Genomic DNA, 72089 nt, shown 5'->3' with positions numbered 1-72089 from the left:
CATTTTTCCCAAATTTTCTTCTAGAGTGAGATATGTGTGATCAGCTTTCTTCTTTCCTGTTCCTAATTTCAGTTTTAAGTTTTCAGACCTAAGTTCTAGGACAGTGTTGTCAAGTTCAAGAACCTGGTTCTTCAACTCAGCATTTTTGTTATCACTCTCATTTGCCCTAGGCTCTACACTTTTGCATTTTGCTTTTAGGATCACACATTCCCTAGACAGAACTTCCTTCTCATTATTAATTATCTCAGACTCATCAATGAAGTCTAGTAGTAGCTCAGCCAACCTTTCTTTAGACAAGAATTTAATCTTGTCTTTGAGATGAAGAATACTTACCTCTTGTTCATCATCTGATTCTCCGATGGCCATCAGTGCTTGCTCTTCTTCAGCTTCACCTTCTGAGTCTTCATCTGAGGTTTCTCCCCAAGCAGCAACCATAGCCTTTGTTGAAGCTTTGTTTCTTTTCGGTTGAACATGTTCCTTCTTCCTGTTCCTTCGTTCAGCTCTTTCTTTCTTCCACTCAATTTCCCATTGAGGGCAGTTTTTGATCATGTGATCAGTCTTACCACACTTGTAGCAACCCTCATTGGTCTGTTTCTCAGGAGCTCTTGTTTTGTTGAAGGTTGTACCTCTTGAAGAACCCTTTCCTCTCATCAGGTACTTTTTGAAATCCCTAGTGATCATAGCCATCTCATCATATTCCAGATCTAAACCTTCAGCAATTCTGAGAGCTAAGCTTCTCTCCTTCTTGGATGTATCCATCTTCATGGTTTGCCTTCTCATTTCATAAGCAGTCAGATTTCCAATCAGTTCATCCAGTCTGAGAGTTGCAATATTCTTGGATTCCTGAATAGCAGTGATTTTGCATTCCCATGTGACTGGCAGAACCCTTGTCAGAATTTTCTCAACCTTGTCTTCTTCAAGAATAACCCTTCCAAGAGACTTAAGTTCATTTGTCAGTGTAGTGAACCTAGAATACATCTCCTGGATAGTTTCTCCTTCCTTCATAGTAAAATTCTCATATTGAGAATATAGTAGTGTTCCTCTTGATCTTTTCACTTGAGGTGTTCCTTCATGGGCCACTTGCAAAGTATCCCACATCTCCTTAGCAGTAGTAAAGCTTTGGATCCTACTGTACTCATCTGGACCTAGTCCACACACAAGCCATTTCTTGGCCTTAGCATTTTTCTCCCACTTCCTCAGGTCTTCAGCAGTGCAGTCAGCCCTTGTCTTTGGCACATCAACTCCTTCAGCATTCTTCTTTGTGGTTTCTAGGGGACCATTAATGACTATGTCCCAGAGTTCATAGTCTTCCCCTATGATGTGATCTCTCATCCTGTTCTTCCACCAAGAATAGTACTGACCATTGAAAAGTGGAGGCCTAGCAGTGGATCGCCCTTCCCAGTTCCCAGGTGGTGCACTCATGTTTATCTTCTCCTAACGTGTTACCCTCTTCAAGGATAACCTGCTCTGATACCAATTGATGTTCTAAATGTCAATACCACACAAGAGGGGGGGTGATTTGTGTGGTACCCAATTTTCGCTCTAGAAGAACCTGGTTCTTCTAGGTGTACTTACTACTACTATTTGCGGAATTAAGAGTGCATAAAATAAAGAACACAGACATTTTTACGTGGAAAACACCTGGCTCAAAAGGTGAAAAAACCACGACCTACTACTCAGTAGAATTTTCCCAAACTTCCACTAAAATCACTGAGCCAAAACAGCATTTACAAAACTCTTGTAAACCTAAGGATTAAACTCTAATCCCAGTGTGGCACACAGCCTCAACTGTTGCGACACCTTCAAGTTAGCCTATAACTTGAATACTCAAAGTACCTATTACAATTGCTTCTACAAAAGCTGGAAAGGTACAACTTTAAACCTACTACAATTGAACTAGAATAAGAATAAACACAATGGAATTGATTCTTCTATCTTGTCCAAGTAGCTTCAAGAATGCACACTTGAATCTCACATAAATTGCTTGCAAAATTGCCTCGCTCTTTTGCTTTCAATTTAGTTTAACTTCTGCGTTTGTGCAATAATACCTGTAAAAGAGAACAATCACTGTTATTTAAAGAGTTAGTAGTCAGAGTTTGATTGAGACTCAATTGCTGATCTTCCATCGAAGTTGAGTCCTTGAACAATACAAACTGCAACCCTATCCTTGATCCGGATTGTGTTCTCTTCACATAAGGAGACTTCCTCTCCTTATCCAATATGCAACCTTTTCGATCAGTTCAGGAGATATTGCTGCTTTATCCTTGAGACTTATCTCCTTCACGTGCATCTCACATGTATAGGTTGATAAATACTGTGTCTCACATGATGGACCTGTTCCATGACTGAGTGCATTTGTCATTCTTCAAAACTTCACCTGAACTTGGACCAATAAGAAGTACATGAAGAACATTGTGGAAATCACGTCGGAGGAAGATCCCTGGTAAAAACTCTAATTAGAGCAGGGTATTATTGGCAAAAAATGGAAGAAGAGGCAGAAACTTTTGCGGCCAAATGTGACAAGTCCCAAAGATATGGTAACAACATGCATCGACCACCAGAGTTACTACATCCCGTTATTGCACCGTGGCCTTTTATGAAGTGGGGGATGGATATCGTGGGTCCATTACCACAGGCCAAAGGAAAGGTACGATTTTTATTAGTGCTCACTGATTATTTTACTAAGTGGGTAGAAGCAAGTGCCTTCAAACAGGTACGAGAAAAAGAGGTTAGAGACTTCATTTGGCGAAACATCATATGTCGGTTTGGGGTTCCAAAAAAATTGTGTGTGATAATGGCCCGCAGTTCGTAGGTGTGCAAATCACAGAATTCTTTCAGAGTTGGCAAATTAAAAGGATTACTTCAACACCTTATCATCCTGTGGCCAATGGACAAGCTGAATCAACAAATAAAGTTATTATTAATAACTTGAAGAAAAGACTAGAGGAGTCAAAAGGTAAGTGGCCAGAAGTGGGCTTACCGTACAACAGCAAAAACAAGTACAGGAGAGACACCATTTTCACTTGTCTACGGTACTGAAGCCTTAATTCCGGTTGAAATAGGAGAGCCAAGTACGAGATACGCCCAAGCAACCGAAGATTCAAATGAGGAGGAGATGCGAGTAAATCTCAATTTGCTTGAAGAAAGGAGAGAAACAACTTTAATAAGGGTGGCTGCGCAAAAACAAATTATTGAGCGATATTACAATCGGAAAGCTTATCTTAGGTACTTCAAGATTGGGGACTACGTACTCAAGAAAGTTTTCCAATCCACAAGAGCAACCAATGCAGGGAAGTTGAGTCCAAATTTGGAAGGACCTTACAAGGTTCGAGGTATCGCTGGAAAAGGTGAATATGAGTTGGAAACCATGAATGGCAAGGTTCTACCCTCGAGTTGGAATGTTGTTCATCTGAAGAAGTACTATTTCTAAGGAAAGGAAATACCTACGGTCAGGTACCCCTTAATTACGATTTTTATTTTGTACAGTTAAAATTATACTAACTATTTTAGATGATAGGCAAAAAGATAGCCCGCACCAAATGATGATATTAGACCTTGAAGACACGTGGAAGCAACATAATTCCCGGTCTAGGGTTACAACCTTTCTGATGGAAATATAAAGGGTTAAGCAGTCATCCTCTAAATTATATATGCCTCCGAGTCCCGTACCTTTTTCCTTTTTCAGGAAAAGGACCACATGGAAGGAATAATCAAGTGCTCGAGATTTCATACTTTAAAGCTCAAACACTAGGGGTACTATATACATAAGGAAGGCAAAGAAGACTGGAACAATCAGAATTCAAGTCAAGCCTAAAAGTCTACTCATCCGAAAGTTCAGAGCAGAGTCACGAGCCAAAAACGCAAGCCTGATTCAAAAACCTATGAAGAATACACTCATGGATGTAAATTCCAAAAGTTTTACGAATGTATAGGTAAAAGGCAATATTTAGTCATGGGTTGCCAAGATACCCTCGAATTTTTTACAAACAGTTACGAAAAAGTCATAGATGATACTTAAATACATGTAAAATATTACTGAAAGTTCAAATGAAACAAAACTTTCCTCAAAGTTGTTCAAAGAAACATGTGTGTTCCTATTTCTTCTTTTGTAGGTTTACACCATTATGAAGTTGAGACGTCTTCTACATTAAGTGTCGTATATAAAAGGGCTCTCTTTTATAATTCGTGCTTGTTCAAACGTCATGAAATCTACAAAGCATTTTTAAATGCAAAAGTTAAAATAGTAAAGGGTAAAACAAAAACCCAAACATTAGAGTTAAGTGGAAAATAAAGCCCTAAACTTATGAAGAAAAAGGCAAGGGCAAACTACTAAAAGAGTAAAACAGGAACTCGAAATAAAGATGTCATAAAAGTTGGACAAAAATTTTATAATATCATAATAACTTGGTTAAAACTAAGTATGAAATTAGTTCAAACCTGATTGCCTTTACAAAAACCACCGAAACAAACTAGGGGCAAGATCTCCCAAAACATCACCCCAAATGGGACCAAGGGTAAACCTCCAAATATTCCACCAATAAAAAAAACAAAACAACACTTCACATTTTCTTAAACTTTCACTAAGGGGCAGAATCTGAACCAGGAAGAACGGCATCATCAGAAGCAGGAAGAGTAACTTGAGCGGAAGGAGATTGAATAGCAGCCTCACCAAGAGTAATTTTATCACCCTCGGGAGTGTCAGTCACGGGTGAAGAAAAGCTTTGAGTTTGTTGAGTTTTCTCAATGGTCTCCTTGATCTTTGCAATCTCAGCAACTAAGTCAAAGCCTTCCTGGCTTGCATTCATTAAAGTATCATGGCGTGCGTTCAAAAAAGCCCAACATACTTTAACGGCAGTCTTGTCTTCAAGGGCTTCATAGTCTCTTTCCCAATGCTCAATCTCATTCCTGAGTTCTTCCTTCTCAGTTAAGGCAGCATCATAAGAAGCCTGCAGGGGGGCAAGTGAATTCTCTAAAAATCGAGCCCTATCAGAAGACATTCGGAGATCTTCTTGAGCTTGCGTGAGCATTTGAACGAGTTCACCAGCATAAACTTCTTTCTGATTCAATAGGTCTTTTAGACCTCTGATCTCTTCACTAGCTCTAGAAAGTTGTTCAACAAATGAAGACTCAAGAAGGTTCTTGTCTTTGCCCGCCTGATTAGAAGAGGCTCTCTCAACCGCTAGTTCTGCAGCCAAAACCTTTACTTGCTGCTCCAAGGTACACTTGTTTTCCTCTAAAACCTCCATTTCAAGTTGAAGACTCTCGTACTGCTCTTTCCAATTATTTACCTCAGTATGGTAGTCATGCATTAGCTGCTCTGTATGGACGATCCTTTTTATCATCTCCGTACCAAGGAGATTGATCTACATAATGAGAAAAAGAAATCTGATACTGATAAAAGAAAAATCACATAAGATAAAAATGCGATGTTTATACCTTCAAGGAGGAATGAACAATATCTTTCATCCAGGTTAGAGAGCTATGACTTTCCAGTTTAGATTTCTCAACGGGGCCTATCAGTGGTTTCAACCACACGTCAGCCTTGCCAGATTTCTTCAAAAGGTTACCATCTGAGGGAACCTCAATGGTAACTTTCTTCATTGCCCTACTTCCACTAGAAGAACCAATTTCAGCGCGAGAAGTTGTGGCAGCAAGAATGTCGAAGACGTCAAAATAGCCATGGGCGGAGCAGTAGCGGCAATAGTAGGAACAGGCAACTGAGTTTCCATTGGGGCAGACACAGGAAAAGAGGCAAGAGGCGCCTCCTCCAAAATTAAGCCGAAGTTTTCATTATCATATCCGCGAGAAAAGAGATGTTCAGTAGAGTCAAGGGGTGCTGAAGGAGTCTCTTCATCAGAACTCACTAAAGTAGCACTTTCAGGCTCAAACACAGAAACACGACGAGGAGGAGTAGCTTCATCATCAGATATGACCCGTCTTCTGGCTCGTGGCTTACGAACCAAAGAGCCTTTATCCCTCTCCTCTTCATCTTCGGAATCTTGTGGCCTATCAGCTTTTCTTTTTTATGAGGAACACAAAATTATTTCCTGAGATTTTGCTAAAGAGAGCCTTGAGGCAGCAATTCATTCAGCACTCACACCCCGAATGGGAAACCCTAATAAAGAAAAGGGTTAACAAGTTCTAGGATAAGAACGAAAATAAAGAAGAGAGTGGAAGAGAATGTTACCGTGAGTCTTAACTTTCCATCCAAATCTATTTGAATGATACTTCCAAGACCTTACTTCCATAGGAGCAATTGTTAACAATTTTTCTATCCAACCACGGAAATCAAGAATCCCCTCAACAGTTCCCATGGTTGATGAAAGAGAAAAGTAAAACAGTTACGAGAAGTACAAGCTCTTCACAAAAAAAAGAGGAGAAATATTGAAAGAAAAACTTACGTGCAAAGTTTCACTTTTCAAGGAAGGGCATGTTCTCTTCACCTACTAACCTACTTGTGGGCGCGGCAACGAATCGGGCGTACCAGCCACGATCTTTATCATCCTCAGGGCTAACCAAAACTCTCTAACTTCTTGCCACGAGAGTAAAAATCCCATGACGGAATAACTTGGGAGAGTAGAGATGGATTAGATGATAAAAGGTGAAGGGTAACTGAGCCAGATTTGCCAAATACCTACCACAGCCCTCCATACAATAGGTCCAATCTGTCCTAAATACACATCAAAGAAATGGTAAAATTCAATGATGACCGGGTCAATAGGAGGCCTAATGTCACGACCCAAACCGATGGGCCGCGACGGGCACCCGGTACCTTACTCAACCGAGTACCAACATAACGTATCTTTTCATGTCATACTATCATAGATAACTGAGCCGAAGAGGCTGCCGTGAAATAGGTAGAATACAACAGGTAATGCCAGCTTATACATAAGACATATGGGCCTCTAAGACCAAAATAACCACTTGAACACTAAACATAGACCGACAAGGCCATACAATATTTTACGTACATACATCTGTCTACGAGCCTCTAAGAATACATAATTTTCATAAAGGTCGGGACAGAGTCTCGCCATACCAAATAATACACATCTAACTCATATTAACCAAACAAGCAACTCCGAAGGGCTGATAGCCTTCTTGGAGGGCTCTCGACCTGTCTATCGGGACCTGCGGGCATGAAACGCAGCGTCCCCAGGCAAAAAGGGACGTCAGTACAAATAATGTACTGAGTATGTAAGGCATATAAATAAGTGCATAACAGACATGAAGGAAATATCAAGTAAATGACTCCACCTGTGAGTCTGAATAACTTTGTATATCATGAAATAATTATGGTATCATGCATATACGTATGAATGTCATGTCGTGCATAAGTACATGTTTCATAACATCATCAGCCTCTGAGAGCATCCCATCATATCATCTTGGCCACTGTGGGCAAAATCATCACCGTATACCAGCTGATCAGGTGGTGGTGCGTATATTACGCCATAACCTTTCCCATATCCCATATCCCATATATATATATATATATATATATATATATATATATAAAACACCATCTGGTCATGGGTCAATGTACATGAATGCAATGCATGAAAAGTACGTTAATAAAATCTTTCGGAATGTCATAAGACCATTTTGCCTTTGAGTAATATCATAATGTAAACTCTTTTCAACTTTCATATTTTTCTGAGACCCATGAACAGATGATAGAATTATATGACACATGGGAATCAAGAATATAGGCATCTCTAATATTTCTATGAATAGAGTAATGTATGGAAATTGTGCATTTGCACGTTTCATTTGTATCGTATGGATCATGCCAAAAGAAAGAAGGAATAGCCTTAACATACGTGGATCGATTTCGTTGATAATTCCTCTAACACACGTCTCTTGTGATAAAACACGTAACGGCGGATCGAAGTAGGGGGAGAATCCGTATGATATTCTTGAGAAAAATTGTACCGGGCTTTCTTTGAATTAGCATTTCACGTTTGGACATTGTAGTATTTAAGAGAATTTCACGTTTAGGATTTAAGGGAATTTCACGTTTTGGACTTAAGAGAATTTCACATTCTGAACTTTCACGTTCTGAGCTTTCCCGTTTTTAGACCATTGGTCATCTCTTTTTAGAGGTATTGAATATATTAAAGTGAATATTGTGGCTTTTTGCCTCCTAATTATAAGACTAGTAAGAGTCATTCTCTTACTATTGTGGCTTTTTGCCACGTGTAACTCCTATCCACTTATTAGTTAATTAGGTAATGTCCTGTTACCCGGTAATTAATCAATTACCCGCATAATAAAAAAAATATTCTCAACTTAATTAGAATACTACTCTCTTTTAACATACCTTGTACACCTTACTAGCATGGTCATGTAGTACCTTGTTGGCACTAGTCCATAAATATCGGGTATTTTAGTTCGGGCCGTATTTTACCCAAAATGCCAAACTTTGACGAAAATTTATTTTCTTTGACTTGCTTCCCCTTTCACCTTCAGGAATTTATTCATCACTTGTGTAATAGCATAATCCTTATAATCTCCAAATAATCTTTTACTTGGACTGATGTCAATTACCTTACGACAAATTCAATGTACAATACTACAGGGTGCAACATCGTCGTCACTTAATTCTGCATAGCGTAACATCACCGTAATGTAATACTGCAGGACGTAACATCATCATAATATTGCGGGGTGTAACATCATTCCCCCCTTTGGAACATTCGCCCTCGAATGTTGACTGATGCTCTTATCATTTTCATAACTTATAGCTCTTGTGAATACCATAATACTCTCCTTGCCATTTAAGCAGTTGCTCTGTGAATAAATCCGAAGTCTAGGGTATTCCCCCCTTTAGTCTTTTTGCTCATCTCATGACTTGTGGTCGAAATCTTTCTAATCTCGCAACTACTGCTACCTCCTGTCATGCAGCCTGTATGACTCTGGTTTTGTAAGTGCGCTTATGCGATTCATCTTTCTTCTTCTTTTTTCTTTTATATTTTAGTCAATCTCTAGGCCTTACTTTGTAAACATATACAAGGCTTAATAGGATGCCTCTCTGGGCATCTATAGGTGTACTGAAGTCTTTGCTCGATACTTTGTAGAACTTGTAAATATGGCCATATCTTATTTCATAGATCTTGTTATCCATTCGTATGACTTTACTGCATCTACATGGGTTATCTATACCATAATTTTTACTTTAATTTATCGTTACTAAGGTATGCTTACCGAGCTCCCAGTTACTTTTGTTGCCTATCCTTTAGGTATAAATCTCAGTCCTTTAATGCTCCTTCATTACCGTTCGTCTTAAGAATCATGGCACAATCTCATGTCATACTTCGTAACTTGTATCAGTCCATTGTTGATTCACCTCAATGTTGATCTACATTCCTCTACTTGAAGACTTGAAACTTCATACGTAATACATTGCCGCTAGGGCTTACGTTGCATTGAGCAATATTTGAAGTGATTTCCATAATCATATTTCATAGTGTCTCGATGTAATTCACCTTATGGGGATATCCTAATTTCGTGCTGCAGCGAAATCTTTTCTCCTTCTCTTCTTCTTTTTTTTTATTATTATTCAAACAAAGTCCCAAACGTCATCCTTTATCTGTCACAATTACACCCTCATTTTATTACCAGGTCAGCATTCCATCTCTTTTAAATGCTACTAGTCTTAGACTCCTTTGAGTTCATTCTGACTATACTGAGCCATCTATAACTTAGAGAATTCATCAGCTCTCTTATTTCATGAGCTTAATCCCAAGAACTTATCCATTCTTGTCACTTTTGTCACCTTTGACTCACCCCCTTTTTTTTATCCTTACTCCTGTCTTCCTAAAACCTTGTCGCTCTACCATACTTTAGCTTGCGACCTACACATATCTATTCATACTTGTTCGCTAGCAAGTAGATTTCCTTATGTTATTCTGGAACATCAAGTGAGACATCACATTGTTTATAACTCTTCTTTTACTTTCTAGTTAGACCTTTCGATACTTAGAAACCATAGGCTGGAAGGTATACCACTGACGATGCTGCTATCATTCCTGGATATTGAATCCTAGTGCTTCTAGCCTTCTATCCTAAGCATGGACTATTCACGATCTTCTGCCTTTGAGTATCTTGTACATTGTTTACCTTTACCTTACTTACCTTAAAATCTCGCATCATATCTTTTTATCTCTTTCATGACCTCCTTCCCACATAGGTGTAATTGATATTCACAACTTGAAGCTCTATTATAATACTTGCACCTCTGGTGTATATACAATTCAGTGAGAGCTTCATACTAACTTCTTATAAGGCTGGTACTTCTTCTAACCGGCTTTCTTGTAAAGCCATTATAGATTATGGTTGTTGTACTATCCCTCTTGTACCTCTGATATTAAGGGTGATCCTACAATATTCTCGATCACGATTTCTATAATTTTCTAGGTCCAATAATCATACTCCTGATTTACTTAGTTGATGTAACTCTTTAATTTCCTCTTCCCTTTGATCAACCCTTGTGTAGGCCTAAGCTATCTTTCGATCTGCGGATCATGGTATTAGTTATTACTTTAACCCTTCATGGACGCTATGGTATATCCAGGATACAATCTTCTAATAATTCAATCCTTTGTCTATGACCTGGACTCAATTCTTTCTTTTAACTTATACCAGAGTATTCTACGGCTGTATATGCTGCATGTATAAAACTCCAAACTCTTAGGTGCGTTCATAACGTAACCAACTCTGGGTCATTGATCGAATAATTTCTTTCGTTCCATCTTAGCTTTCTTTCAAGGTAAGCTATTACTTTTCCTGGTCTTTCTGCCCCCGTATTGCATCCATACTTAGCTTATCTTAGTGCCCACACATGCCAGAGTTTTCGTGCAACTCATATGATCTCGAATATTACTTTTAATTTTACTTCCCGTTCATTCGCCATGGTAGGTGCCACTTTCCTTTGGAGTGCTTATAATGTGATGACCATTTCCTCTTTAGGTCGTTGTGCTTAAGTTGAAGCCTTCTTCCTTATTTCCTCATCTGTCTTTTGTTGTAGTACTTAGGGAGAACCCTCGACCCTCGTAAAGCTGTGACTTATTACGGACCTCTTGATGTCCTTCCTTGCCTATAACTATCCGTAGTTGCTTACCTCCGTGCCCTTGTTCTTGTAGGGTTGCTTTTGAACTGATATTTTGATTGCCTTCCCAGTGGCACTTTCTTTTATCCCCGTAACACTTATACGGTACCTTTAACTACCCCAACTCCTATTTGAATATATCTCAAGTATTATAATGACATTACTGCGAGGCTAAATTCTCCATGTTGGGGTTTACTACATTCGTCTTGCATGATCTGTTGATTTGTCCGTAACTTCTTGTCTAGTAAAGACTAGGCTCTTCTTGAATCGACTACTTACTACTTGTTGGCCCATTCTCATATCCATATTCTGCGTAATCTCTCTTGGGTTATTTTCTTGTCTTAACTTACCTTACGTATTGGCTCCTTCCTTTTTCTGACGTCATGCTTACATAATGTTCTGGAATTATAGCATATCTGTAGGATTCGAATAAGTGCAATCTCATCCATTTCTCATTTTTATCGCATTCTTCCTTTATTATTCCACAATTCCCCCCCTTTTGGGGAGTACTAAGACTTGGAACTATGATGACCTACCTACAAATGTTTTTCCTCTTCATCTTTGGCGTCCTCTCACATTATCAATGACCCTTACTCGCCTTGCGGTAATCCTTCTGTACCAAGGATAACAAAATCCCCCGCTCGTGATGGTGATACTTAGTGTAACTGGCACATACAGTCGCTTAAGCTTAACTTTGCTCACATTGCTTGCTTTAGGGAAACGTCTTCCTAAATGACCATTTTCTGAATTTCACATGAATCTTCTTCTATTGTCCACTCTGTTATCGGAAAGCAATCTAAAATTCTCATGATGCCGACCATTATCAAATCACTCAGTCCCTAATTCATGTTTAGTTTATCTTGTTCACCAGCCCATACTGATTTCTGTTATTCTGGGGTTTAATTCTCCTTTCTGGTAATCACGTTAAAGTCACGAACTTATTCCTTGAGATGAGGATGTGACTGTATGGCCTATACTCTTTTGTTGTCTTAAGGCCCATCACCTTTCGTCTCTTTCTTCATTTGACTATAGATTTTGTAACACTCTACCGTTGTCATCCATGTAGCACACCTTATTCATAATGCTTCCTTATCTCTCTACTCTGCTAATATTTCTGCATATCCCTTTTCTTGTGAAAACTTCAACACGACATTCTTTCGCTTTTAGCTCTCCTTGCTTCATTCATCGGCTTTTCGGGATGCTCAACGTCCTCGCTCTACTAGGGACGAGAGTCATACTAAGGTAATATTTATCCCTTCCAGGCTTTCAGTGCACATCTTCGGAATTTTTTTTTGATCGCGCTAGTATTCTCATCTAATTGTAATATTTTAGAGTACACCATCTGGGTGTCTCACAAGGAGATCTATTAGCACCTTTGCCATATCCTTCGGTAATGTCAACTAACACAAGCAATCCATTTACCAATTTGGGTTACCCTAACCCTAGCTGGATCTTGATATCCCGTCCTTCTCTTACTATACCTATTAGCTCCCACAGGGCATAACTGAAATGGGTGTGACCAATTGTACATACCTCTGTTACTGTTGAATATAACTCAAAAAAACTTATGTTCCTCTGCCTGAATTATAAACACTGTTAACCTTCATTAACTAGGCGCCTAGTACCCTTCTTCATCTTGCTTCTTTTGCTTGTTGAAACTTGTATTTATCTTCTTAATCTCTCATTGTCTTTCACCATAAAGATGGATAGGCATTCTTGCCTTAAGGCTTCTAATCAGGAAGCTTACACCTTTCAGTACACCCATGATCTGCTAAAGACCTCACATTTACTTATTGTAGGCATCATACAAAAAATTGAATTCCTCTGACTCAGCTCTTCCACAGCTATCTCTCTTTCCAACCTTCTTTCCGGATGTAGGTATCGTCTTATTACGAATAAATTAGAATTTCGGAAATTGAATTCTTATAAGTGAGCTCTACCACACGATCTAGAGTAAGAAGAAAGAGTGACAATCCTAAATGCCCTATAGCCTCCTGCTTATAAGTGTGGTGCACGACACACCCATAAACAAGACTCTACTAGACACGGCTTGTAAACTCCCTAGGACAGAACTGCTCTGATACCACTTTTGTCATGACCCAAAACCGATGGGCCGCGACGGGCACCCGGTACCTTACTCAACCGAGTACCAATATAACGTATCTTTTAATGTCATACTATCATAGATAACTGAGCCGGAGAGGCTGCCGTGAAATAGGTAGAATACAACAGGTAATGTCAGCTTATACATAAGACATATGGGCCTCTAAGACCAAAATAACCACTTGAACACTGAACATAGACCGACAAGGCCATACAATCTTTTACGTACATGACATCTGTCTACGAGCCTCTAAGAATACATAATTTTCATAAAGGTCGGGACAGAGTCTCGCCATACCAAATAATACACATCTAACTCATATTAACCAAACAAGCAACTCCGAAGGGCTGATAGCCTTCTTGGAGGGCTCTTGACCTGTCTATCGGGACCTGCGGGCATGAAACGCAGCGTCCCCAGGCAAAAAGGGACGTCAGTACAAATAATGTACTGAGTATGTAAGGCATATAAATAAGTGCATAACAGACATGAAGGAAATATCAAGTAAATGACTCCACCTGTGAGCCTGAATAACTTTGTATATCATGAAATAATTATAGTATCATGCATATGTGATCGCGCCCAACTATGCCTTATAAAAAGGACTAAGCGAACGTTGCAAATATAATCTGAGTATTTAGGGCAGAGTCGAATCCTCAGGGAATTAACCTACCAATTACTTTTGTTAGACTCCCTAAATTCTTCGTAGTCAACTTCCCAAATATTCTGAATAAGAATTGGTGATGTTTTAACTAACTATAACTGAAGAACGTTAAGTAAACTAACAGCTAACTATGATCAAGTTGTAAGCAAATAAGAGAAGGATCTAAGGTTATGATTTCCCCTATTGATGGAATCCCTTCCTGTTATGTTTCATATAGATTTGCTTAATCATCTCTATCAATCATGAGCACTCTTATTACGATAAATCTCTCCCGATTAATTACGATATTTTACTAGACGCACTCTCCCAAGTTACGCTAGCTGACTTTTATTACAGCTCACTTTAGATCACACCCAAGGCTTCGTTATCCCTAATCCCGCCTTTAAACCCTCGGTTATAGATCCCTCATATACTTTGGGAGTGGTGTTGTTCAACAATTACCTAAATATGCACTCTCTCCCGAGTAATACATACTAATTAGGCACAACTAATTGAGGATCCTATCAATTAACTACAACAACAACATAGTTGAACAAATAGAGATTAAACCGGGCAAACTATATTAACATAACACGAAGTTCATCCTTCAATAGGTTCCATCAAAACCCTAGACAAAGTATTTAGCTACTCATAGCAAAGCAAGATAAAATCACTAAAGTATTCATAATGGGCAAATAAGATAACAAAGAGAAGATTGAAAAACTCTAATGGTTGATTGCTCTTCTCACACTTGTTCTTGCCTCCAATTTAGTCTAATAACAAGCTTAACCTTTGCTTGGCGAGTTTGTTGAGTTTATAAAGGGTTAGGATAAGTTTCCCCCGATTTACACTTTAGTCCCAAAAATTCTTGGCGATTACACAGTCGACCGCAGCCGCAGCAGAACGTGGCGCGACCGCGGTGAATCGCAACTATTCTGCCTCAATCTTTTGGCCTACCGCGTTCCATACGCGGTCGCGGTGGCCTCTTGTCCAGTCTTCCTTTGCCTCTTTCTTGCTTATTTTCGTTTGGGTTCTTCTTGATTGGCCTTATATCCACATTATTGACTCCAAAACACTCCATAGTCTCTTCCTAACTTGGATTAGTCCCTGCAAAGCAAAAGAACACCAATTAGAGTATTTTGTTATCATTTAGCCTTTAAAACAACAATAAAGTATGGTACATTTAGAGTGTAAATAGCGTCTATATAGCCTACTATCAACACCCCAAACTTAAACCGTTGCTAGTCCTCTAGCAAGAAACCACACTCTATAGGCCTAATCGTCATTGGGTCACTTCCCTAATCCCTATACCAAGAATAGTTCACACGGATAGACTACTTCAGCGCAACCTCCTCGCCTCAAGAGTGGACTCCTTTCTAGCCATGCAATACCCCTAAACAGCTCTCCTACTCTCAGTTAGAGGTCCAGACTTACCTTCCCTTCATGAATCATGTGCCTACTCACTACAAAAGAGACTTATATCGTTTACAAACCTCACACTGAGGAATTCAAATACAACATTTCACTCACCCTCAGAACAAATTCTTATGCCACAAACAACACACCATAGGCTTGCCCGTAGTGTAATACTCGACTAGTCGAGCTCATTCGGTATAGAATCAAATAGGACTTTATTTGGTTGTAATGTTGGTTGCGGGATGGGTAGGATACATCTGGGTATAGTGACTACACCTCCCTAAGCACTCCACTACATTGTGTACTTTTAAATTCTTAACTATGTCACACCTTCCTTCCACCATTACATTATTGTGTTAACCTCTTTTTCTTAGCACACTTTTTCTTTTAATAGTTGCCACCACTTTGAGGCTTTTTTTTTTCTTTTTTTTCTTCTTCTTGTCACCTTAATTCCACTTAACAGCCCAACCAACCACCCCGCACTTATATTTATCCATATCTGTTACACCTTGAGTGCTTTTAAGAGGTGATAGGGTTCACAAGATAGGATATTTAAACTCGGGTTGGGCTAGTAATGTGGTTGCCAAGGAAAACAGGCTTACAGGCTCAACGGGGTTGTATACACAGTTAGGTGGGAACAAGCATTCATAGAAGGGTTAAGCAAAGAAACGCCTATATCACTTTCCAGACCAAACAAGGCTACCATTTCGCTTTGCACACACACAGGGCAAGTTCTAGGCATTGAATGTTAACACAGAATACAGAAAGCCTCACTCACACACGGCACATGACTCAATTCAGTTAGGATCATCAGACACTATGTTCTAAGTACTTGAGCCATTCAGGAACACACAATTTAAGGCCTTCTTTGAGTCAACTAAAGAGCCTAAGTGTCACACTAAAGTAGTCTTTATTCAAGGTACCATAGAGTTAAGGGTCCCTATTTCCATTTTTGTTTCTCGCCCAAGACTTTCTAAACTAAAAAGACAAACTAACTACACCCGGTTCAAATAGAAACCCTTGGAAAAGAACCCTGGTTTAAAGAAAAACCAAGGGGGAGTTGATACACTACCTAATCAAATGAAAATCTTTTGTTTTTGTTTTTGTTTTTTTTGTTCGACTTGTATCCCTCAAGAGACCCGTCAAGAGGTGTCCGTCTTTGGGCCAAGTCGAAGTTAACTAACATAAACCAACAATACCAAACAAAAAACACCATACAAAGTGATACAATTTTACAACAACAACCATCCCCCACCCCACACTTAAAGCTTTGGCATATCCCCATGTCAACGAATATAAAGCAGAGTAAGGTAAGGGGACTTCCCTGATGCTCAATCCTGATTAAATACAGTGCTAGGATCGAGGTGACACGCTCATCCTAGTGCTCGGAGCTAGCCCATGATCTTTTTCTCCGACTTGGCATGTTGAGTAGTCAAATTGTCAACTCTGGTGCCCAGGTCAGTGACCGAAGTGCGGAGGCCAGCCATTTCATGCTCCAGGGTTGTCATGCGGGTACTTCGACGGGCCTGTGATGGGCCCGGCTCATCAGCTCTCGGTTGTGGTGGGGCGACAGCGTCCTCAGCATCCTCATTAGCATCAGCATCTTCATCAACCACCACAACCGGCTCCCTCCCAACTGTGATTTTGCTAGCCCGGAATGGGGCTTTCAATGGCAATTTCCCTTCTACTCTAAGATTTTCAGGAACTCGTGCAGCACGGCACAGCTTGGTAACCAGAGAGGGGAAGTAAAACCCTTTGAGTACTTCTGGGGAGCGAATGAACATCTCATCATGAAGGAGCTTGGCAATATCAAAATCATGGTGGGTCATAAAATAGTAGATAGTTGCTGCTCGTGGCCCATTGACATCGGTAGTGTTGCTGGAGGGCAGCAAACGGCTGTTGATAATTGTGGGCCAACACTTAGCCTCCCAATTGAGAGACTGGGAGTTCAGTGTGATCCGGTGCTTTCTCCATATATACTCCCTGTCAAGCATACATATTGTTTCAAGAATCTGTGCCCACCAGTCAATTAGGGGGCGATAAGCAATGTAATGATCTATATCCCCAGTGAGTACTGGAAGCCGGTACACTCGGCGGATGGCCTCAAGGGACACATTTACCCGAATGTTTCGTACTGTGACCACCCCATTAACATGCTTTGGGCAGTTTGCGTAAAACTCCCTTACCATCAGTACATTCACCTCCTCTGGTTCATCAAAGAAGATATCCAGCTGACACCTCCTCAACTCTGCAAAGATACTTGGGAAATCCACTTGCAAGGCTTACTGGTCAATATGTACTTCAGGTAACAACTTCTTGAACGCCTTGGCGTTATACCTATCCTCAGCTGGTTTGGAGCAAACCTAGCGCGGTCAAACTGTTCCGCACTAGCTTGACCCCGTGCTCTAGAATAACTACCGGTCCACTAGCGAGGACNAAGACATCAAAATCTGGCCCATCTGTACTTCAATATTCTTTATAGCCGACTCATGTGCATCTACCCTTTCACTCATTTTTGCATTTGACCCAATAACTTGCTGCATCATTGCTTCGAGTCTAGCAAACCCATCTTCCTGTCTTCCACCATGCTGCTGCTGAGGAGGATGATAACCCTGCTGCTGATTTTGATTATTATATCCCTGTGGCCTTTGGTAAGGCACCATATTATTGTGAGGTCTCATACCTCCCATGTTTCCATTGTTGAGTTGTGGCTAGACTGGCCTGTATGGCTGATTTTGTTGGCCCCAATTCTGACCACCCTGTCTCTGGCCCCCATAATTAGATACATAATTCATGTCTTCAGGGTAGTGATGATGATCACTTTCTGCATTCCATTGGTTACCAATTGGCTGACTAATGCAAGATGTGCAAAAGCCCCCATTGGTAGTATCAACAATGTGTACCTGCTGCTTCTGCCTTGACTCTTCCACCTTTTTGGTGAGTAGACTCATCTGTGTCATTAATGTGGCTATATTTTCAGCAAGAGTGTTGGATGGATCTAAGGGCACTGAGTGAACTACTGGAGTGATAGGTGCATTTCTGGTTGTCCACCTCGAATTTTGTGCCATCTTGTCAAGCAGGACCTGGATTTCTCTCCATGTTTTGCTCAAAAATGCTCCACCAGCTGAAGCATCAACATTAGCCTTCACACCATCTGTCAGACCCATGTAAAATCGCTGCCCCAACATCTAATCTGGAATACCATGGTGCGGACATATAACCAACATTCCTTTGAATCGTTCCCATGTTTCTTGCAGTGTTTCCATTGATTTCTGTTTTAAGCTCAAAATTTCATCAATTTGCTGAGCAGTCTTGTTGGGTGGATGAAACGTATTCACAAATTGCTTGACTAACTCCTCCCAAGTTGTGATGGAGTTAATGGGGAGTGAGTTTAGCCAAGTCTGGGCAGCTCCTGTCACTGAAAATGGAAACAACAACAGCTTTATTGCTTCCTGAGTTACGTTGGGATGCCTTTGAGTTTTGCAGATCGACAGGAAATTCTTCAAGTGCTGTTGAGGATCTTCAATGTATGACCTCGAAAATAGTCCCTTGTTTTGCAACAAGTGCAGCATGTTGTTCGTGATTTGAAAAGATTCAGCCTGTATCTGTGGGACTAAAACTGTTGTGGCCAAATTCTCTACTGTGGGTTATGCCCGGTCATATAAAGCAGCTTCTGGCACAAGAGGTGCCACCACCGGCGCTACTGGCGCAGCTGGGTCTACCACGTTATCCCCCATATCTGGTTCGAATTGTTCAGTTGTTCGTTGTTGTTTATTTTCCGGTTGGCCCGATTCAAGGCCTTGAAAACTTTCTCAAGATCTGATAATGCTTCAAATACTTCACCAGTTCTCGATGAGTTTCTAGGCATGCACCTGTACAACCAAGTCAACAAACGTTAAAATTTCAATGTATAGATTGGAAATAAAGAAAATTGACTCCACTAAGAATTTTTGTAGTTCTTTCAATTGTAATTGATAACACCGTTAATTCCCCGGCAACGGTGGCAAAATTTGATCGCGCCCAACTATGCCTTATAAAAAGGACTAAGCGAACGTTGCAAATATAATCTGAGTATTTGGACTAGAGTCGAATCCTCAGGGAATTAACCTACCAATTACTTTTGTTAGACTCCCTAAATTCTTCGTAGTCAACTTCCCAAATATTCTGAATAATGAATTGGTGATGTTTTAACTAACTATAACTGAAGAACGTTAAGTAAACTAACAGCTAACTATGATCAAGTTGTAAGCAAATAAGAGAAGGATCTAAGGTTATGATTTCCCCTATTGATGGAATCCCTTCCTCTTATGTTTTATATAGATTTGCTTAATCGTCTCTATCAATCATGAGCACTCTTACTACCATAAATCTCTCCCGAGTAATTACGACAATTTACTAGATGCACTCTCCCGAGTTACGCTAGCTGAATTTTATTACAGCTCACTTTAGATCACACCCAAGGCTTCGTTATCCCTAATCCCGCCTTTAAACCCTCGGTTATAGATCCCTCATATACTTTGGGAGTGGTGTTGTTCAATAATTAGCTAAATATGCACTCTCTCCCGAGTAATACATACTAATTAGGCACAACTAATTAAGGATCCTATCAATTAACTACAACAACAACATAGTTGAATAAATAGAGATTAAACCGGGCAAACTATATTAACACAACACAAAGTTCATCCTTCAATAGGTTCCATCAAAACCCTAGACAAAGTATTTAGCTACTCATAGCAAAGCAAGATAAAATCACTAAAGTATTCATAATGGGCAAATAAGATAACAAAGAGAAGATTGAAAAACTCTAATGGTTGATTGCTCTTCTCACACTTGTTTTTGCCTCCAATTCAGTCTAAAAACAAGCTTAACCTTTGCTTGGGCTAGTTTGTTGAGTTTATAAAGGGTTAGGATAAGTTTTCCCCGATTTACACTTTAGTCCCAAAATTTCTAGGCGATTACACATTCGACCGCGGCCGCGGCAGAACGCAGCGCGACCGCGGTGAATCGCAACTATTCTGCCTCAATCTTTAAGCCTACCGCGTTCCAGCCGCGGTCGACCGCAGTCGCGGTGGCTTCTTGTCCAGTCCTCATTTGCCTCTTTCTTGCTTATTTTCGTTTGGGTTCTTCTTGATTGGCCTTATATCCACATTATTGACTCCAAAACACTCCATAGTCTCTTCCTAACTTGGATTAGTCCCTGCAAAGCAAAAGAACACCAATTAGAGTATTTAGTTATCATTTAGCCTTTAAAACAACAATAAAGTATGGTACATTTAGAGTGTAAATAGCGTCTATATAGCCTACTATCAATATGCTTATGAATGTCATGTCGTGCATAGGTACATGTTTCATAACATCATCAGCCTCTGAGGGCATCCCATCATATCATCTTGGCCATTGTGGGCAAGATCATCAACGTATACCTGCTGATCAGGTGGTGGTGCGTATATAACGCCATAATATATATATATATATATATATATATATATATATATATATATATATATATATATATATATATATATATATATACGCGTATATAATGCCATCTGGTGATGGGTCAATGTACATGAATTCAATGCATGAAAAGTACGTTAATAAAGTCTTTCGGAATGTCATAAGACAATTTTGCCTTTGAGTAATATCATAAAGTAAACTCTTTTCAACTTTCGTATTTTTTTGAGACCCATGAACAGATGATAGAATAATATGACACATGAAGAATCAAGAATATAGGCATCTCTAATATTTCTATGAATAGAGTCATGTATGGAAATTGTGCATTTGCACGTTTTATTTGTATCGTATGGATCATGCCAAAAGAAAGAAGGAATAGCCTTAACATACCTGGATCGATTTCGTTGATAATTCCTCTAACACACATCTCTTGTGATAAAACACGTAACGGCGAATCGAAGTAGGGGAAAAATCCATATAATATACTTGAGAAAGATTGTACCGGGCTTTCTTTGAATTAGCATTTCACGTTTGGACATTGTAGTATTTAAGAGAATTTCACGTTTTGGATTTAAGGGAATTTCACGTTTTGGACTTGAGAGAATTTCACATTCTGAACTTTCACGTTCTGAGCTTTCCCGTTTTTAGACCATTGGTCATCTCTTTTTAGAGGTATTGAATATATTAAAGTGAATATTGTGGCTTTTTGCCACCTAATTATAAGACTAGTAAGAGTCATTCTCTTACTATTGTGGCTTTTTGCCACGTGTAATTCCTATCCACTGATTAGTTAACTGGGTAATGTCTTGTTATCCCGTAATTAATTAATTACCTGCATAATTTAAAAATTGTCTCAACTTAATTAAAATACTACTCTCTTTTAACATACCTCGTACACCTTACTAGCATGGTCATGTAGTACCTTGTATGGCACTAGTCCATAAATACCGGGTATTTTAGCTCAAGCCGTATTTTACCCCAAAATGCCAAACTTTGACGAAAATTTTTTTTTTTTTATTTGTTTCTCCTTTCACCTTCAGGAATTTACTCATCACTTGTGAAATAGCATAATCCTTATAATCTCCAAATAATCTTTTACTTGGATTGATGTCAACTACCTTACGACAAATTCAACGTACAATACTACACGGTGCAACATCGTTGTAACTTAATTCTGCAAAGCGTAACATCACCGTAATGTAATACTGCAGGATGTAACATCATCATAATATTGCGGGGTGTAACACCTAAAACCTAATGTGAAGGGATATGTATACACAAAAGAAAAACCAGCTTTAAAGGAAGTTATTCTTTGATTTTCATTAGGAACCAGAATTGGGAAGTCAAATTTCCAATGGCAGTCTCTACGCACAACAAAAATCAAACCTTCAGTAATCTGGGAAGGGTAAATATCAGCACGATCATGAGAAGCCATAGAAGTGACTTGATTCCTAATCGATTCCCTATCAGAATAGAAAGAAAGTTCAGTAGGGATGATCTCATCAACAGAAGGTTCACGAATTGGTTCATTAGAATATCTACCTCTAACAGAAGATCTATGAGAAAAAGAGGCCCTAGTTCTAGAAGATGATGGGGGAGTAGGACTAGGTTGAGAAGAAGAGCCACGTGCAGAAACTGACCCTAAACTACGCAACCTACCACCTCTCCTACTTCTAGTAGGACCAGAAGAAGGGGGAAGTTCGTCTACAATGAGAAATTTTTGAGGATTGAGATTTGAAGAAGACATAGTTGTATGAAGAAGTAGAACGTATTGAAGAACAGGATGTGGATAAAGAACACTGAAGAAAAAAAATTCCGTGAAAGTAAAGACAAAGGATGTATTTATATGCAGAAGTAACCGTCGTGCAAAATAGGTAATGATGGAAACATCATCATGAAAATTGTCACTTCGTGATTGATGTAACCGTAAAAAGCCCTAGAAACCGCTGAAGAGTTGCAGAACCAATCATGACCACCACGTGTCACATGCATTAAATGGAAGTGACATGCGACGCATCAGTTCAGAAGAAGGTATAATGGTATGTGAGAAATGGCGGCAAAAATTCGCGCTTTAAATGAGATCCACTTCCCAAATATTCAATTGCTGAATAATTGGCAAGTGGGGGGACTATCTTTATTGGAGGGAAATAAATATTACACGTGGAATTAATTGTGTGGCTGACATGGCAAGACACGTGGGTCGTTAGAAAAGTGACAGCTGGAAAAGAGTACTTAAAAAGACGTGAGTCTTAATAGGTACGAGTAAAATGTCTGAGGGACGAGAAGGAACGATTGCTCGAGTCTCTTTAGTAATTTGAAAAGACACCGGTGGAATGAACCAAGACAGGAAAAAGGACAGATTCGTTGGTCTTCAATTATTGAGCATGAATGATTACAAACGTTATAGAATCTTCACAAAACAGTTACGATTACCAATTATAACGTTCCATTAATGTCATTAATGCTCATAATGACCTAGTCATAAAGGGGAAAAGACGTTGTACTTAGAAATGTCATTTGTATGGACACGTTCTGATTATTACAAGAATACAATTATTTACTTTTGCTTTATATTGAATACTTTGCTACTTCATACTCTAATTTTCCTTCCTCATTGCAAGAATATTCCTTCTCTTGATTATCAGTAACCCGAGTTCTTTTAAAAATAGGCTTTGTCCGAAATTCTACTTTTCTGGTTAAACAAACGTGATTTTTAAAAAGTATATACTCCCTCCGATCCACAATAAGTGATTTTTTGTCTTTTTCATACAGATTAAGAAAATCACCTTTTAACATTAATTAGCAATGGAATTGACCATATTAACACTTACTATCTCTTCACATAAGCACTCCTAACACATACTCTAATATTATTTACTCCAAGGGCAATGTAAGAAAAAATAATTAATTCATTCTTGATATCTGGAAAAATCAGATATTTTGGACCATAAAAAAGGGCCCTAAAATCACTTATTGTAGACTGGAGGGAGTACTCATTAGTATGGGTGCATACGCAAAGCGCGGACCCTAAAATTAGTTTTGTTAAATATGTGAAAAAACATGCAGCAATGTCGGGTACTAGCTAGTCCATACTTCCACCCTAAAAAAATATATACGATACGAATTAAAATGGGTCAGTTGTAGTTTAATTAAGAGCTAGAATACAAAGATTAGAGGAATGCTACAAGTTTGTAATTATCTATATTTATGCTTCGTGTCAAATTTGTTATGTAGTAGGTAGGGGTGTCAATGAACATTTAAAAACCGACTAAACCGACCGAACCGTACCGTACCGAATTGATTTTTAGGTTTCTTTTAATAAAACCGTAGATTTTTATATAAATTTATAACCGTGCCGATAATTAGGTAGGTTTTTTATTTTATGAAAATAAACCGAGAAAATACCGAACCATACCGAATAAATTTACATGTGAAAAATATATATTAAGATTAAAAATAATAAAACATTAAATTTTCCTTGGGTCTTGGAATTATGAAAACAATTACAAGCCAAAAAGTAATAAACTCAAAATCATAATTCCAAACATATTATGCTACTCCCACTGAAACTAAATTATTTTTCAGTATATTCACTAGCAAGACAGAAGGTGTTGTAGCCATTATGAGTAGCAAACGACAATGTATTGATTATGTTTTCTTTCGTATGATTTAGATTTATCTTTTTGAATATGTAGTCTTCTATAGACTTTATTCTTGAGTCCCAGTCCCAGCTTAGTTAATATCTTTCCGCTCGTGTGATTTATATTTTTTTTATATTAATTTGTTTAGTTTCTTTTACGTTGTTGTAGAGTAGTTGATAGATCTATACTCCAGCCATCTTTCGTATTTTCTTAATTCATCACCCTTTAAAATGTAAAAAGGTCTAGAGAATTTTGCGAAGTCCTATAAAAGTATGTATGTTAGTGCATTCTACTTCTACTAGTGAACTTTACATGACATCTAAAAAATACCGAAAACTAACCGAACTGTATCGATGCCGAATAGAAACCGATATGATTGGGACGGTTTCGAAAAGTCTAATTTTGGTTATACATAATAGAATAACCGAAAAATTGATATGGTACAAAACTTACAAAATAATCGGCCGAACCGAACTTACAAAATAGTAGTAGGTTTTAATAGTGTGTACGGATAAAATCGGGGGCAGAGTTTTTCTCAATTCCCCGATGAGGAAACAAAGAGAAAGCACGGCTTGACATGATTATAATCGAGGCCAAAGGAATCCTCGAATCGAAACCCGGGAAGGATGAACGATATATCTGAAATCAGGCACAGTGAAATAAGAGCAAACTTCATTTATAGCCCATCGGCCCAAACATATTTCACCCGGTAGCCCAAAAACTGCAACATACATTTTATAGCCCAAAAATAATTCTAGTGGCTAGCTCAAAAGTACTGAGGCTCAGATCTGTAAAGACACATCGCGGAAAAGAGAGGCGACCACGCTATGGCTACAAAATCACCGATTGCATCCAAAGAAAAAACCTTTGAATCGCTGGCCGTCTGGTAATTTGTCAGGCCAAGATACGAGTTGGATGGTCTATATGCCCGATCCAGTTAGCCCAGAATCCAAATAAAATATCATCACTGCCTCAATTGTTATGTACCAAAAAAAGGAACTAAAATCACAGAAACAAAGACAGAAAGAGAGATATAGCTGTTGTTGATTGATGTTGAAGAAATGACTGTATAGTAGTACGTATTTCCAGGAATTCAAGGGCTGTTGATTTTGTTTTAAAAGTGGAAAAGGAAAATCATTGGTTAAAGAGAGAGGGGCAACCACTCTTTGAATAAAAATCCCAAGCTCTCTGTTATTGCCTCATTTTTTTCTGTTTCTTTGCTAGGGAAATCCTTTGGGTTTCACCAAATAAATTTCCATTTCCACATGTATGTCAATAGTTGATTTTGATGGAAATTATAATTTCAGACCCACCATTAGTATATATTTACATGGATATTTATGTATTTCTTTCGAAAATAGATTTGAATATTGGTATATTACAAAATATATACAACATATACTATCACTATATAAAAATTATACAAAATAGACTGTCACTATATAGTTTATATACAATAGACTGTCACTATACAAAATAGACTGTCACTATATAAAATATATACTAAATAGACTATTACTATACAAAAATTATACAAAATAAACTGTCACTATACAAAATAGACTGTCAATATATAAAAATTATACAGAACAGACTGTCACTATACAATTTATATACAAATAGAGTGTCACTATACAAAATATATACAAAAATAGAATGTCATATACAAAAAGTATACTAGATAGACTGTCATTATACAAAATATGTACAAAATAGACTATCGCTATATAAAAATATACTAAATAGACTGCCACTATACAATTTATATACAATTAGCTCTCACTATACAAAAAATATACAAAATAGACTATCACTAACTATACAAAAAAATATACAAAATAGACTGTCACTATACAAAATAGACTGTCACTATACAAAAAATATACAAAATAGACTGTCACTATACAAATTGACTGTTACTATACAAAAAATATACAAAATAGACTGTCACTATACAAAATAGACTGTTACTATACAAAAAATATACTGTTATTATACAAAAATAGACATTTCGTATATGACCCGCATTACATATTTCATTCAATTGTTAGCTAATACTTATCAGATCCAGAAGTACATTTAAAAAGGCAAAAAAAGGGTTGCTCTATCGCGCCAGGTAGGGGTCGAACCTACGACCTTCAGCTTAGGAAGCAGGCGCTCTATCCACTGAGCTACAGGCGCTTGTGTTGTCATGCTTATTCCTTTCGGCTACTATATGCAATACGTTTGGGCCTAAGGGCCATTTTTTGTAAGTAGGACAAAACATGGGCTATTAAAATTTTGAGGGGCTATAGAGGGTAGTTTTCTCGTGAAATAATGAACCCTGACCAAGTATAGTTTTTGGAACTCGAGAAACGTGGAGAACGGTTATGCATGACGAGTAGGGGGCCGTAATATTCGCCCCCAACCCGATATTACAGCGCGAATCTCATCCTTGGGGGTTGACATTTACCGGAAAAAGAAAAGTTTTACCTTATTTAGACTTGTACTAGGACTGAAATTCCCCCTATATAAAAAGGAAGGTTGCTTTTATTTTGGCACAAGGTAATACGAAAACCAAAGTAATAAAAGTTTATTTTTGTCTTCTAGCTATCATTATAAGTGTTCTTCATTAGTTCTCTTCTTTATTCGCGATCGAGCTCGTATCGAGGGTCCGATCGAGGACGAATTCCACTGTTCAACCTAATATCAGGCTTGCCCATTATATCGCGATTGGTTTGATCATTTATTTTATCTTTAACTTATTTATTGAGTAAATTTCATGCGTGGTCATTCAACTTTGTGTTCATTACCCAAAAGTCATTTTTCTTTCTTTTGTTACGTAAAAGTCATTCAACTTTATATTAATTACCCAAAAGTCACTTTTTATGATGACCCGAAAGGCCATCTTGTGTTTTAGAACTCAATTTTATGTTTTTATGCCCTAATATCTCATTTTTACCCTCCTCGATTTGCGTGCGCAGTCCGGGCGTGTTTCTGGAAAGCTTTTATGTTAAAAGTTGATGAAAGTAAGAAATTTTGCCTAAAACTTCCTTTGAGTTGACTTCGGCCAATATTTTTGGTAAACGGACCCGGACGTGATTTGACGGTCCCGGTGGGTCTGTATCATGATTTGGAACTTGGGCGTATGCCCGAAATCGAAATCGGAAGTGCCTAGCCCGAGATATCAGACTTTGCTGAAATTTGAAAGTCAAAGGCTTAATGAAATGGAAGTGTTTGACCAAGGTTTGACTTTTTGGATATCGGGTCCGTATTTTGTTTCGGAATTCGGTATAGGTCCAATACCCTATTTATTACTTGTCTGTAAAATTTGGTGAGAAACGGAGTTGGTTTGACGTGATTCGGACGTCCGGTCGAGAAAATAGTAATTTCAAAGTGTTCTTGAGAATTTCATTTGATTTGGCGCTAAATTCGTAGTTCTAGGTGTTATTTTGGCGATTTGATTGCGCGAGCAAGTTTGTATGAGGTTTTTAGACTTGTTTGTATGTTTGGTTTGGAGCCCCGAGGGCTCGGGTGAGTTTTGGATAAGCTACGGAGTGAAATTAGACTTGGAAAGATTTGTTGGTGTAACTAATCTTGTTGCAGGCCTCTAATCACGCATTTGCGAGATTAGGCATCACAATTGCGACCTCTGCAGGTTCTGTATTTGCGAGCTTCTCATCGCAAATGCGAAGAGTAGCTGGGCCATACAGTCCTGCAATTGCGAAGACATCTTCGCATTTGCGAAGTAAAGCCGGGAGCGGCAGTGATTGCAAATGCGATCATTTAGTCACATTTGTGGAGATTCAAGTTCGCATTTACGAACATATGTTTGCAATTGCGAAGGCAGCAGAGGTGAGGAGGACCTCGCATTTGCGATGTCAGGTCGCAAATGCGACATCTGCAGCTGTGTAAAAAGTGACTTAGACGGGATTTTCTCCCATTCTTCAAATTTTCAAAACCTAAAACACAAAAGGCGATTTTCCAAAGAATCTTTCTTCCCCAAATCATTGGTAAGTGATTCTAAACTAGATTTTTTTTTAATCTTTCACTTCATTTTACAAGATTTCAACCTAAAATCTAAGTTTTTCATGGTGGAATTGGGGATTTTTGGGTAGAAACTAGGGATTTTGAAATTTGGGGATTTAGACCTCAATTGAGGTCGGATTCCAAAACCAATCACATATCCGGGCTTGGGGGTGAAAGGGTAATCGGGTTTTGGTCTTCGGGTTTGGACCAAGCGGGCTCGGGTGTTGACTTTTCCAATAATGACCTAAATCTAAATTTTATTATCGTGGGTGATTCCTAAGGTTTATTTTGAATCGTTTGGTTGGTAGTGATATTGTTGGTTCGGAGGCTAGTTTGAAAGGAAAAGTCGTGGTTGAGCTTTGAGTGGTCCTTGGAGCGAGGTTGTAACGACCCGACCTATCATTTTAAGAATTAGCGTCTCGTTCAACGGCTTAAGACCTCGAGGAGCTTCGTAATACGCATTATGACCCGCATGTATGGTCAAGTTTGATTTTCGTAAGATTCGGAGTTAAATTTAAAGAAAATCAAAATCTTAGTTTTGAAGCTCAAATGGAAAGAGTTGACCGAAGAGTTTACTTTTGAGCAAACGACCCCAAATTGGAATTTTAATGATGTCAATAGCTTCGTATGGTGATTTCGGACTTAGACGTGTGTCCGAATTTTGATTTGGAAGTCCATAGGACAATTCGGCGCATTTTGGCGAAATAAGAAAGTTGACGTGTTCTAATTATATTATTTTATATGTGGAAGAGGTCTATTACCATGATGGATACCAAATGGATATGATAGCAAGTGTACGAGGCGTACTATAAGATATATGGGGTCTAAGGAAAGTCCTAAGTCTAAGCCAAGTTGGAAAATTACATAATAGACTAAAGTTGCAAATGAGTACGTGCAGGACCTCACTTTGGACGAGCATATCTACATGGATATAACGAGTTGTATGATGCACACCCTATCAAATTAAAGCTCTTTGAGTCTAGTTTTCAGAGCATCAAACCGTTCATCAATTGGACATTTGTACAAAAAGTTATCATTGATTTACTGAAGGCGGGTAATGCTGTGTTCTGGGGCAGTGTAAATTGCAAGTACCAAATGTGATTTACAAGTCACATTTGACACCTGCGACTTGCCTGGACAGATTATAAAACGCGAGTTTCAGCCATTTTTAACACATTTGGAGCTATGGAGCTCGGATTTGGGCGATTTCAAAAGGGGGTTTTTCACGATTTCGACTTGGGTAAGTGTTCTATATCCGGAAGTGATTACATTTCATAAATCTATATCAATATTCATCGTTTTATTTCGGATTTGGATGAAAGAAATTGTAGTTTTTGTAAAACTTTCCAAAAATAAAAATTTAGGATTTGAAGGTCCATTTGACATCGGAATTCGATAATTTTTGTATGGTTGAACTCGTATCAGAATGGGTTGTCGGATTTTATGAGTTTCGTCGGATTCCGAGACGTGGGCCCCACGAACAATTTTGAGCTAAATTTCGGATTTTAATTCGGAAATGTGTAAATTCATATGGAATTAGTTCCTACGATTCGTGTTGAGTATTTTGAATTATTATGACTAGATTTGAAGCTTCGGACGAATTCGCGAGGCAAAGGCTTGTTGGAAGTTTGAATTGGTAGCAAAGCGAGGTAAGTGTTTGGTCTAACCTTAGCTTGAGGGATTAAGAGTTGCGTCCTAGTTGTTATGTGTTATTTGTTGAGTACAACGTATAGGCATGGTCACGGGTATCTATACGTTGGTGTCAAGCATGCCCGTGAGTCTTATACTTTGATTAATGGGACTCCGTTTCGTATTGTATATGCTCTATATGATAATTTCTATTGAGGAATATGACTTGTGGATGTATTATTGTTAATTGAACATGGTAGAGCGTTGGATCAAGTTGAGAATTGAATTGTTGAACATTATAGAGCATTGGCTCAAGTTGAGAATTGAATTTTTGTACAATTTTTCCCTTGCCGGGATGTTATTATTTTGATGTTGTTTTTCTTGTCGGGATTTGATTGTTGTACTATTGTTCCCTTGCCGGGATGTTATTATTTTGATGTTGTTTCCCTTGCCGGAATTTGATTGTTGTACTATTGTTCCCTTGCCGGGATGTTATTGTTTTGATGTTGTTTCCCTTGCCAGGATTTGATTGTTGTACGATTGTTCCCTTGCCGGAATTTTATGATTGATGATGATTAGTAAATGGGATCGGGTTGCACGCCTGCAACGAGATATATGAAATGGGATCGGGTTGCACGCCTGCAACGAGATATATGAAATGGGATCGGGTTGCACGCCTGCAACGATATATATGAAATGGGATCGGGTTGCACGCCTGCAACGAGATATATGAAATGGGAGTGGGTTGCACGCCTGCAACGAGATATGAAATGAAAGTGAAATTTTGTGTTTGTTTTCCTTATCCTTGTTAGTAATTGGATTTTGGTTCCGTGCACTTTCTGTTTGTTGTGTTTACTTGTTATTAACAATTCAAGTGTATTAACTGTTTAGATCTCTTTACTGTCGTGATCCTTTGTGTTGGAATTCATAATGTTTATAATACTTCGCCTTATTTTTTTCTTTTATATGTTCAATACTTCAAATTTCAACAATTGTTACATTTTTAACTCAATGGATTTCTCAACTAAATTTTTCTTAAACCATTTGAGGTTGTACTTTACTTAAAAAGAAATTTCTACTATGTTTTGATTTATTGATTTCTCGTATTAAAGGTAATGATTCATTCGATATTGTACTTTAATTGAAAAGGGTATTTTCTTTATCAAATAATTTCTAAAAATAACTTCATATTTTCTTGTTGATATCCTAATTGAGTTGGAAGTTGTACTCTACTTTATGTTAAGTGAATGAGGCTCCTTGAACATTTTTAATGGTATTGTGTATGGAACCTATGAACTGAGTAATATGAGAATATTGTTGTACAACGTGAGATAGAAATATGTGGGCACAAGGTGCCGGGGAAATTATTATGGTGTTGTTTAATGGCACGTGAGTTGTCCGTGCGATCGTGATATAAATATGGGCACGAGGTGCCGTGAAAATGTGAAAGTGGGCTGAGACCTATATTATTTATGATTTTGAAATGAGGCGTCACAAGGTGACCTTTACTCGAAAGTAAGTATATTCGAAATATATTTATTGAAAAGCATAGTATCTTAGAGATTATTACTTGAAGGATTTATAGGCAAAAGATTTAAATTTGAAGGACTTGATTAATTGATTGCACTTGTACTTATTATTTGTTGAGAAACATTTATGGTGTTCTTGTTGCCTGCTATTTATATCATTGGTTGATCATTGTTGTCCCCATTATTATCTGCTTCCTATTATTTTGTACGCTATATTGCACAGGTTTATTTGGTAGCCTGGTCCTAGCCTCGCCACTACTTCGCCGAGGTTAGGCTACGCACTTACCAGCACATGGGGTCAGTTGTGCTGATACTACACTTCTGTACATTTTTATGTACAGATTCAGCTGGATTGATAGTAGTTGTGTGGGTCATCGCGGTGGAGACTCAAGGTAAACCTACTACAGCATTCGTAGGTCTCGGAGTCACTTTCATTTGTATTTACTTCCATTTGCTCCTTTGTTTCGGGGCAGTGATGTATTATTTTGTGAAATTACTCTTAGATAGGCTTGTGACTTGTACCACCGGTTTTGGGAATTGTAAATTGTCAAGAGTTATTGAATTTAAAGTTGGCAAATATCAATGCCATTTCAGTTTATGTTAGGCATACCTAGTTTAGAGACTAGGTGCCATCACGACTCCTTCGGAGGGATTTTGGGTCGTGACAAATTGGTATCAGAGCTCTAGGTTCATAGGTGCTACAAGTCATAAGCGAGTTTAGTAGAGTCTTGCGGATCGGTACGGAGACGTCTGTACTTATCTTCGAGAGGCTACAGAACTATTAGGAAATTCCCCTTCTTTCATTCCTTATCGTGCGATATTGATTCAGCTCGAAGTATATAACTTATGTTCCTTTACATCCACTCGTGTATGAAATTGCGCACTCGTTAATAACTATGCACCAATGGTCTGTGATACTACAGAGGGGTTATACGGGAGCCAGGGTTGCTCAATCATTGTTACCACGTGTTACCAAGATTGAAGATGCGGATGTATTGAGAGATCATTCAGTTGTGCACATGGAGGTGCAACAGGTTCTAATATCTGGTTGATAAGTATGATCTTAAGAAGGCTTAATTAGTTGCCTAATCATCACAATCGTGGCATGGTCACGAGGTGGATGTATATCTGAAGATAGTTGGTGGTATTAGAGACTATGTGGTTCATATGGGATTTCTATTTAGCGAAGGGTATAACTAGCAACCAAAACACTGGAGGAAGCGAGTTTAACTATCACGAGGATGACATGCGCCAAATAAATAGCTTGAGGTGTCTTATTTCTGGTGTCGTACGAGCAATGAAGGTTAGTATTGTGGATCATCGAATTCGTGCCAAGTGAGGGGAGTCCACTATCAACGATCAAATTGCGGGGTCATGTGTTTTATCAATTTTGGCATGAGATATATTTATGTGGTATTGAAAGGTTTTACAAAACTTGTATATAATTAAGAGCTGAGATTTGAATGGGATGATGATAGGACTTGAATTATTCCCGCATCCTTAATAATTCTACATTTCGGTATCAGCAGGGACATGGAAACAATTTTAGAATACTCATAGTGCCGTAGTTAATCAGGGCACTCGCGTGGGGCAGTCATCTTTTAATGCACCACTGGTATGGGATTCCTACAATGGTTATCCTAGTTATCCGGCAGAGACTCAGTATGAGTAGGTGGACCGCAGATTGGTTGTTATGAATATGGTGATACTAGGAACATCATGAGAAATTGTTCCAGACTTGGGAGAAATCTATTCCACTAGAGCACACGTGCCACGTACTCCATTACAGTTACTACTCTACTTACACTACCAATTAGGGGTGGAGGAAAAGAGGGTAGATGGCGCCTAAGAGGTGGAGGCCCGACCCATTGATATATTTGCTATGGTATAGCTGAGGTCGCTACACCAGATGGTGTCATTGCAAGCACGATCTCGAGTTATTATAAAATAACTATTTCCTTAACTTGATTCGGTTCTGAGTATCGAGGAAAGTCCTCCTAATATGCTCCAATCATAAGTGAGCTTCGTAATATTAAATTTACTTATGTGAATACTTCTGTTGGGAGATTATATGGAGATAGCTATGTCTATCATTATGTGTTGGTCACTAAAAAAAATAGTTGTGAGGCTAAGTGACTATTGTTAATCAATTCGATGAGTTTGATGTAATTTCTAAATAATTGATTCAGTTGTGAATTATATGCCCTACCGGTATGAGGGATCATTGTATATTGTGATTTTGTTTAACATAAATTATTTGAAAGAAGGAAGAAAGGAAATGAAAAATTTTAGTTGGCACAATGTGTAAGATACTTGTGATTCAGAGTTGAGGACGAGATCCTCATATTTTTATATGATATGAAATATTTAAACCGGGCTACAAGCTGCGGTGGATGTTATATAAGGACGAGGTCCTGGTGGTAAAAAATTTATGTGTTTAAATTCTCCTTTTATGAAATTAAAATTTGTAATATAGTAATTATAGGGAGACATGCCTATGAGGCTTATCTGAAAATTCTTGTATGAATATCTCTGTGCATAATTTACCAAATTGTATTGTAATTATTGAATTATAGCCTACGAGATGAGTGCCCAGGTGGCGTTAAATGTGAGTCGTTAATTTGCGTAAGTAATAATAAGGTTTTCATGCCTCGTGCCTTGTTATTAGTAAAGTGAAAGCTTGAAACAAGAATTTGTTAACATGAAGTTAATTGGCAATTTTGTAATCGATTATGTACAACTATTAAAACCAGAGATGTGGTTAAGGTCATACATATGATGTGTTTCATGTCGAAATATCTTTATGATAGTGTCACACTTGTAATACGGAGATTGGTGTTATTGATAAATACATTATGGTGATTTGTTGGGTTGTAGATGTGTTGTCAGGAGTTGTTTTGGTGTTACTCTGACAGGTGGATAGGCCCAATTACATGGGAGACTCTGCCAAAATTTCTGAAAAATTTGGGAGTTAGAAAAATTTGGGACGCTGAGATGTGCGAAGAAAGAGATAAGTTACGTGTTGTATGTGAGGACGAATGACCCTAAGTGGGGGAGAATGTAACATCCCAGGAAAATTTCAAAGTATTTAAGCGCTATTAAAAGTTGATGTGTGTTGACATGAGACTAATACCGTGTGTTGATGTGAAAAAAAAAATTGGACCATTTTGAAAATGTTTGGAGAGTAAGAAATTTGGACTTAAAGTCACAAATATGGATAAAGGAAATAATCTCAACTGAGATGGTGTTGTCGGGATTGTGTCAAATGCGGTAACGTGAGATCAACCGAGAGTATATGTGTAAAAGTAAAATCATCAATTTGGTAACCTCGGAATAAGTCTTGGTACGTTCGAGGACGAACGTTTGTTTAAGAGGTGGAGAATGTAACGACCTGACCTGTCGTTTTAAGAATTAGCGTCTCGTTCAATGGCTTAAGACCTCGAGGAGCTTCGTAATACGCATTATGACCCGCATGTATGGTCAAGTTTGATTTTCGTAAGATTCGGAGTTAAATTTAAAGAAAATCAAAATCTTAGTTTTGAAGCTCAAATGGAAAGAGTTGACAGAAGAGTTTACTTTTGAGCAAACGACCCCAAATTGGAATTTTAATGATGTCAATAGCTTCGTATGGTGATTTCGGACTTAGACGTGTGTCCGAATTTTGATTTGGAAGTCCATAGGACAATTCGGTGCATTTTGGCGAAATAAGAAAGTTGACGTGTTCTAATTATATTATTTTATATGTGGAAGAGGTCTATTACCATGATGGATACCAAATGGATATGATAGCAAGTGTACTAGGTGTAATAGAAGATATATGGGGTCTAAGGAAAGTCCTAAGTCTAAGCCAAGTTGGAAAATTACATAATAGACTAAAGTTGCAAATGAGTACGTGCAGGACCTCACTTTGGACGAGCATATCTACATGGATATAACGTTTTATATGATGCACAACCTATCAAATTAAAGCTCTTTGAGTCTAGTTTCCAGAGCATCAAACCGTTCATCAATTGGACATTTGTACAAAAAATTATCATTGATTTACTGAAGGCGGGTAATGCTGTGTTCTGGGGCAGTGTAAATTGCAAGTACCAAATGTGATTTACAAGTCACATTTGACACCTGCGACTTGCCTGGACAGATTATAAAACGCGAGTTTCAGCCATTTTTAACACATTTGGAGCTATGGAGCTCGGATTTGGGCGATTTCAAAGGCGGTTTTTCACGATTTCGACTTGGGTAAGTGTTCTATATCCGGAAGTGATTACATTTCATAAATCTATATCAATATTCATCGTTTATTAAGGATTTGGATGAAAGAAATTGTAGTTTTTGTAAAACTTTCCAAAAATAAAAATTTAGGATTTGAAGGTCTATCTGACATCGGAATTCGATAATTTTTGTACGGTTGAACTCGTAACGGAATGGGTTATCGGATTTTATGAGTTTCGTCGGATTCCGAGACGTGGGCCCCACGAACAATTTTGAGCTTAAATTTCGGATTTTAATTCGGAAATGTGTAAATTTATATGGAATTAGTTCCTACGATTCGTGTTGAGTATTTTGAATTATTATGACTAGATTTGAAGCTTCGGACGAATTCGCGAGGCAAAGGCTTGTTGGAAGTTTGAATTGGTAGCAAAGCGAGGTAAGTGTTTGGTCTAACCTTAGCTTGAGGGATTAGGAGTTGTGTCCTAGCTGTTATGTGTTGTTTGTTGAGTACGACGTATAGGCATGGTGACGGGTATCTATACGTTGGTGTCAAGCATGCCCGTGAGTCTTATACTTTGATTAATGTGACTCCGTTTCGTATTGTATATGCTCTATATGATAATTTCTATTGAGAAATATGACTTGTGGAAGTATTATTGTTAATTGAACATGGTAGAGCGTTGGCTCAAGTTGAGAATTGAATTGTTGAACATTGTAGAGCATTGGCTCAAGTTGAGAATTGAATTGTTGAACATTGTAGAGCATTGGCTCAAGTTGAGAATTGAATTGTTGTACTATTGTTCCCTAGCCGGGATGTTATTGTTTTGATGTTGTTTCCCTTGCCGGGATTTGATTGTTGTACTATTGTTCCCTTGACGGGATGTTATTGTTTTGATGTTGTTTCCCTTGCCGGGATTTGATTGTTGTACTATTGTTCCTTTGCCGTAATTTTATGATTGATGATGATTTGTAAATGGGATCGGGTTGCACGCCTGCAACGAGATATATGAAATGGGATCGGGTTGCACGCCTGCAACGAAATATATGAAATGGGAGCGTGTTACACGCCTGCAACGAGATATGAAATGAAAATGAGATTTTGTGTTTGTTTCCCTTATCCTTGTTAGTAATTGGATTTTGGTTCCGTGCACTTTCTGTTTGTTGTGTTCACTTGTTATTAACAATTCAAGTGTATTAACTGTTTAGATATCTTTACTGTCGTGATCCTTTGTGTTGGAATTCATAATGTTTATAATACTTCGCCTTATTTTTTTCTTTTATATGTTCAATACTTCAAATTTCAACAGTTGTTACATTTTTAACTCAATGGATTTCTCAACTAAATTTTCCTTAAACCGTTTGAGGTTGTACTTTACTTAAAAAGAAATTTCTACTATGTTTTGATTTATTGATTTCTCGTATTAAAGGTAATGATTCATTCGATATTGTACTTTAATTGAAAAGGGTATTTTCTTTATCAAATAATTTCTAAAAATAACTTCACCTTTTCTTGTTGATATCCTAATTGAGTTGGAAGTTGTACTCTACTTTATGTTAAGTGAATGAGGCTCCTTGAACATTCTTAATGGCATTGGGTATGGAACCTATGAACTGAATAATATGAGAATATTGTTGTACAACGTGAGATAGAAATATGTGGGCACAAGGTGCCGGGGAAATTATTATGGTGTTGTTTAATGGCACGTGAGTTGTCCGTGCGATCGTGATATAAATATGGGCACGAGGTGCCGTGAAAATGTGAAAGTGGGCTGAGACCTATATTATTTATGATTTTGAAATGAGGCGTCACAAGGTGACCTTTACTCGAAAGTAAGTATATTCGAAATATATTTATTGAAAAGCATAGTATCTTAGAGATTATTACTTGAAGGATTTATAGGCAAAAGATTTATATTTGAAGGACTTGATTAATTGATTGCACTTGTACTTATTATTTGTTGAGAAACATTTATGATGTTCTTGTTCCCTGCTATTTATATCATTGGTTGATCATTGTGTCCCCATTATTATCTGCTTCCTATTATTTTGTACGCTATATTGCACAGGTTTATTTGATAGCCTGGTCCTAGCCTCGTCACTACTTCGCCGAGGTTAGGCTACGCACTTACCAGCACATGGGGTCGGTTGTGCTGATACTACACTTCTGTACATTTTTCTGTACAGATTCAGGTGGATTGATAGTAGTTGTGTGGGTCATCGCGGTGGAGACTCAAGGTAAACCTGCTACGGCGTTCGCAGGTCTCGGAGTCACCTTCATTTGTATTTACTTCCATTTGCTCCTTTGTTTCGGGGCAGTGATGTATTATTTTGTGAAATTACTCTTAGATAGGCTTGTGACTTGTACCACCGGTTTTGGGAATTATAAATTATCAAGAGTTATTGAATTTAAAGTTGGCAAATATCAATGCTATTTCAGTTTATGTTAGGCTTCCCTAGTTTAGAGACTAGGTGTCATCACGACTCCTTCGGAGGGATTTTGGATCGTGACAGAGGTAAGTTTGTGTCTAACCTTGACTTGAGGAAATTAGGAACTCTCGGATTATTTGCTATGTGATTCTCATGTGAGCGGCGTATATGCGAGGTGACGAGTGCTTGTACGTCGCCAAATTATCTGTTTTCCCTGATTTGCCGCTTTTCCTTAATTGTTTCCCTTGCTGTCTTAATTGTTGTATGCTCTACATGCTTTCCATGCTTAACTGCTACCTGTTAATCAATATCTTCTCCCGTTAATGATGTTAGCTCTTTTCATAATTTCTCGAATCCCTGCTATTTGCTTAACTTGACTTGTTTTCACCTTATAGTTGTAAATTGCTGGATTGGTCTCGCTATGTAGTACTATTTGTGTAGATTCTATATTGATCAATGTTTCCCTTTTGGTTCAGTTTGGTATTTAATGATCATAAAGGCTTTGTAGTTTCCACTGTTGATTTGACTGTGTACATTGAGTGTTTGGTACTGATATGGTGGGATCGGGCTGCACGCCGCAACAGGGGTAATAAGGGTGGATTAATTAGGTGGAATAAGGATGAATTCATACTGTACGGTGGGCTTGGATTGCACGCCACAACATATGAAATAAGGGTGGATTGATATGGTGAAATAAGGGTGAATTGTGATATTGATATTGATATATGGTGGGATCGGGTTGCGCGCCGTAACAAATCTATATTATTTACTGTTATTGATATTGTTACGGTAGAATAAGGGAGAATTTTGTGTTGTCTGGTGGGATCGGGTTGTGCGCCGCAACAACCTATATGTTTCCATTTCCTGAGCTGAGTTGTTTCTCAGTATTATTATTTGAACTGGTAAAGATTGGTAATTATGGACGACACTAGTGTATTTTCGAGGCTGTGGTTATCATTTCTTGTTGGCTGTTTAAATTTTGTTCAGTATTTTTATTATTCTGTCATTGATGTATACTGTGTACAGGTTATAGTGTAGGTGACCTACCTTAGCCTCGTCACTACTTCGTCGAGGTTAGGCTCGACACTTATCACTGTATGGGTCGGTTGTACTGATACTAGACTCTGCACACTGTGCAGATTTTGGAGTCTGTCCCGGCGGCGGCTACTAGAGAGCTCGGATCGAACAGCTTACGGAGACTTGAGGTACAACTACTCAGCGCTCGCAGCTCCTGAAGTCCCCATCCTCTTTTCTTTTAGCTATATAACTTCATTTAGACAGCTTTGTACTTATTTCAAACCTTTATGTGCATTACTTTAGAAGCTCGTGCACTTGCGACACCATGTTCAGGGGAATTGTAATAGACGTTTGGTAGTTTTATCTTCCGCATTGTTATTTCGGTTATTCCAGTTATCTCTCGTTATTTAATTCAATTGTCAGAAATGGATAAATTGTTCTAACATTGGCTTGCCTAGCAAGTGGGAATATTAGGCGCCATCACGGTCTCGACGGTGGGAATTACGAGTCGTGACACTTTTCTTTCTTTTGTTACGACAAAAATTATTTTATTATGATCTAGTTATCACTATAATCACTTTGACCAGATTTTACAAACCTTTCACCTGAAAAGTCTATTATGCCCTTAACATTATAAATCCTCTCATTTATGTAATACCTTCTATATTATATAGTATTTAATATATTTTTACCTAGTTATTTTACTTATAGTTAAAATAACTTTAGATTATTTTAATTATTATTTTTATAATATATTCATACATTTAATTTTTCTATGGCACTCAATTTGTTTAATCATATTCAAACATGTGATGACCCAAAAGGTCATCTCTTGTTTTAACAGTCAAATCTGTGTTCCGAGGCCTTAAAAACCTCCTTTTGTCTCACCTCGATTTGCATGCATAGTCCGGGCGTATATCCGAAAATCCTTTATGTGAAAACTTGAGAAAAATGCTAATTTTGTCTTTAAAATTGAATTTAAGTTGACTTCGGTCAATATTTTGGGTAAACGGACCCTGACCCCGTATTTGACGGTCCCGGGGGGTCCGTGGAAAAATATGGGACTTGGGTGTATGCCCGGTATTGAATTCCGAGGTCCCTAGCCCGAGAAAAGAATTTTTAAAGAAAATTGTTTGCTGGAAAATATAAAGACTTTTGGAAATAAAATGGTGTGTGTTCTTGATGGTATCGGGCCTATATTTTAGTTTCGGAGCCCTGTACAAGTTTAAAATAATGTTTAAGTCGAATCTGTGAAATTTGGTGAGGATCAGAGTTGATTTGATATAAATCGGACCCTCGGTTGTGAAAATAGTAACTTTAGGTGTTCTTTAGAATTCCATTGATTTTGATGCTAAATTCGTAGTTGTTGATGTTATTTTGATGATTTGATCGCACGAGCAAGTTCGTATGATATTTTTGAACTTGCGTGCATATTTGGTTTGGGGCCCCGAAGACTCGGGTGAGTTTTGGATAGGCCACGGAGTGTTTTGAGACTTAAAGGAAATAGTTGTTGTGTTGCAGACCTGCAGACTTCGCGTTTGCGAAGTCTGGCTCGCAAATACGAGCATCGCATTTGCGACGACCCATTGCAATTGCGATCACAGGGCAGGGAGGGGGACCTTCGCATTTTGAAGTTCAATGTCGCAATTGCGACCCCAGCAGTCACCGCATATTGCGAACAATAGTTCGCATTTGCGAAGTTAGCAGCCCAGGCCAAGCTTCGCATTTGCGATGCTTTGGCCGCATTTGCGAGTTCGCATTTGCGAACCTGTTATGGCAAATGCGATAACTGCGACTATGTAAATTATAACTTAGACGGGATTTCAACTCATTCTTTCAAATTTTCAAGCCCTAAGCTCCCATAGGCGATTTCTCAAAGAAAAGTTCTTCCCCAAATCATAGGTAAACAACTTTTAACTCATTTCTTTCAATCTACTTCATCTTTTTACAAGATTTTATCACAAAATCTAGGGATTTTCATAGGAAATTGGGTGTTTTTGGGTGAAAATTGGGAATTTCAAAATTTGGGGATTTAGACCTCAATTGAGGTCGGATTCCAAAACCAATTGCATATCCAGGCTCGGCGGTGAATGGGTAATCGGGTTTTGGTCCAAACCTCGAGTTTTGACCAAGCGGGCCCGGGGTTGATTTTTGACTTTTTGGGGAAAATGATAGAAAACCTATAGTTAAGCATTGGATTTGAATTATTTAGCATTTATTGATGTTGTTAAGTTAATTATGGCTAGATACAAGTGAATTGGAGACGAAATCTAAGGGGAAAGCGGTATTTGAGGCTTGAGTTTGGCCGTGGAATTCGAGGTAAGTGTTTGGCCTAACATTAGCTTGAGGGAATAGGTGTTGTGTCATTTTTTCTACGTGTTAGTTTTGTGTACTATGTATAGGTGTAGTGACGAGTATCTATACGTTGGTTTCGAGCATGCCCGTGAGTCTTATACTGTGATCATTGTGATTCCTATTATGTACTATTCATGCCTAAACTGATGATTATCCATGTTGAACAAGACTTATGGTATTTTCCTGGTAATTGACCATTGTTGAGCATTAGCTCACGTTGAGATTTATTTTGTGAAGTTAATTGTTGAAACGAGATTTGGTTATAGATGTCTCCCTTGCCGGGATGTTATTGTTTCTACTGTTTGGGTGAGGAAAGAGTGATAAAGCACGAAGGGTGATGTCGTGCACATTCATACTTATGCATATGGTGAGGAAGAGTGATAAAGCACAAAGGGTGATGCCGTGCACATTTATATTATTCATACGGTGGGGAAGAGTGATAAAGCACGAAGGGTGATGTCGTGCATATTTCCATTATTGATTGCATGGTGAGGATTGAGAGTAAAAGCACGAAGGGTGATTCCGTGCATTTATTTTCTGTTGTTGTGATTATTTGTCGTTATCGGTTCAAGTGCCTTAATTGTTTCGTTTCTACTATTTTTGTGTTTCCTTATTCTGGTATCCCCCATAGCGTGTTTCCCCTTCCCGTAAATTGCTGATAGCTTCTATTAATTGTATTTTGTTAGATATTGTTTAACTGCACAGGTCATGATGTTTGGTCGTGTCCTAGCCTCGTTACTACTTCGCCGAGGTTAGGCTCGGCACTTACCAGTACATGGGGTCGGTTGTACTGATGCTACACTCTGCACTTTTTGTGTAGATCCCGATACTGGACCATACGGACCGTAGGTCGAGGTTGCTGCCTTCAATCCAGTGGAGACCCGAGGTAGTCCTGCAGGCGTCCACAGGCCTTGGCGTCCCCTTCTATCTTGCTCCTTTTCTGTTTTATCTATTTCTGAGACAGATTTGTACTCTTTTGTTCAGACCACTATTTGTAGTATTCGTAGACAGTCCGAGAAATTGTAACACCAGTTCTGGGTGGAGTTTTATTATGGATTTCGTATTAGTATTAAGTTAAACTGTTAAATTCTGTTCTTCCGCATTTTGATTTCCGCTGATTTTCTTATATCATCTGGTAAATTGTTAAAGATAAAGGAAAAAGGTAAAATAATCAGTAACATTGGCTTTCCTAACGGGTTCAAGGTTAGGCGCTGTCACGGTCCCGACGGTGGAAATTTCGGGTCGTGACAAAATATGAACATATTTTAAATATAATAATGATAAAAGATATTAATTTTTAAATATTTATTTAAAATAATAAAATAGATTTGTTTAACGATAAAAAATTTATAGTCAATAATTTTTTTATAGTCAATAAAAATAAAGATTTGTTTAAAATGATAGTTTTTTTTATAGTCAATGAAAATTTTTTTAAGTTGGAGGAATTGACTAAAGTGTGATTTTTGAGTAAACGAACTCGGAATCGGGATTTGAAGGTTCCAACAGGTTCGTATGATGATTTTGGATTTGGGCGTATGTCCGAATCGGGTTTCGGATGATCCGGGAGCGTTTCGGCGCCTATTGTGGAAATTGGCATTTTGGAAGAATTTCATAAATTTGGGTTGAGGTTTATTTCAATTTTATCGATGTCCGTTTGGGATTCCGAGTCTGGGAATAGCTCCATATAGTGATTCTGGTGTTGGGAGCGCGTCCGAAAGTGGATTCGGAGGTCCATAGGTCATATTGGGATCATTTGGCGAAAGATAGAAATTTGAAGGCTTTTGAGAAGTTTGACCGGAAGTGAACTTTTTGATATCGGGGTCGGATTCCAATTCCGTAAGTTGGAGTAGGTCCGGAATATCGAATGTAACTTGTGCGCAAAACTTGAGGTCAACCGGACATGATTTGATAGGTTTCGACATCGAATGTAGAAGTTTGAAGTTCTAAAGTTCATTAAGCTTGAATTGGGGTGCGATTCATGATTTCGATGTTGTTTGGTGTGATTTGAGGCCTCGAGCAGGTCCGTGTTATTTCATGGGACTGGTTTGTGTGATTGGACGGGGCCCCGGGGGGCCCGGGTATGTTTCAGGGTGGTTTCGGATTATTTCGGGCTGTTTTGCAATAGCTGATGCTGGTGTCTGGTGTTGTTCTTTGCGTTCGCGAGGATCATCTCACGTTCACGACAAATGATTTGGCTTCTGGGATTTTGTTCTTCGCGTTCGCAAAGAAGAAAATATCTGTTAGGCAGGTCTAACTTCGGAGGCTCATATCTCACATTCTATAAGGAATTTGGAGACGATCCAAAAAATGAAAGTTGTAGCCCTTTGTGTGTAGTTTACAGAGCGGTAAACCATTTAGGATTTGGATTTGTGTACAAAAAGTTATGGCTGGTACACTACAAGCTGCCCGGGAAGATGAAGAAGAAATTTGTGTTGCACGGGGCTGACTTTGGCAGCTTATATCTCAAAATCTATAAGGAATTGGGTGATGACCATAACCTGCAAGTTGTAGATCTTAGTGTCTAGTTTTCAAAACATTAAACCATTTTTCATTTAGAGATTTGTATAAAAGGTTATGGCCATTATACTAGAAGCTGTCTGAGAAGAGTTTGGAAATGGCTTTTGAGAAATTTGTTCATCGCGAACGCGATTGGGGGCTCGCGCACGCGAAGAAGGGTCGCCTGGGCAATGTATAAGTTTGAAAAAATGAATTTGGCTCATTTCATCTCATTTCCTCCATGGGAGCCGACCTAGGAGCGATTTTGGAGCTCCATTTTCATCATCTATGTCAAGGTAAGTGATTCCCACATATTGCAAGTTAAATACTTGGATTATATCTAGATTTTAACATGAAAAATCATGGGAAATTAGTGAAAATTGGGGTTTNATTTTCATCATCTATGTCAAGGTAAGTGATTCCCACATATTGCAAGTTAAATACTTGGATTATATATATATATATATATATATATATATATATATATATATATATATATATATATATATATATAACATGGAAATTCATGAAAAATTAGTGAAAACTTGGGGTTTTGGTAAAAAACCTAGAAATTGGTATTTTTGGATTTTGACCACGAATTTGGGCATAAAATTTGAAATAAATTATATATTTGAGTTCGTGGGGTTATGGATAAAGTTTATCTTCGAAAATTTCCGGAATCCGGGCATGTGGGCCCGGGGGTAAATTTTAGGAATCTTGCATTTAGAGTTGGGTAATCACCTTAATAGTTGGAATATGAACTTTTGAGCGTATATTGATTTATTTATACACCATTTGAATAGTTTTATATTGTTCGGCACCGATTTGGGGGTTTGAGCTCATCCTTGGACCGGAAAGTAGGCCTTGAGACGAGGTAAGTATCCTTTCTAACCTTGTAAGAGGGAATTAACCCAATAGGTGAAATAAATTAATATGTGCTTTTAATTGTGGGGGACTACGTACGCACGAGGTGACGAGAGTCCGTACGTAGCTACTAGCTATGCGTATGCCCGGGTAGTCTAGGTCTACATTATGCCTTGTTGATATCGTTGTCGATTTATGTTTGCGGGTTGCCTGAGAAGAAACAAGATTGAGGTTGAGTAATAATTTCCTTGAAAGAGTTGAAATTTGAAGAATTTAACATTTAAAAGATTTCATTTCAACTTCGAGATTTCGTAAAGAATTGTAGAATATTATAATAGCTTAAGAAATCTGTGTAACCGCGTCGCACGTATGTTTCGCGAGCGGGACAATTTCCTTAAAAAGTTTCAAGTTGAATTTCCATTATTTTAAAAAGAATCAAGAAAGAGATATGATTTAAATGTTAAACTTATATTTGGCCGCGTCGCAGGTATGATTAGCGAGCGGGGTATTTCCTTAAATTTATATTTGACCGCGTCGCAAGTATGATTCGCGAGCGGGGAAATTTATAGATGCATCTATGGTTCGTGCCGTTCGACCCTTGGCAGTGCACAATTTACATTTATGTTGGATCGGGCCGAACGTCCTCGGTGGAATTTATGTGTGATAATAGAACTGGAAACCCTTTTATAATTTGTATAAATACGTTGTTTGAGAAATCAAATGTTTTAAATGAAGGAAGTGATTGGGGTTCTTTAATATGATGAAAGAATTGTCCAGTTATTTCTTGTTCCGAGTTTTATTGTTATCTCTATAATTCATGCTTAATTAGAATCTCACATTATCATATTCGGGCCACTAGTAAGTGTCGAAGTCGACCTCTCGTCACTACTTCTTCGAGGTTAGACTGGATACTTACGGGTACGCGTTGTTTCCGTACTCATACTACACTTGCTGTACATTTTGTTGTACATGCATATTCATACATTTCGGACAGTTATTATATTTTATTTTATTCTTTAGTAAACGCTCATGCACTTATGACACCGGATCCTGGGAGGATTATGGGATATTCAGCATTGAAATTGGAAAATATTGTTATTTTTCTATAAAGTTCATCTTTTAGTAGTTAAATTGAAGGACATTTATGATTTGAAAAATATTAAAATGAGAATTAAATTAACTATTTGGTGTTGGCTTGCCTGACAGTAGTGTCCGGTGCCATCACGATCTTTAACGGATTTTGGGTCGTGACATAATTGAGTTAATCGTTCGTATTGAATTAAATCCAATATCCTTAAAACCGCGTACAAATTTAATTGTTACTCATTTTTTAGGGTAAACAAATAGCTGGGCCATATTATACTCAACATGGAATATTGAAAAATAATTCCTTAACACAAGAATTAGATTTCCTTCGGAAAGATGGTGATTTTAGAGAATGCTCCTTATCAATGTTATACTAGAGCTTCGTGATAAAATATTCAACAACTTCAAAGGAAATTCATTAATTAATGCCGAAAATAAAGTACATAAAAGATGGACTACAGCTCGAACATGGAGAATCAGAATCTATTCCCTACTCACTTTTATTAATCAATCAAAACAAAATTCCTCAGACACCATATATTAGTATTATTATTACCTTCGACCATGCATACATATATATTGACTCCATGCATATATAGGGCTATTAATCCGCTGAGAAGAAGATATGAAAACCAGGATCATGGTGAGTGAGACTTGAATCATCTAAAATGGAGTTGTTAACTCCTTGTACATTACTGTTAATGAACAGTGTTGACTCTTCCATCTCCATTGTATTCATCTCACTTTGATCTTCCTTCTTCTTGTTTGACCCTTTAACATGAGTTTGGCCTTCTTCGTTGTTTCCTCCAACAGTTTGAGACTTACCTCCGAAGCCATTAGTATAAGATTTCTTGGTGGAATTAGGAGTCAATACCATTATGGCCCCTTTGTTTTCACCAATCAGCGTCACCAATCTCCTTGGTAATATTTTCGGCTCAGTGATTTTCTTATTGTCGATAGCACCTTTCTCATTCATCTTAGAAGAATTTCCAGCGGTTCCTTGACCCAGCATTAGTTTCTTAGTCTCTTCTTCCAATGGTGCACTCCTGGGTTCTTTTTCTGGAGGTGGTGGATGAAACAGAGGCTTGGTTTCAGGGTACTTTTGTGGTGATTCATTCAAAGGCTTGATAGTTCTTGGAGATAAGGTTGTGGTTGCAGTAGTAGAAGCAGTGACAGTGGTGGTTGGAGCTGTAGGTGCAGCAGTTTTAGGTGGTGATGCTACTGGTTTTGGGAATGAAGAAGTTGTCAATGAAGAGGAAGGTGGAGCGCGCGTCTTGGTTTCAGGGCTTCTTAAGGTGAAAGAAGAGGATGTGATTGGGAGAAATGTGGAAGTTGCTGCAGGAGAAGAAGGGACAGATGTTGCTGCTGGTATTGATTTTTCTGGAGAGGGAGGGGCAGTCGATGCTGTTGGAGATCTTGCAGCAGCAGTAGTAGTTGTAATGCCAGGGAACAATGCTCTAGTAGGTGGAGGAGGAGAGGTGACAGCAGGTGGTGGTGGTCGAATGGCTGGCCGAGGCTGAGGCGCTGGTGGCCTAAATGGCTGTGGAGCAGGAGCTCTAAGTGCTGTTGGCCGCGGTGTTGGAGCTGGAGCTGGTTGCAATTGGCGACCGAAAGGAGCCAACCTGAACCATGAAAATGGTCGTTGTTGGTTTGACATTCTAATACTAGTTCGTTAGGAACACACTAGTACACTACAGAACGCGCACTGCACTAATTTTTACCTTATCAAATGAAGAAACTAGAAATGAGTTGGCTATTCAAGTCTTTGATGCACACTTTAATATATACAGGTCTATGACTGAGGATGCTTGAGGAATTCACCGTGAAAAACGGGGACAAAAAGTTCCAAAATTAACCACAAAAAGGTAAAAAAAGAGAGTAAGAAAAGCATCTGGTTCATTTTCAGGGTTTTGGTATCAAATCTTTGGTGCCTGCATTCAGCAAGAAAACATCATATTCATATCCCCTTTTGTTAGTGGAAAAGAAGTTTTCAACTTCTCAATTTTCACTTTGATTGGCTTCTCAAAGACTCGGTAACAAACTTACCGCACAAACAACCGAGATGGTGGGGTAACAGAATTTTTAACAGTTTTGAGTCCTTGACAAGCCGTTTTCATAACAGATAGGAGCTGCAGAGTGAAATGCTCATATTCCCTGCGGAATCTCTGCCAGATAAAAAGGACAATCGGTGCACTAAGCTCCCACTATGCGCACCACAAGGGTCTATTGTATGCAGCCTGCATGAGGCTGTTTCTACGGCTCGAACCCGTGACCTGATGGTCACATGACAACAACTTTACCGATTACTCCAAGGTTCCACTTCTGCCAGATATATGAAGTAAATGTTCGAATTGTGGCTTCTACACTACTGCTGATGCACACCCTGCACAAACCATCTATCATACGTAGAAAGCATATATATGGTCCTTTTAGCTGGAATCCTCTTTCCTTCTTAGTTCTTGCCTCAAGATTCATCTTTGGTTACAAGAATACAGACGTCATAAGTAAAAAGGGAAAAGCAAGGAAGAATAACAAGTTACTGTATGTTGGACTTCAATAAGATTCTTGAAGTTGAAGTTCAACAAAAAGGGGTATTTTAATTTGGGGTGTCGTTCACTTCAACTGTCTTTGTCTTGACTTTGCTTGCTGAATATGTGATGCTGTCTCTCTTTTCAAGAGGCTTCAACGGGGTTCTAAGTTGCAAATCAGGTTTTACATATTCATCCGTCCATTCCTAGCTTTTTTTGTATCTGACACTAGTTGCCTTACTGGTACTTTGATCTATTCGAAGTAACAGTCAGATTCCTTATATATGCTTCTGAGATATGATGCTGTCTCCCCTTTCCTAAAGAGGCGGATTCAGGAATTCAACATTATGGGTTCTGAATTTTTGGATCACGACTTCAAATGTTAATGACGGGGTTCTACATTTAATATTTATACTTTTTCATGAATTTAAAATACCTCAGGGTAGGGGTTGCTCTGATGGTAAGCAACCTCCACTTCCAACCAAGACGTGATTTCGAGTCTCCCCAGGAGCAAGGTGGGAAGTTCTTGGAGGGAAGGATGCCGGGGGTCTATTTGGAAACAGCCTCTCTACCTCAAGGTGGGGGTAAGGTCTGTGTACACACTACCCTCCCCAGACCCCACTAAAGTGGGATTATACTGGATAGTTGTTGTTGTTGTTTTGTAAAATACCATATACACTGTTTGAGCAAAAGCTACTGGGTTTGGCTGAACCTGTAAGGCGGCTTGTGCCTCCGCCCTTGCTTTCAAGAGGCTTCAAGGGGGTTCTAAGCTATAGCACGGCAGGTTCTTTTCATCCGTACATTCTTACCATTTGTGTATTAAACACTTGATTATTTTCTTCCTAATACTTTTGTCAATTAAAGTATTTTAGCTTAGTGAAAGTATGCTGGTGGATCTTGGATTTATTAACTAGTTAAATCATTTCCAACTATCAAACAAATGTGCTGTTAAAACAGCTCGTATATCTGAATCCAGGTGCAAAGGATAAATGGTTTTCAACAAAAATAGGAGTCTAGTTTCGTGCTGCTGCTTATCACTTGATTGGATAGCTATAAACTACGAAGTCATGCCAATTTGCATTCTGATCTCTAACATGATCAAAACGATGCTCCAGTTATGTTGATTATGGAAAAGATGGCAAGATTTAACGCCATTTACAGTTTAGAAACTACAGATATAACTCTGAAATCAACACAAGGTTTGTTCATAAAGCTGAAGGGATCTTGAATTGCAGCTGAGGCACCTCTAAAACCAATAATTCCAAAGTACTCTAATACCTGAACAGAGAGAAATGCATACAACATATTTATGTCGTCAACCCCAACTAATTCTAAATTGATGCATAGTAGCTTGATTGATACACGCATGCTCACACCATTAGTTTTGACCTGTAACTAAATGAATCATCCTTTATTTTTCTTTTTCTTTGTTCCTAGACATATCCTTGAAAGGGCCATTACACCTGGTATAACAACTGCACCATACTGCAGTAAGTAGGTTCTCTTCTATTGGTGAATACTTACATAAGAAAGCAGACAACTCGACCTTCAAACTTCGAACAAGTCAAGGCCAGCTGGTAAATTCGAATACTTTGAACACAATGTCAATTCCAGTAGGGATTTGCCAAATGAAGAGGATAACGTTTAATGCGTTCAAAGCTATGTGCAGATTTCTAGCGGTTTCATTCCCCCTTTGCATTGCTGGTACAAGGGCTGCCGCTGCTGCCCACAGAATTGTAATCCCTGTTCCATCATAGTTAAAACAAATCAAGTCACTTACGCAGACCAGTTAATGAACTTAAGATTAACTATCTAGACAATGTTGCACAACACCAAACCTACCAATCATCATGAAACAAAAAGACTAACAGAGGTTGAACACAAACATTACTGGTATTTTGGTTTGTATGCATTGGCAGCAAGTTCTCACCAGTTGCAATTTGAGTACTAAAAACGTATACATGCTTGTGAGCTTAAGACATGGTTATTCTGGTATTACAACCGCGAACCAGTTCAGCAATGCAGGACCATATCATCACCAAATAACCATGTGCTGCTTGATTAACGTCACTGATAACAGATGGTATACGCCATATTTAAGAAGTTATCTCTAAATTCAAAGAACTCTGCAAATATCTATAGAAGATTTAATTCTTCCTATAATATTTAGGCAGGAGTCATAACTCACAAGTCCCACGGATTATAGGTCTATTGATCCCACTTTAATTAAAAAGCGCATTTAAGCAGCAACTACGACGTAGACAAGCTCAATCTTCCTTCTTTCAAGCTCCATCAAATTTGAACTGGTGTAAGGAACTAGTGAGCCTCATATTGTGAATATCACGTTATATATAGTAGGACTAGTCAAGTTATATAACCATTAACCTCTATTAAGAATTTGAGATACTAACATAAAATAGAAGAACTACAAGTTTTCACTCTCTAACAATTTAAACTTTTAGATGATGCAGTTCATACTTTTGTCTGAGTGCATAGTGAACTGGCTTTCGGATTTAAGTCTCTTTGCTAACCATCAACAGAAATATTTCCCCCGTATTTGACTCAAGAAATAAAATGAATAAGCAAAAGTGTTCACTCTCTAACATACAAATGAGGCGGTTCACGTATTTCTTTCTATTTTTGGATAGGTAATGAGGCGGTTTACATAATTCAACTAGATGGATCAATAGTTTAATATGAAAAAAGTTGTCCAGAAATCTTAATGAATGAGGTTGAACTATAGTTGCCTTAAAATATAGAATATGCTATGAATAGAGGTAATTTATCAAATGTTTGGAGGAAAATGAATGCAAAATGCACGAAACTAGTAATGCGGCTATGGATAGTTCTCAAAGCCATAAGTAAGCTTTTAGCCTACTTCTACACCACAAATAGCATTTAACTCGAAAATCATAGGGGTAAAGATACATAATAATACTATACTATAGTTGAATATAAGTATAGGATTCCACATGTATGTAGGAATATTTAAGACATTTTTTCTTCTTTTTTTCATAGAACTATTGCCCCTAATTATTACTACTAGTTTGTAATTGTGGCGTAATTGTTTGTTGTATCTTAAGATTCCAAGTTAAGAGAAAGCTACAAACATCCTTCTTAAATACGAGAAAGATATTTATAGTATTTTTTTTTTCCTATTCTGAATATTGTATACTACCTATTTTATGGGATTACACTGGGTCTTCTGTTGTTGTTGTTGTTGTTGTATACTACCTATTTTGTCAAACAAATTAAGAATGATCCAATCTTCTAGTACTCACAAAAAGCGGAAAAAGCAAGATAGGATGAAACATATGACACTTTTAAGTAAATATAAGTATAGACTAGGGACTTGAGAATATTGCGCAACTTTTTCTCTTTTTTCTTGTTTTCTTTAATGGAAGGACACAGAATGCAACAGCTCAGAAATCATAAACTTGACCATTGATGATGCAAAACAGAATCAATCTACTTTGATATAGTTGTTCTTTTTCCCTTTGGTCAACAATTTGCTCAGATTGACAGGAGATGCGAACATTACCTGCCCCTGCAAATAAATGAGGCCCTGGAAATAACTTCCCAGTCCTCAACCAGGTATTCACACCTCCAGCAATTGACTCAAACACCCCCCATGCAAGCAATATGGAACCTGCATTGAAGTGTTTATCCTTGTATGAACCTTTAATCAGCTCCTTCCGTTCCTGAAGTTCAAAAACAGCAAAAGAATAGATTCAGATATTCCGAAAGTGGACAATATATGAACACCAGTGTTAGAAGTACATCTGCAAGTATCACATTGGGAGCTCAACTAAAAGGGAATACAACATTATAGCCATTCCCATCACATGCTGTAGAATAACTGCGATGGGAAGTTTATTCAAACTAGGGCACTAAGATAGCAAAAAGCCATAAAAGGGCAGCCTAGTGCACAAAGTATCCCCGATTCACGAAGGGTCCGGGGAAGGACCGCAACCCCAAGGGGTAATGATGTAGACAACATTTCTAAATGCAAGCATTAGTAGGTGCTTCCAAGGCTCGAACCCTAATAACGAAAAGCCAGAACAACCAAAAACAATTCTACTAGTACAGTAGGAACCTATAGCAGTTAGTTATATTAGATTATATCTCTGAAAGATTGCCAATTGTGCAGAATGCAATATTATGTACTCTACCATAAATTCCTACATGTGACATTGCAATTCCTAGTGTCACGAAAGAAGAAAAGGAACAATTTTAAGCTGAGATTTCATAGCGAGAAGGTACCACCAATCATGCTTGCTTACTCCAAAATACCCATAGCGCCCCACACCCTCTAAATCGAAAGTGAAGGCTAAAAAGGGGTGCAAAGAACAAAAGTATATAAAATGCAGAAAATAAATTAAAAAATTTGCACCCCAGTGAGTTGCTGAATTCTGGCTTCAACAGGGGATGGCTTAGGGGGTTGAACAGGGGTGCCTTCAGGGGTCACAGGGACAGGTTTAACTTGCTTCTTCAGCTCATTAATCTCATTTTGAATAGTCCTAACTCTCCGCCATTGCCATCCAAGATAACCCGCATATAAAGTGTATACAAACAAACCAGCCATCACAGTGGGATGAATCAGAGCAATAGTTCTTCCCTCAAATATCCCAAACTCTCCACCCACTGCAAATGCATCCTGTTCACAAAACCCAAGATTCAAATTATTCACATATATGCTCAGCAATAATAAAGAAAAAAGTAACAAATTTTTCACAATATTAAAGAGAAAACATGCCTTGGCATCGAGAAAGAAAGGTAATGTGAGTGCTGTGAGAGGAAGAGAAGCTGATCTGAGTTGGTCAATGGTCTCATGGAGGAGGAGCTTTTGTGGCAGAAGAGTAACTGAATGCTTGCTCGGAATTGAGAGTTTGGGTTTGGTTTGGTGCTGTTTTGAGGGCAAGATTGGAAGTTTGAGGAGGCTGAGTGTGGCAGCCATGGTTTTTGCTTAGATTTTCTGACACGTTTGATGTTTGATGGAATGGAAGGAGAAACTTCAGGAACACAAAAAGGCAAGATAAATAGATTGACGGGAGGAGAATAAGATAAGAAAAATCTGTCCGCAGCTTTAGCTTTGCTTTCGACCATCTTTTTATTTTTATTTTATTTATTATTATTATTGTATTTATTTATTTATTTTGAGCTATCAAGTTTCAACCATGTATTTACCCTTTTCTGAAAAAAGTATTTTAGGTAGAAAAATATTTCACGAAAAAAAACATTTGGTAGAATACCTAAGTAACTCCTGATTGACTATTTGATAGTCTTTAACCCATTTGAAATGAAACAAAGGGCTAACGAACGTGAATAGATGGCAATTAGCAGCTTTTAGAGCTCCCATTTTGCTTAGTTATTTTTCGTAAAAGTGGGCAAATATCATAAGTCCAAAATAGTTTGAGTTTGGTCGATGCCAAGGTGTGACACCAACTCATACCACTTCATCAATCTTATGAATGTTATTATGCAATTGTCACTATTTCAGTAATTTTTTATTTTGTGTAATTTGGTTGTATAATATTAGCCAAAGATAAATTTCACATGGAACATATGACCAGTGAGGATTTAATAATTCATACGATGGATACCAACTTGTTTGGAAATTTAAGCATTATTACTACTATTATTATTGTTATTATTTCACCTTGCTATTTTTTTTTTTTTTTGGTAACTAACAATTTTATAATTGCGTAAATCTTTACAAATCCATAGCCCGCTTATAACTCAGCAGCTATAATCTTACAAAATCCAAAACCTACATAACTAGTTCTATGAAAAAATGAAATGTTGCACCAAACTACTATTCCCAGTGGTGGCTCTCACATTACAAATGTAGGCTACTTCTCGCGCAATACTATCAACTCTTCTGCTTCTCTTTTTAAACAATCTCAGGTTCCTTTCGATCCAAGTGACATGACTTATCTCAGCATAAACCATCCTGTAGAGTTGAACTCTATGAGTCATGCCTTTAGCCCATTGTATCACCCACTGCACATGTTGATCCCAGTTGTCTCTTACCACATCTTGTCTCTGCATCCAATGAAGGATTTTCTGCCATACTTCTTTTGTAAAGCAACAGTTCACAAACAAATGTTCCCTGGTCTCATCATGGTTTTGACATAAAGGGCACTTTGAATCCACAATTACACCCCATTATACCAGCCTATCTGCTGTGAGTAATTTCTCATGCAAATGCAGCCACATGGTAAATATAGCATTTGGTCTAGCCTTGTTTTGGAACATCAAACACTTCCAAGAAACTCTTGGTCTATCTCTTAGTAACTGGAGGTAAAATTGGCTGATCATACTCTTTTTAAGATATTGCTTATGCTGCACTTGCTGAAGAGTTGTTCTAGCACTTAGAATCTGTCTAACCATCCAGCTTGCTTGTTGAGGGATTGCCATCTCTTCAAGTTGTTTGTCCTTGATATAGAAAGCATGAATCCATTTGATCCATAGTCGATCCTGTTTATGTGCTACATCCCAGCAAAATTTTGCTAGTGCTGCCTTGTTCCACAGCTGTAAATTAATCAAGCTTAGGCCCCGTTGATTTAGGCGTACACATTCTGTCCATGCTACCAAAGCTTTTTTTGTGATTACATTTACCCCAGACCAAATGTAGCTCCTGCAGTAAGACTCAATCATTTTCAATACTTTTGTAGGAAAATTGAGCAGTTGTGACCAGTAAGATTGAATGCCAAACAAAACAGTATGAACAAGTTGTACTCGACCAACATATGATAGTTTCTTTGCTGTCCATAAAGAGATCTTTGCAACTATCTTCTTTACCAAAGGATACCATTGCATCAGTGAAAGCTTCTTGGTAGCAAGAGGGATACCAAGATATTTGAAAGGCAGTTCTCCAATTGTGAAGCCCAACTTCTGTATAATCTCCATTCTTACATTCTGAGGAACCCCCCCCCCCCCCAAATACACTGAGCTTTTCCTCAGATTGGCTTGCAATCCAGAAACTTGGGAGAAGTGACTAAAACATCCATGAATATGAGAGATAGAAGAAAGGTCACCTCTGGCAAACAATAAAAGATCATCTGCATAGCTGAGGTGTGTAATTCCTAGCTTTGCACATCTTGGATGGAATCTGAAACATTTTACCTCTTTTAGGTTATTAAGGCTTCTACTGAGATATTCCATTACTATTGCAAACAAGAAAGGGAAGATAGGGTCTCCTTGTCTCAGACCTTTAGCAACATCAAAAGGTGGGGTAGATTCCCCATTGAGCATGATAGTATAGTTAACTGTAGGAACACATTCCATTATCCATACCACAAACCTCATAGGAAATCCCAGCTCAATCAGGACTTGTTCCAGAAAACTCCACTCAACTGAGTCATAGGCTTTTTGAAGATCAATCTTAATCATGCATCTGTCAGAAATGTTCTTCCTAGTATAAGCTTTCACTAACTCATGTGCTAATATGATGTTATCAGCAATTCTCCTACCAGGAATGAAGCCAGCTTGTGCCTCACAGATGACAGAGGCAATAACTTGCTATATTCTGGCTGTTAGCACTTTAGATATCAGTTTATATAGCATGGTGCAGCAGGCAATTGGCCTGTAATCTTTTATTGTGCTAGGACTGGGTATTTTAGATACTAGTGTGAGAGTAGTACAGTTTACAGCTTTATATAGTTTCCCAGTATTAAATAACTCTTTGATAGCTTGAATAACTTCATCCTCAATGATCACCCATGCCTTTTTAAAGAAATAGGCATTGTATCCATCTATTACAGGTGCTTTATCACTATCAATAGCACAAGCCAGCATAGACCTCAGCACAAAGAGCAATTTTTTGTTGTTGTGCTAAGACTGGTCCATTTTCATAATCAGTCTATTAATGGCAGGGAGATAATGAGTTGTTGATCCCATTAATAACTTGTAGAATTCAATAACTTCTTGCTTTATGCTGTCAGGATGGGTAAGCTTAGCTCCTGTGAGTGACATAATCTCATTTAACTATTTTTGGTGACTTCTTTCCTTCATGATTGCTGCAAAATACTTGGTGTTTAAATCACCCAGTCTGATTCACTTCTCTAAACTCTGCAGTATACTCTTTTCTTCTTCAAGCAGTGAATCATTACATGCTGCAGTGATCTTTCCTTGTACATTTTCTAAGTTCACTCTAGCATGTTCAATCTTCAAGCAAATAGTTCAAAATTGTTCATTATTTAGTGTTCTGAACAGTGGCCTTAGAGCCTTCAACTTCAACCAGATGTTCTTCATCTTGCAAGTAGCATATGACTGTCCGCAAATTCTTTCCACAATATCAGCAAAACTATCATGCTCAGCCCATATGTTGAAGAATCTAAATAGTAGTTTGCCAGGTTTTGAGACTAAATGAAGGGTGAGTATCATGGGGTTATGATCAGAAATAAATGGCAGGCCATACTCAGTAGTCACATGACCCCACTGTATCATCCACTCAAAGTTACCAAGTGCTCTATCAATCCTACTGCATACTCTTCTGCACCATATTGTTTGTTTGACCATGTGTAGTACTCCCCTGTCCATGACAGCTCATTTAGAGATAAAGAAGTCACACACTCAGCAAAATCTTGGACTTCTGTATAAGTGATAGGGTTACCCATAAATCTTTCACTTGAATACAGCACATCATTGAAATCCCCACAGTAGCCAAAGTTTGGTAATTTTTACTGCTAGATCCTTTAGGCCTCCCCACAATTTTTTCCTTTGCTCTAGAGTGTTATATCCATATATAGCTGTAACTTCACAATCTACCACCCCCATCCTATCTTGCACCAGACAATGAATAAATTGAGCTTCAGAACTTAGCAAAGTAATAGTGTACCATTGGGAATCCCATGTAAACCAAACTCTCCCATTTGGAGCATATTGATAATTTGTAACATAGTGCCACCCTGGGATTACTCTAAGCATGATCCTGCTAGCATTATATTCTTTGACTCTTGTTTCAATTATAACTGCTAGCTTTATTTTCTGGCTACTAATATACTTTTTTAACTCTTTTTGTTTATATCTCTTATTTACACCTCTAATGTTCCAGAAAAGCCACTTCATTAGCAAGTCATTCGACCCCTACCTTTATCAGGTGGTAAGGTGCTAGTACTTTAGTTTCCCCTTTCTAGTGGCTCAAAGGCATTTTTCATTGTTATAGCAGATAGTGCTGGGAAGTTTATCAGGTCCAGTTCAATCCTATTTTCTGCAGCTTTGCCTTTATCAATTGTTGACTCCACAATATGTCTATGATGTTGTAGAGGTGTTTGACCATTACCCTTCTGTACACATTCATGAGCATCCCTTGGTTGCACTTTTTCTTTGTCCCGTGATCCTTTTTGGCCTTGTTGCTGAGGAGTATCTTGTATCTGCTGTTGAATTTTATCATCAGGTTGATTATCCTGATTATCTCCTCTATTCAATGGACCTTTGCATCTCCACTCCATAGTGACTTTCTTAGGCTCTCTTCTCCTGCCATGTTGCTTCTCCTGCTGCTTATGTTGATGTTGTTCTATACCACATTTGTGCCCTACCACTAGACATTTCTGACAATACTCAGGTTTCCAGTCATACCTGACTGGTTGTGTGAAAGTTCTACCATTAGGGTCCATAACTGTTAACTCTACAGGCAAATCTTTAGTGATATTCACTTGTATCAACATCCTTGCAAAGGATACTCTAGTTTTCTTTGCATTACACTCATCTGCATAGATAGGAGTACCTATTGCACTAGCCACTCGACTTAAAGAGTCATGACCCCAACAATTCATAGGCAGCTTAGGAAATTGAACCCATAGAGGAATTTCAATGGGAAACTCCTCATTAAAATCAAAATCTGGTGTCCAAGGCTTTAGAATGATAGGGTTGTTGTTAAACGTGTATGGCCTGGAGTAATAGACTTCCTTCATATCATCTTCATTTTTGAATTTGATGATGTAGTAGCCCTCCTCATGCAAGTACAATTCAGGATCAGCAACATTTGCCCAATTTACCCCAATAAATCGCATCATAGCATTGAACCTGGTGTTTCCCCAATTATATAAGCTATCACAACACTCCTACACTTCTCTGTTTCTAGATCTACTTCAGCTTTGTCTAATTGGACTACAATTTGGCCATCAATGAGTTGTGGAGGTATGTAGGCTAACGACATACCAATTTCAACTGCTCGATTCCTCTGAAATAGATTTGTCCATGGCTTAGTCTTCATAGCAGCTGCCTCATCAGGTTGTTCATTCTTCACAATCACAGTACTATTAGCATCATGCACCAGATTCACTGTTCCATTGGCTGGGACTATTTGCTCCTTACTTGCTTGTTGAATCTGCGGCTCCTCGATGTTGTTAACTTCAGTCGTTGTTGGAGGAGTGCTCAGATCTAGCTTCTTCTTAACTCTTGCACTCGTCGATGATGGTCCTGCTTCACAGTTCGTTTTCCCCATTTCCTGCACTACCACTGGTGTATCTAATTGCTCCTTCTCTTTGTCAACAGCTTAAATTCGTGCTCCTACAGAGCTACCGTAGATAGCCATGGGGTTCATTGTCACAGTCCAAAATCCACTAAGGGTCGTGATGGCACCGGACACTGCTGTCAGGCAAGCTAACCATAAATACTTAATTAAATTCTCGTTTAACTAATTGTGAAAACTATGATTTTCCTTCAATTTGGCTAGTAAAAGATAATCTTTAAAAAATAAATAAAAGAATGATTAGAAGTTAATACAGAATACCCCATAATTATCCCAGAACCCGGTGTCACAAGTGCATGAGCAGTTTCAAGGAAATAATGTAATACAACAACTGTCCGGAATACAAATTGGACAGAAAAGAAAATACAATACAATACTCTGAAGGAGACTCTGCTGGTTGCGGGTCATCTCGAGAGGTGCAGCTCACCTAAGTCTCCGTATCAACCATCCCGCTGCGCCCAACTAGGCCACTAGATATACATGTGCCTGTGCAATAAAAATGCACAGCAAGTGTAGTATGAGTACAAAAATAACGTGTACCTAGTAAGTATCCCGTCTAACCTCGAAGAAGTAGAGACGAGAGGTCGACTTCGACACTTACTAGTGGTCCAATAATAATATATTAATAATGCGAATAATCATGGATTTATTAAAAACGGCAGTAAACTTAAGTAAGTCAAGAAACAAGTACACATTCCTTTTTATATTTAGAAGTCTCCAAATTCATAATCTGTTATTTATCAATTTATCTCAGACCAGGGAGGCAATATCAATTTGTAAATCTCAAGCAAGCATTACAAGCATGCGCAAATCATGCCGAGGTCGGACTGCCCGATCCAATAAAAATTTAAAATGTGCACTGCCAGAGGGTCGAATGACGCGAACCATAGATGCATATATTATCCCGCTCGCGAATCAGACGTGCGACGCGGTCAAATATAAATAATAGAGTTACCCCGCTCGCGAATCATACGTACGACGCAGGTACTCATAGATACACACATTCAAATAGTCAATTAACAATTCATCAAGAAATAGTTATCCAAGAAAAAGTCAATTCTCTTTTAACGATTTAAGAAAATGAGGTTTAACCCTTTTTAGAAATTCTTTTACTAATTCGATATGATTTAGGAAATTTCAGTTGTCTATAAGATTACAAATGTCTATCGGAAACAGCCTCTCTGCCCTATCGGGGTAGGGGTAAGGTCTGCGTACACAGTACCCTCCACAGACTCCACTTTGTGGGATTTTACTGGGTAGTTGTTTTTGTTGTTGTTGTAAGATTATAAATATTTCAGGTATAGCATGCTTTTGGGTCCTAGACTACCCGGACTTAAACATAATAGTAGCTACGCACGGACTCTCGTCACCTCGTGCGTACATAGCCCCCACAAATAGGAGCACATAACCAATTATTTCACCTATGGGGACAATTCCCTCTTACAAGGTTAGAAAGGAGACTTACCTTGCTCCGAAGTCCAATAACCGGCTTCCAAGCCCCTTCCGACGACTCAAACCGATGCCCCAATGCTCCAAAACTAGCCAAATAACGGGCAAACCAATGAAAATACACCCTAATACTCATAACAATTCAATTTATATAAAATCCCAACTCCGCTCGAAAAGTTGACAAAATTGCCCTCGAGCCCACGTGCCCGGATTCCGAAAGTTTTCGAAGATAAAGTTTACCCCCAACCTCACGAACTCAAATATATAATTGGCTCTCAATTTCATGTCCAAAATCGTGGTCAAAATCCAAGAATACAAATTTCCAAGGTTTTCTTCAAAATCCCAAAATTTCTACTAATTTACATGATTTTCCATGTTAAAATCTAGATATAATCCAAGTAATTAACTTGCAATAGGTAGGAATCACTTACCTTGACATGGATGATGAAAATGGAGCTCCAAAATCGCTCCTAGGTCGTCTCCCATGGAGGAAATGAGATGAAATGAGCCAAACCCATTTCTTTACACTTATACACTGCTCAGACGACTCTACTTCGCGTTCGCGAGAACCCCATCGCGTTCTCGAAGAAGAAAATTCCCAAAAACCATTTTCCAAACTCTTCTCAAACAGCCTCTAGTGTAATGGCCATATCTTTTTGTACAAAACTCCAAGTGACAAATGGTTTAATGTTTTGAAAACTAGACACCAGGATCTACAACTTTCATGTTTTGGTTATCTCCCAATTCCTCATAGATTTTGAGATATAAGCTGCCATAGTCAGCCCTGTGCAACACAAATTTCTTCTTCATCTTCCCACACTGCCTGTAGTATACCAGCCATAACTTTCTGTACACTAATCCAAATGCTAAATGGTTTAATTTTCTGAAAACCAGACACAAAGGGCTACAAATTTTGTTTTTGGATTATCTCCAAATTCCTTACAGATTGCGAGATATGAGCCTCCAAAGTCAGACCTGTGCAACTGGGATTTCCTTCTTTGACAACGCGAGGATCCACTCGCGAACGCGAAGAACAGAGTCCCTGAAGCCAAATCCTTCTTCTCGAACGCGAGACGATCCTCGCGAACGCGAAGAACAACACCAGACACCATCATCAGCTATTGCAAAACAGCCCGAATTGTTTCGAAACCACCCCAAAACACACCCGAGGCCCCCGGGGCCCCGTACAATCACACAAACCAGTCCAATAACATAATGCGGACCTGCTCGAGGCCTCAAATCACATCAAACAACATCGAAATCATGAATCGCACCCCAATTCAAGCTTAGTGAACTTTAGAACTTCAAACTTCTACATTCGATGTCGAAACCTATTAAATCACGTCCGATTGATCTGAAATTTTGCACACAAGTCACATTCCACATTACAGACCTACTCCAACTTCCGGAATTGGACTCCGACCCTGATATCAAAAAGTCCACTTCTGGTCAAACTCCTCAAAAACCTTCAAATTTCTATCTTTAGCCAAATGACTCCAAAATGACCCACGGACCTCCGAATTCACTTTCGATCACGCTCCTAACACCAGAATCACAATACGGAGCTATTCCCAGACTCGAAATCCCAAACGGACATTGATAACATTGAAATGCACTTCAACCCAAACTTATGAAATTCTTCCAAAAATGCTAACTTCCACAATAGGTGCCGAAACGTTCCCGGGTCTTCCAAAACCCGATCCGAACATACGCCCAAGTATGAAATCATCATACGAACCTGCTGGAACCTTCGAATCTCGATTCCGAGGTCGTTTACTCAAAAATCTCATCTTAGTCAATTCTTTCAACTTAAAACTTCCGAAATGAGAATTCTCTTTCCAAATCAACTCCGAACTTCCCAAAATTCAATTCCGACCATACGTACAAGTCATAATACCTGAAGTGAAGCCGCTCATGGCCTCAAACTGCTGAACGATGTGCTAGAGCTCAAAACGACTGGTCGGGTCGTTACATTCTCTCCACTTAAACATATATTCGTCCTCGAACGTGCTAAGAACTGCGCTGGAGTTGTCCGAAATCACTGTTTAACACCTCGTGCACCTACCCGTGCTACTACAACCCAGTTGAGCATATTAGCTCGATCAATTCTGAAGATATTCCCTTTTATTCAAGCAAATAAGCTTAGAGCCCAATTCCAACATCCGGAATTCTCTACCAGGCCTGCTTCCAATATATGAACATCGTATCAATCACTGCACGAGGTACCAGAACATGAATTTATACCTTTGTTGAATTTACACCATGCACCACATCATTCACAGGCCCATAATAGTACTCTCTGATCATAATAGCCGAAATTCTCCGAATCTGATGCTCACAATGCACCCCATGACATATATGAGTGTTGTTCTAACTCTTACAATACCGCCACGACGGAAGAGGTGTGTAGAAATTCATAACCATATGTCGAATCGATAAATCGTTGAGTCTATTCTCCTGACAAGAACCATTACCTCATTCTGAACCAAATAGTGGTATTTGCTCTTTGATATACTTCACACAATCCGATTGCACTGACCCTAGATCCAATAATCTCGTCTCACCCAGTACGAACTGCTCAGGCAATAAGCCACTCCATACATTACCAAAAGTCTCATGTGATGCCACAACGTGCCAATAAGCTACAAACTTGAATGTGATACATAAGAAAAATGAACCCTGGAGGGGACTACTCAACTCACGCAACTAATATGAGCTTTCCTCAAAAAATGGGAAACAAAACACACAAAAGATAAAATATGAAAACTATATTCAACATCACACTGTTGCGGCGTGCAACCCGATCCAAACAACATACCTGACAACGCCAAACTATGCCTTATAAAAAGACACACACGGACGTTGCAAATATAGTCTGGGTATTTCTGCCCAGAGTCGAACCACAGAGAATTAACCTATCAATTACTCTTGTCAGATTTACTAGATTCACACAGTCAATTTTCCCAAACTTTGTACTTTACAATTGATGATATATCTAACAACTAAACTGAAAGTAAATAAAGCTGAAAGTTAACTAAACTTGCTTGTATATAATTGGAATAAGGTCTAAGGTAATGGTTTCCCCCGTTGTTGATTTCCTTGGTTGTATATGTCTTATAACTGTGACTTAGTTATCTCTATCAATCATGAACTCTCCAGCTACCATAAATCTTTTTCAAGCAATTATGATAATTTACTAGACGCACTCTCTCAAGTTACGCTAGCTAGATTCTCATTACAGTTCACTTAGATTGCACCCGAGGTATCGTTATCTCTAAACCAACCTCTAAACCCTCGGTTATGACTCTCGTCTATACTTCAGGAGTGATGTTGTTCAAACAGCTACCTAAATATGCACTCTCTATCAAGCAGATACATACTAAATAGGAACTGATAATTGAGGGCCCTTTCAATTAACCACAATCACAACATAGATGAACAAATAGAGATTAAAACCAATTCACAACTATATTAATTTAACAACCAAGTCATCCCCAACGTGTCACGACCCAATTCCCACCCAGTCGTGATGGCGCCTCTCGTGAAGACAAGGCCAGCCAACAGAACAATCAACACTACTTTTGACAATTTCTTAGCACAACAGGTTTAAACCATAGATATTGATTAATCATAAGTGCGGAAATAAACGTAACATAACGGGGAAAAACCATCCCAAACTCAGCCCGATGATCGGGGTGTCACAAGTCACGAGCTACTACAGAGTTGGTGAAAATACTACAAGTCTGGAAATATAGTCTGAAGATGAATAAAATATGCAGAAGATAAGGAAGAAAACGGGACTGTGGACGTCGACAGCTACCTCGTCTCTCCTAGTCCGCCCGGTCTTGAAGGAAATCAGCGCTCAGGTACGAACTCAGCTGTGCCTGTCTCTGCACACATTGTGCAGGAATTAATGTGAGTACTCCGACCCAGTGAGTAATAAAATTAAATAACGACTGAGAGCATAAAATCCCACAAGGGCACAAATAATGCTATCTCAAGCAACAACATCAGATAAACAGTAGAAACCAGTGAAATATAGGAAGGAAATCTCTTTGAAAACAATTAATAAAACAAGTATGCTCAAGTATGGTCAGCCATTGTTACCTGACCGGTCAGCCATTGTTACCTGACCAAACGCGTATTACAGTGCCATTGTTACCACTGGTCAGTCATTGTTACCTGACCAAACGCGTATAACAGTGCCATTGTTACCACTGTTCAATAATTAATCACTCTAGATGGGTACCCGCGCTCACTGTGGGTGTGCAGACTCTGGAGGGGCTCCTACAGCCCAAGCGCTATCAACAAGGCCTGAAAGCCTGAACAGTATGAATACGAGGCCTGAAAGCCTCCTCACCTCACTCATCATGCCCTCACATAAGGCCCTCGGCCTCAATCAGTCCAGAATAGTCAACAGCCCCTCGGGAAACAGTAAAGCAATGATACTCAGCTCAACAATAGTTCAAATATCAGTTTAAAACTCCAAGTTTGAGTAAATATGGCTGAGTTCAAGAAAACAGTGTAAATTACATGGACCGAGTTCAAATAATATTTCAAACAGTGAGGAAAATAGTGATGATAGTTCATAAAGAGTTCAAACAGTCGGCACTAAGCCCCAAATATGGCAATAAGCCCAAATCATAGTAGAAACAACAAGTCATTGCTAATACGCGGTAAAATATCATCCGGACTGGACCAAGTCACAGTCCCCAATAGTAAATGACCCCGCGCTCGTCATGGAACGCGTGTCTCATCTCAACATAGCACCAAGTTGTGCAAATCTGGGGTTTCAAACCCTCAAGACGTCATTCAAAATCATTACTCACCTCGAACCGGTAAAATCTCTAGCTCGCGACGCATTTGCCCCTCAAACCGACCTCCACGCCCGTCGAATATAACCAAAACCACAAGGAATACGTCACAATAGGCTAATGAATCATAACCCAATCGAAAAGACTCGAAAAATATCAAAAATCACGAAGTTGGCAAAACCCGAGCCCCGGGACCACTTCTCGAAAAATTACGAAATTCATATCACCGGATTCCTCGTCTCGCCACGAGTCCGTACATATCAAATTTACCAAAATCGGAGTCCAATTGACCCCTCAAATTCCTATTTTAAACTCTCATAAGTTCAAGCCCTAAACCACCATTTTTGACCTTTGATTCCTTGATTATTCAGTCTAAATCCATGTTTTTACACCATAAAATCGTATTCTAAGTCCAAGAATCCATACCTGATTAAAGCCCTCGAAACCCTCTTCAAAATCGCCTCAAAATTCTCAAGGTTCGGAGTCCAAAATGTTGTTCTTTCAAAAAAATTCGCGAAGAAGATAAATCTCACTTAACTGCCAGCCATTCCGCTTCTGCGGATATATTACCGCTTCTGCGACTTCCGCATATGCGGTCCACGTCCGCTTCTGCGGACTTTTCACTTAAGGCACCCACCGCTTCTGTGGTCCCTAATTCGCTTCAGCGGGACCGCCTATGCGGTCAAATCTTCCTTTCCTGCGGACTCAGACAAGGTCCCATAATTCCGCTTCTGCGAGGCCCAGCTCGCTTCTGCGAGACCGCACCTGCTGTCCAATAGCCGCAGGTGCGAAACACCAGATACCAGCAATATGAAACATGCAACAACTCCAAAAACTCTNTTTCCGTTCCTGCAAGGCCTAGCTCGCTTCTGCGAGACCGCATCTGCGATCTCCTTTCCGCAGATGCAGAAACACCTGCTGCAACCAAAAACCTGCAATTTTCCAACTTCAAATTTCTTCCGTTAGCCACCCTAAATCACCCCCGAGGCCCCCGGGACCTCAACCAAAGTTACCAACACATCTTAAAATATTATTCAAACTTGTTCCAATCCTCAAAACACGTCTAACAATGCTAAAACCATTAAATCACATCGAATTCAAGCCTAAGTTTCTTCAAAACTTCCGCAATACGCATTCGATCAAACTCGACCCAAAACATCTCCGAATGACCTGAAATTTTGCACACACATCCAAAATCACCTAACGGAACTATAGAAACTCTCGGAATTCCATTCCGACCCTCGGATCAAAATCTCACCTACCAACCGGAATTTGCCAAAATACTAACTTCGCCAATTCAAGCCTAATTCTACACCGGACCTCCAAAACAAATTCCGATCGCGCTCCTAAGTCACAAATCATCCCCCGAAGCTAACCGAATCTCCGAAAATCACACCCGAGCCCTCTAACCAACTAGTCAACTTCCGGTTGACTTTTCCAAGACAAGCTTTCCTTAGAGAGACTAAATGTCTCATCTCCTACCAAGACCAAACCAATCCAACTCGATTACCCCAAATACCGATAATGAAGCATAGAGAAACATAATATGGGAAAAACGGGGCGGTAACTCACGTGACGACGGGACGGGTCGTCACACAACGGGTTTCACCAAAACCTTAGATTAAAGTATTTAGCTACTCATGACAATAGAAGATAAAACCAACAGATTATTCATAATGGAAGAATTGCAATAAAAATAGAAGAGAATAGAAAACTATGATATTTTGGATGATCTCTCACACTTGTTCTTCTTCCAAAAGTAATCTCAAAACTAAGCCTCCCCTATTGTGGGCGATTTTCTACATCTTATAAGGGTTTTACACCAAGTTTCCCCGAATTGACACTTTGATCCCTGAACTTTCCGCGTCCTGCCGCGGTCCTACCGCGGTTACGCCAGGACCGCGGCCAGAATGGCCTTCAGAATCTGCAGCAGTGTTCTGCCGCGGTCCTACCGCGGTTACGCCCGGATAGCGGCAGACCAGCTTCAGTTCTGGCTTTGTCCCTTCGCTTGGTGCACTTTGTGGATATTGTATGATTGGCCTCCTTTTCTCCGTAATTGATCCCAAAATTACTCCACAAACTTCTTTTATTGGATATAGCCTGCAAATCATGAAAAGCACTAATCAGAGCATTTGGTTATCACTTTTTTTACCGTAAAAGCTATACAAAAATGTGGTTCTTTAGGGCCTAATTATAGTCTAATTTACCTATTATCAATACCCGTGACGGCGTGCCACCCGATCCACACATAAAAATTCACATAAGGAGATATGCATCGAGCTAAATTGCTTATTACTACTAAATACCGAATATCGGTCACAAGCACGCTAAGTGCATAATACCATCCCTAGGGAGACAGATAGCGCCATATGCTACAAAACTCAAGCACAACTGAGGTCACATAACATCATCTCTACGCGGAACCTCAACACATAAGAAATTTATCAAGCCGTCAGCTCACACGACATAATATAACATTACATGAAATAGCCGACGACGAGATAACATCCAACGTCCAAACACTCCTCCATAAGGAGTGCTATGCTGAAATATACACATCTGGCCTGATATAGGGCCCATATTCATATTTAAATCCACCCACCGACCTCGAGCCGATTCTAACCGCACCGTACTAGGATAATAACCTTCCAAGGGTTCATAATACCCCCTTTTCCCATAACTCAGAAGAACATCCGTCATGATCGGAGAAGACCCCCACAGTCCACAACCCAATAAATCGAGTACCCTCCAGGCATTAATTCTAAAATTAACGATATCGCTACAATCTTCATACTTAGTTTAATTCTTCAATCAATCAAGTGACTTCATGTCACCTTTATGTAATCTTCCCGTGGAACACGCTTCCACGACTTTTTGCACCGGGTGACAAGTCTGCACACCTATACCACCGGCCACACTAACGATGTGAAGCAAATCAAGGATCCGCAAATCAATACACGAAGCCTCTTGCACGAGGCACTGATCTCAGGTGACGCTGAAGACAATACCATCTTACTCCAAACATCCAAATCCCCTTCATGCTCGTCCGAGATCGTTACATCCTCGTCAAACACCGAACCGCAACCTTGATCCTCACCTTCAAATTTCATACCGCTCACTGCACCTAACAAGCCAATATGCGATAGTACAAGAATTTTATCATAATTCCTAAACCACTAATATGGTAAGCATTTCATCACCTAGAAACTTTTTACTTAACTCATTCCAAGAGAACCATAGCAACACGCGAGTAACTTCTCATAACCGTAGAACATTCAAATCCTCAAGTAGTGGTCTAACCATCATAACCCTTCCGGGATCTGCCTACACATAACATGCCATAATACTTGAATACTTCCAAATAAAATCAATTACGGCGGGCGTCGAGCCTCGCACATACCACCACCACTATGCTAATTCAACCATGGCTAACCAATCTAACTTCTTCTAATTCATCGTTAACTTGCCTTAGAGATAATAATAGCTCCATTCCTTACATCACCAACCTAAATCCGCACTCACCTTGAGTGACCCCATTCCATGAGACCACATTGTCTCCCTACCCATGAACTTTTTTATACCCTCCTTGCATGCACATTCGCATCTTCAACTGATACACCCATTCTGATAATTCCTCTACGAATCCGAAGTCTTTTTCTCTTTTTCCTCCCAATGCTACACTGCAAGTCGAAAACATCATAGAACATTCCGAGCCTCTTATCAAAATCTGCTACAAAAGCTCGATTCCTAACCATACCGCGGGCTTGAATCCTTAGGCACCACATTTTTGACCTTTGAATTCACTAGGACCGTTGTTGAGAGTCACCCACTCTGGCTTGGTCCCGAATATAATCAACTTCAAGGCTCCACTGGCACATGAACACCCATTTTATTGAAGCACCCGACTGAATCACTTCCCAAAGCTTGAACATGAGTCAATAAGGCCAACTATAGCACACCTTTATCAATTCCTTTGCTCAAATTACCACATATGTTCTTTTACCTTAGCTGAAATAACTCACTAATATGCCGATAACCCGAACCTCATAAGTAGATAACCATGCAACCCAATCGTAGGCGGTGGGACTCTCCCACTTAGCTTGAAGCCACTATTACACAACTCTGGAACCCACCAAGAATCTTTCTTTATTATTGAAATGATTTGCACAACCAATCCACCAAATTCTTCGGAACCTTCCTGTTAACCATTCCATGAACACTCTGAATCACTAGCCGCGTTTACATATTCTACCTCTCACCGACTAGCCAGTAGAATTCTTCGTAGAAGCTTCGTCAACCATGTGGCCGCTGACCTGCTCACAGGAGATAACCCGCCAGGGAAAATTACATGCCGACATCTTCCAACGTCGCTGCACTGGGTACACTTACTGCAAAATCAGTAAACTATCCAAAGTCATGCTGTACCCTTCTTCATATCAAGCAACTTCTTTCTATTGCACCCAATTTCCCGCCGTATGACAGCCAGTATTTCAAATCAAGCCCGTAGACCCAATCACACACCACCGTGAATCCCAATTCACTCTAAACTCCTCCCAAGGCACGTACTCATCCTACCACAGAACCCCTATACTGCTCTGCACTCTCCCACTTTGGTCATACTCACTCCTTTAAGCAACTACTCGACTCCTGTTACCCAAACTTGGCCTTCTAGGAGTTTAATCACCACAAGAAACTTCCCACATGCCCTTCCTCATCCTTCCCTGCCCAGTCAAATACGCAGGAGGAAACATCCCGCACCACATCTGCAGTACCATTTCAATTCATCAATTCCCTATTTATAATAAGCGCTTCGCGTCGCATAAGGTTGAGTAGGAAGGAAACAAGGGCATAAGACTCAAAGGAATCAAACCGCACGATGAGGAATCAAGAAGGGGAGTGCTCCTAACAGCCCTGTAGTTTTTCGAAGATAAGTACAGACGTCTCCGTACCGATCCGCAAAACTCTACTACACTTGCTCATGACTCGAGAGACCTAAGGGAACCTAGTGCTCTGATACCATGTTGTCACGACCTAAAATCCACTAAGGGTCGTGATGCGCCGGACACCGCTGACAGGCAAGCCAACCATAAATACTTAATTAAATTCTCATTTAACTAATTATGAAAACTATGGTTTTCCTACAATTTGGCTAGTAAAAGATAAGCTTTACAAAATAAATAAAAGAATGTTTAGATGTTAATACAGAATACCCCATAATCATCCCAGAACCCGGTGTCACAAGTGCATGAGCAGTTTCTAGGAAATAATGTAATACAACAACTGTCCGGAATACAAATTGGACAGAAAAGAAAATACAGTACAATACTCTGAAGGAGACTCTGCTGGCTACGGGTCGTCTCGAGAGGTGCAGCTCACCTAAGTCTCCGTATCAACCGTGCCGCTGAGCCCAACTAGGCCACTAGACATAGATGTGCATGTGCAACAAAAACGCACAGCAAATGTAGTATGAGTACAAAAATAACGTGTACCTAGTAAGTATCCCGTCTAACCTCAAAGAAATAGAGACAAGAGCTCGACTTCGACACATACTAGTGGTCAATAATAATATATTAATAATGTGAATAATCATGGATTTATTAAAACGCGGTAAACTCAAGTAAGTCAAGAAACAAGTAAACATTCCTTTTTATATTTAGAAGTCTCCAAATTCATAATCCATTATTTATCAATTTATCTCAGACCAGGGAGGCAATATCAATTTGTAAATCTCAAGCAAGCATTACAATCATGCGCAAATCATGCCGAGGTCATACTGCCCGATCCAATAAATATTTAAGTTGTGCACTACTAGAGGGTCGAATGGCGTGAACCATAGATGCATCTATTACCCCGCTCGCGAATCATACGTGCGACGCGGTCAAATATAAATAATAGAGTTAGCCCGCTCGTGAATCATACGTGCGACGCAGGTACTCATAGATACACACATTCTTTCAGTCAATTAAGAATTTATCAAGAAACAATTATCTAAGAAAAAGTCAATTCTCTTTTAACGATTTAAGAAAATGAGGTTTAACCCTTTTTAGAAATTCTTTTACTAATTCGATATGATCTAGGAAATTTCAGTTGTCTATAAGATTACAAATATTTCAGGTATAGCATGCTTTTGGGTCCTAGACTACCCGGACTTAAACATAATTGTAGCTACCACTCTCGTCACCTCGTGCATACGTAGCCCCCATAAATAGGAGCACATAACCAATTATTTCACATATGGGGACAATTCCCTCTTACAAGGTTAGAAAGGAGACTTACCTCGCTCCGAAGTCCAATAACCGGCTTCCAAGCCCCTTCTGACGACTCAAACCGATGCCCCAACGCTCCAAAACTAGCCAAATAACAGGCAAACCAATGAAAATACACCCTAATACTCATAACAATTCAATTTATATAAAATCCCAACTCCGCTCGAAAAGTTGACAAAATCGCCCTCGGGCCCACGTGCCCGGATTCGGAGATTTTTCGAAGTTAAAGTTTATCCCCAACATCACGAACTCAAATATATAATTGACTCTTAATTTCATGTCCAAAATCGTGGTCAAAATCCAAGAATACAAAATTCCTAGGTTTTCTTCAAAATCCCAAAATTTCTACTAATTTACATGATTTCTAGAACGCGAGGAGCCACTCGCGAACGCGAAGAACAGAATCCCTGAAGCCAAATCCTTCTTCGTGAACGCGAGACGATCCTCGCGAACGCGAAGAATAACACCAGACACCAGCATCAGCTATTGCAAAACAACCCGAATTGATTCGAAACCACCCCCAAAATACACCCGAGGCCCTGTCCAATCACACAAACCAGT

The 72089-nt window shown here is 38.9% G+C and overlaps 3 protein-coding genes and 1 non-coding gene across 4 annotated transcripts; all 4 read right to left on the bottom strand.

Moving 5' to 3' along the window:
• Nucleotides 26480–26552, bottom strand: TRNAR-CCU. Its single transcript has one exon. It is a non-coding gene; the product is annotated as a tRNA-Arg (tRNA).
• Nucleotides 46599–49890, bottom strand: LOC109221610 (zyxin-like). Its single transcript, XM_019386078.1, has 3 exons — nucleotides 49696–49890; nucleotides 48041–48159; nucleotides 46599–47616 (listed from the first exon to the last, which is right to left on the bottom strand). Exons 1-3 carry the CDS (start codon nucleotides 49888–49890, stop codon nucleotides 46599–46601), a joined length of 1332 nt encoding a protein of 443 aa, XP_019241623.1.
• On the bottom strand, nucleotides 49618–53586 carry LOC109214010. Its single transcript, XM_019377869.1, has 4 exons — nucleotides 53279–53586; nucleotides 52916–53179; nucleotides 52064–52223; nucleotides 49618–50265 (listed from the first exon to the last, which is right to left on the bottom strand). Exons 1-4 carry the CDS (start codon nucleotides 53477–53479, stop codon nucleotides 50087–50089), a joined length of 804 nt encoding a protein of 267 aa, XP_019233414.1. The 5' UTR covers nucleotides 53480–53586; the 3' UTR covers nucleotides 49618–50086.
• On the bottom strand, nucleotides 54307–57066 carry LOC109221601. Its single transcript, XM_019386070.1, has 4 exons — nucleotides 56738–57066; nucleotides 56152–56299; nucleotides 54697–56046; nucleotides 54307–54588 (listed from the first exon to the last, which is right to left on the bottom strand). Exons 1-4 carry the CDS (start codon nucleotides 57064–57066, stop codon nucleotides 54307–54309), a joined length of 2109 nt encoding a protein of 702 aa, XP_019241615.1.

Source organism: Nicotiana attenuata, chromosome 2 (assembly GCF_001879085.1).
Source record: "Nicotiana attenuata strain UT chromosome 2, NIATTr2, whole genome shotgun sequence".
Classification (NCBI taxonomy): domain Eukaryota; kingdom Viridiplantae; phylum Streptophyta; class Magnoliopsida; order Solanales; family Solanaceae; genus Nicotiana; species Nicotiana attenuata.
Note: the sequence above shows the minus strand (reverse complement) of the source record. Positions and strands in the feature narration are given on the sequence as shown.

What these genes read in the sequence shown, in the direction of transcription:
- LOC109221610 (XM_019386078.1), bottom strand. Translation starts at nt 49,890, where the DNA reads ATGCGTGTATCAATCAAGCTACTATGCATCAATTTAGAATTAGTTGGG. An exon ending in TTGATTTCAGAGTTATATCT is followed by an intron (nt 48,160 to 49,695) that starts GTAGTTTCTAAA and finishes TTTATCTGGCAG; the next exon opens with AGATTCCGCAGGGAATATGA. An exon ending in CCATCTCGGTTGTTTGTGCG is followed by an intron (nt 47,617 to 48,040) that starts GTAAGTTTGTTA and finishes TTCATGGTTCAG; the next exon opens with GTTGGCTCCTTTCGGTCGCC.
- LOC109214010 (XM_019377869.1), bottom strand. Translation starts at nt 53,479, where the DNA reads ATGGCTGCCACACTCAGCCTCCTCAAACTTCCAATCTTGCCCTCAAAA. An exon ending in GAATTCAGCAACTCACTGGG is followed by an intron (nt 52,224 to 52,915) that starts GTGCAAATTTTT and finishes TTTGAACTTCAG; the next exon opens with GAACGGAAGGAGCTGATTAA. An exon ending in TCATTTATTTGCAGGGGCAG is followed by an intron (nt 50,266 to 52,063) that starts GTAATGTTCGCA and finishes ATGATGGAACAG; the next exon opens with GGATTACAATTCTGTGGGCA.
- LOC109221601 (XM_019386070.1), bottom strand. Translation starts at nt 57,066, where the DNA reads ATGGACAGGGGAGTACTACACATGGTCAAACAAACAATATGGTGCAGA. An exon ending in TTGAAGGCTCTAAGGCCACT is followed by an intron (nt 56,300 to 56,737) that starts GTTCAGAACACT and finishes TGCTATTGATAG; the next exon opens with TGATAAAGCACCTGTAATAG. An exon ending in ACTGTACTACTCTCACACTA is followed by an intron (nt 56,047 to 56,151) that starts GTATCTAAAATA and finishes GCCAGAATATAG; the next exon opens with CAAGTTATTGCCTCTGTCAT.